The sequence below is a fragment of the Nannospalax galili genome, unplaced genomic scaffold (assembly GCF_000622305.1).
Source record: "Nannospalax galili isolate Female #2095 unplaced genomic scaffold, S.galili_v1.0 scaffold136, whole genome shotgun sequence".
NCBI classification, from domain to species: Eukaryota; Metazoa; Chordata; class Mammalia; order Rodentia; family Spalacidae; genus Nannospalax; species Nannospalax galili.
Window position 1 is genome coordinate 2557068 of NW_008340872.1, and position 72089 is coordinate 2629156.

Below are 72089 nucleotides of genomic sequence, written 5' to 3' on the forward strand. Positions count from 1 at the left end.
ATACACCCCTCAGAAAGTGGAGAAATATGAAAGTTTTCAGTTAATGGACGATTGTACATTAGAACCAAGTCACATTCCAAGCTGTTCACCATGGCTCTTGCCCTCCTGTCATCTTTCCCCACATGAAAGGCAACCTCCATTAGTGGCACAATGTATGTACTTTCCTGAATTTCACCTCGAGAACAGGGATTTCTCCACAGTTGGTTGCCCCCAGGACCTGCACCTGTAAGGCCTGAGGTGTCTGCCTGCTGGTTCAATGTGTGTCTGTGTTTCTCAGTCAGTGGCCAAGATAAAGCTCATAGCATTTCAAACTTACATTGTTTTTAACCTCTATCTACCCCCTCACACATCCTTCCCGACCTTTCTGCCCATATCTGCTTGCCTTAGCTTCTCTTTTTCTTTTAGTAAGCCAGAACTCATTTTTACCTGCTTATTCATTTTGCATGTGCTGGCTGTTGCCTTCCTTGCAGAATGAAATACTGTGTGGAGCATACAATTCTTTTTTTCTTTTGAACATACATTCTTTTTCTAAGTTTATTAATTTTTTTATGTATATGAGTGTATTGCCTCCATATGTAAATGCACCTGTGTCTTGCAATGCCAGAAGAGGTCTCAGAAGAGCGTGTCAGATCCCCTAGAACTGGAGTTATGGATGGTTGTTAGTCACCATATGGGTGCTGGGAACCCAGGTCTGCTGCAAGAGCAGCTAGTGCTCTTAACTGCTGAACCATCTCTCCAGCCCAAGCATATGTTCTTAAAGCAGACATTTGGGGAGCTCTTTAAACTTTTTCTCACTTTTAACCTGCCAATTTTATCTTTAAATTTTTGCTCAAATAAGTTTTAAGAGGCAATGGGGCTCAAATGGGAGCTCCAGTTACCAGGAAAAAAAAAAAAAAGGAAAACCTATAGTTTGTACAGTCTAATTTCCCCTTATTTTCACCTATCTCACTCTCCTCGATTAAAAAGGGAAATGTTATGGGATGTTTGCAAGAGATGTTCTTACCACATCTTTTTCTGGGAGAGAGATAACTAATATCATGGTTTTTTAAACTATGACTTTAAAAGGCAGAACACTTCCTGTCACCTCCACTTGCTGAGTTAGTTTTTCTTCTCTAACAGTGTTGTAAAGTGTCCCTAACAGCCTGTCGCAGGCCCACAAGAGTCCTTAATGTTCAGTGTCAACAGTGTTGGGGGGATGAAGCTGCTCTATGTTCTCCACCAGAACAAAGTCCAGAGAAACACTCAGAAGCATTTTCAGACTTAGCAAACGAGCAAAGCCAGCTAGCTGGGGAGGATAGCAGGGAGATGGTACAGCATCTGTCCAGGGCTCCAAGGGGTAGGAGGGTTATCTGGGCCAGGAGCTAAACAAAACCCCAGCGGGGACCTGGTTGAGCCAATTGTAAGATGGAAGAGGTACCCAGGAGCCAGGCCTGCTCCACGTGTAGGGACTTAAAGGTTGCAGGTGAAAACAAGACACAGTGGAAAAAGATTGAAAGGGGACTTGTGTGCATGCAGAACACCAAGATGAGAGCTGAGGACATTGCCACAGGCCAAGGTGGGTGCTCCAGCCAGCTGCTGAAGGTTACAGGAAAGGGTGTTAGGAGACCCAACCTGTCGGACTCGGACTCGGGACTCATTGAGTGTTTGAGGCTCTGCTCAGGGAGCAAGTGTCAACTTCCTTCTGTCTCAAGAAACCTTCTGAACCAATTTTTTTGTTGACTTTGCTCGGCACAGCCTCATTAGGGATGTCTTCAGCTCGTAATTCCTAAGGCTTATGTTACAATTCAATTCACGGAGTCTACCGATGTCTCATCCTCATAAATCTTTACAAGATTATAACCTTCTTATGTGCTGGAGTGAAATCTTTTATTGCACTAAATAGTCTCTCTTTGGGGCTTTAACCAAGGCAAGGAGGAGGATAGTCCCACAACCTGTCATTCTGGGTCTGTCACCTAAATGACCCTCGGAATGTTAAAGTCTATTAACATGTCATGACCACCGGCCAACACTTCCTGGTAAGAAGGTCAATGTACAAGAATCGCTTCTCTATGAAGACCAACCCACCCTGTACTTGAAGGGACTGACTGAACATGGTTCAAGTGTGAGGAGGACAGCATTATGATCAGAGAGGGCTGAACAGAGAATTAGTAGGAACAAATCTTATAGGCACCAAATTATATCCAATAGTTACTCAGCACACACTGGCTCGGGGTAGTTTGTGTTTAAAAAAATATATTGTGCCCTGGACCTGAACTTCTTTGGCCTTTCCTTTTACTAAGGACCAAGACAATAGATTGATTTTTAAAATTTATTTTTTTAAAAAAAGTGAGTAGGAGGTAGAATTCCAACAGAGAACATAGTCAGGAAGTAAACAATCCTTTGTACTGGAGATTATCTTCTAGTACGCTGAACCCCTCAAAAGCAGGTCTGAGGAAAATTTCATAGTTTTTAAATTTAGACTGTATCAGGACAATCTATAATTTTTCAATATAGAATACATATGTATATTTTCAAAGTGTTCATATGTCTAAAAGTAAAGCCTAAGGCAACAGTAGCAGGGGCTATCTCTGCCGCCAGAAAACAAAATCCCTTGGGTACAAGTAAAATGACAAGATAATTGGGAGTTATCAGATGCAGCCTCCTACAATAAGTGGTTTTGAACTTCTATCCTTGGTTCACTGAGACGCTAGGAGTGTAAGAGGGTATGTCTTGGGAATTTAATTCTTAGCTTGAATAAAGACGTCCACATCACCAGGAGCACTTAGTCCTGACCAGGTGTTCCTCTGCAATGCTGGACCTGATGGAACAGGCCCTTTCAAAGATAAGCATCATTAGATGTGCTGTTGCTATTAGATGGTTGCTACAGAGGGTTAGCGTTCAACAACTATCAGCTGTCTGCAGACCCACAGATTATTGGGTTTTTTTTTTTCTTCTCTTTTCTCTTTTGTGCCCAAATATTCAGAATCTAAATGAGAAGGCTTCTCCAATCAGGGATGGCACTTTCTCCTCAATCAGATATTAGCCTGGCTAATGTTAGAGGGATGCCAGACAGGAGAATCTTGCCATGTTGTTAATGATTCTGTGATTAAGATGTGACAAACCACAGGTAGAACCAGTGCATTATTAGCCACATAGTGGGGGGCCATTCTCTGAAGGTAAGGAAGTCCCCACTGGGTTTTGAGAGTCACTGGACTCCAGCTGTGAGTTCACAGCCCTGTTTGAGTTCACATACAGCCCTGAGCAAGTGTCATATGCAGCAACAGCACTCTTAAGACTGAAACCCCTCCACTCCCCACTTCGCGACTGCTCACCTGGACACCATGAGGCACATCCTCCAAGAAGAAGTCGAAAGATTCTTCTGAAGATACAAACCTAATTCCTGTCTTCCTAGCGGCTCCCCACTACCCTCAGGATGGAGTCCAAATTCCTCCCTTGGGTTTATAAGGTGCTTCCTTCTGGAGGGGCCCCTGCCACCTTCCACTCCTTTGGCCACTCCTTACCATACCATTCCATCAGTCCACCCTGTTAGCACGTCCCAGAGACCTGCATGTCCTCTGTCTGGAGCACACACCCCTCCCTTCATCTAGCCTACTATTCCCTGCCCCCACCTTTTTAAAAATTATGAACTGTATCATATAAGCAGAAAGTTCATGAAACACATGCGATTTAAATGATTACTTAGCAAACACCCTCTCCCTGCCTCTGCAGCTATGCTACCTCTCCCCTATTCCCCTTCTTGCTTTTCTCCATAACCTTATTGTTTATATATAATATATATTATATATGTGATTATATGTGTAATTATACATGCATGATTATACATAATTACATAAATATATATAAACAACAAGGATATATATGTGTGTATATATATATATATAGAGAGAGAGAGAGAGAGAGACAGAGAAAGAGACAGAGAGAGCTTGTTACTGCTTGTTTTGAATGGTGTTTCTTGCTCTCTTTCCCAGTATTGTATTTATGAGATTCATCTAGTCATTGAATGTGACTCCTTTTCACTGTTGGTACTACATTGTATAACTAAACCACAGTGTATGCAGTCTACCATTGATGGATATGGGTTTATTGGTCAGATAGTTACTACAAATAATACTTGTGGGAACATTCTTGCACATGTAGACTCATGTCGAGATATGCAAGTATTCTGTAAGACCTGGACCTTGGAATGGAATGTACCCCTCACCATACGCAAAATGTCAGCTTTTCCAGCTAATTGCAAAAGGTTCTCCAAAGCAGAACTACTTTGCAGTTCCATCCATAGTGTAGATGATTTTTGCTAATCCTGTGTTTTGACCATTACCCCCAAAGCCCACTCAAATTCTGAAAGACTGGCTCAGGTGGACCTCATGTGAACCCTGTTAGCATCTGTACTGTTTTCACCATCACACTGACAAACCTTACTGAATGACATGGCAGATGTGGAAAGATCCAGCTGCTGTCACTCAGGATCCACTTCTCCACTTAAGAGCTAAAGCTCCATATCCTTCAGGCTACTGTCCCCAGTCAGTGATGAGCATAACAGAAATGTGAAACTGAAAGCAGACTCATTTTTAACACAGTTCTAGTGAAGAATGCCATATCCAGAATACATAGGGAAAGTCAAAATTCAGCAATAGGAAAACAGCTCAGTTTTAAGAATGTTAAAAGAAATTGTGAACAGACCCAACATCACAAAAGAAGGTGAACGGGTCAGCTATGATGGCACACAGTCACTTGAAAAATTGTGCAACATTACCAGTTGCAAGAAAATGTACATTAAACCCAGGTGAGATACCACTACATGCCTATTAGGACGTAATAGAAATTAGAAACTCAAAAGGCGGGGGGCTGGGAAGGTGGCTCAGAGGTTAAGAGCACTGGCTGCTCTTACAGAGGACCAGGGTTCGAGTCCCAGCACCTACACAGTGGCTAACAACTATCCCTAACTCCAGTTCCAGGGGGTCCGACACCCTCTTCTGTCCTCCATGGGCACTGCACAACACAGGTGCACTTACACACATGCAGGCAATACAGTCATACACATAAAATATAAATAATAAATGTTTTTTAAAAAGATTCAAAAGACCAAGTCAAGGAGTTGGAGCCACTGAACACTCAAGCACTATTGTTGGGGTGGGAAATAGTGACTCATTTTGGCACTTTCTAAACATACCATGCCTAGATACACCATGTGCCTCAGCTGTTCTGTTCGTACCTCCACATGATGAATGAAGGCATGCACCCATACAAACAATTGTGTACCACGGCAGCCCTGTTTACAAGCGTCAAGACCTGGAAGCACTCGAATGGTGATCAACAGGTAAATGGAGAAGCAAGTTGCTATAGACCCATACAATAAAGTACTTCTCAGCAATAAAAAAGAATCAATTATTGATGCTTACCAACATGATTACCTTTCAATTATACTGAGTTGGAAAAAAAAAGAGATTTTTAAAGTGCAAATTGAATGAGTCTATTTATATAAAATTCTAAAAAATGAAAATGTGCAGTGATATAAAACATATCAGTGGTTGTTTAGTGTATGGATAGAGCAGAAAGATTAAAAGAAGCAGGAGGACACTTTGGGGATGTGATGGATTTGTTATGTTGATTAAAGCAAGATGGCGTAACGATATATACTTATACTAAAACATCAAACTCGTTTATTTCTTTGTCCATTCATTTTTGCAGTACAGGAATTGAACCCATGGCCTTACGCATGCTAAGCAAGTGCTCTACCTCTGAGCACTTTCTTATTCCCATCCCTTTCTTATTTTTATTTTTAAAACAGGGATTTGTTACATGCCAAGGTAGGTCTTGAACTCACTACATAGCCCAGGCAGTCCTTGGACTGGCAGCCTTTCTGCCCTCAGCCTTCCAAATAGCTGACATTACAGGCATTTGCCACCATACCTGGCTAATTATATACTTTATGTACAGGTTATTATATATCTATTATACCTCAAAACCATAAAAAATAAGTCATTTGTAGCACTAAGATTCTCTGAGGAATGTTATTTTAGGTCATGGTTTGATAATTCTGTCCTCATTGTTCTTGTTTCCCTTTTTCTAAATTCTTGGAAAGAGGTAAAGGCCATACCCACCTCTGGAATTCAAATTAATTAAGCTAAAACAATACTACATATTGGATGAATTTTATTAAGTTCTATGGATGATATAAATTTATGAAGGAAATAGTCCATGTCTTTAAGAAGTTATAATTTAGGTAGAAAGAGAAGACATAAAATGTGTTTTAAGTTAAATGGCTTTACAAGATTTAAGAATCAATTCTGAAGAAATGGAAAACATAGAAAGCAAAGAATGATGAACTGTCTGCGAAAAGTATCAACAAAGAAAATTCCAAAGTGGGGGCTGGAGAGATGGTGCAACAGGTAAGTGCACTGGCTCAGGCTCTGTTTCCAAGTTTGGGTGGCTCACGACTGTCTATAACTCCAGCTCTGGGGGACCTAATGCTATCATCTGACCTCTGAGAGCACCTACACACACACACACACACACACACACACACACACACATAAAGAAAGAGTAAATCTTTTTTAAAAAATTCTGGGGGCTGGACAGATGGCTCAGCAGTTAAGAGAGCTTGCTGCTCTTACAGAGGACATGAGTTTAGTTCCCAGAACCCTTATCAAGTAACTCACAACTGCCTGTAACTCCAGAGCCAAGAGATCCAAACCCTCTTCTGGCCTTCACAGGCACACACACAGCATACACACATATACATAAATAAAAAAATAAATCTTTAATTCTGAAAAGAAATTACTTTGGGCTATATAGTTTGGGGACATTCCATGTATTATGTGGGATTCGAGCTAGACTGAGAACAAAGGCAAAGTTTCCACAGGAGAATCACAGGACTCTGTGGAAAAGGACCTAGAGTTGCATTCTCTTGAATGTCAGACAGGAGGTCCAAACTTCTTAGTCTTGATTTTATCTCAACACAAAATATTTGGGCTGTGGTAAACTTCATCACTGGCATCATTCAACAGAAAGTGTATGAGCATCTTTGAGGAATGTAAAAAGAAGATAGCTTCCTTGAATAGACCATCTAAGCCAGCATCACAGATTTGTGGGCTCTGAAATCATCTTTGGAGAGGGCACAGGACATTTCTCAGAGACATCTTGGTTCCTCTCAAAGAGTCAGACTGTCACACAACAAGCCTGGACTTTTCCTTAGGCCCTTCCCCACCCCCAATATGCCAGGAATGAGATGACCCAGGTGTAACCAATCAGACTTGGTCCCTTGATTTTGACTCTTGAGGGAACAGCACAATGCTGACCAGTTAGAGATCATTCATCATTATGGACTAGTTCTTCAGCTGTGCTTCCTGGTTACCAGACCTACAAAGTATCTTCCTTCCTTGCCAGTCATCTGTTCTCTGAATGGTTCTGTGATTCCTTCAAATATTATCTCAACATGTTTCATATTTGCTTAATACAGAGTATGCGTTGCTTGAATTCAAGAAGTCTGACCTAATGATGAGTCTTTGGATCTTGGTGCCTCTGTTCCCTTCATAACCTACTGGCCTTATTCTGTCCCCTGGGGCCACATGGAATAATCCATGTGAACACCTGCTGCATCAGAAGACAGTTTCCTGGCCTCTCGTGAGACCCACTTACCCTAGATGAATATCTCTGTGTCGTGGACTTGATTGCTTCACCAGGCTGACTGCTTTTTCCCAGGGTATTCAGATATCCCAAGTTTGACGTTAGGGACTTATCGTTTGTTAAGTAAGTGAATCTCATCAATACAAAGTCTTTTGGCTATCATACCTTTTGAAAAGAACCATTTGTTTTCCAATCCAAAGGCAATGTTCATCTCTAAAACAAAAATCAAAATAACCATGATGTAAACATAATAGTTTATTTCTCCCTCATTGAAAGGACTGAATGTACGTCAGTCAGAGGACCCAGGTTCTTTCCAAGTTGTTGCTCTTTGTTTACAAGACAAGGCTTTTATCTTGTGGTCTGCAACCATGTTCATATTTCAGGAGCAGGACATCCTTGGGTTATTCCTGTGAGAAACTGGGCCAGAAATTGTACCTATCATTTACTCCTATATTCAATGGTTCATTGCTTATTACTTTCTCTGTTTTATCCTATGACTTCAAAAGGAGATGGAAAATTGAATTTTAGTTGGGAAAGGATGATAAACTAACAGTCTGTGCCATAGACCACATGGGGGATTTGGATATCTTCTTGTAAGTTACTCCAGTTATAATCAGATACTACATAGTCACAAGTCAGTAATTGACTGTAGTTTTCTTATACTTAGTCACTATTGGGCATTTATAAGTGATTATTAGGGTAGAGTTACTAAAAGAGTTATGCTTTAGGTAAATTTGATTTGACAGGCTTACCAGAGCCTATGACGCAAAGATCAATTCTACACTAGAATATTCTAATTAGAAACATAGCACACAAGTTTGCTTCATGTGTATTAGATTGTGGGTTTGTTGTTGTTGTTGTTGTTGTTGTTGTTACAAATAATAGGAAGAATCAACTCTAGCTTGTTCAAAAAGGGATGAATTATAACCATGCCAGATGTCTCTAAGGATTCAAGGCAGCATGCAGCTGACTGGGTCTTTGAAACTTACTAGAATGAGGGTATTTTCTGTATTCTCTGTTTCTCCCAACATGAACTTAATTCTCCTGAAGAACCCATTTACTCTGCCTTCTAGTCTGCACAATAGAAGATAGTCATTCCCTGCTCCTTGATCTATATTTTACAAAATCCCTCTAGCTCCTTAGACACAGTCTGAGGGTCTTCTTCAACTGGTTTTCTGATTAGCCTACCTTGGGCTAGTGACCCTCCTTTAGGTCAACCAGCCAGGTCTAATAGGTAGGTCAAAACATATCACTATGCCTGCCAATGGCTACCTCTAAAACACGTAATTGTGTGAGTTATGGTTAAGAAAAGTATCGTGAAGCAAAGGGGAGGGTAGACAGGCTGCTGGATAGAAACCTCCTCCACCCATTCGAGTGCTGAAAGTTGTCATAAATTTAGAAACACGGATGAACTGTTTCCGTCATATGTGGAATTCAAAGGTTTAAAACACGAAGTGGATAGGGAACTACTAGAGAAGAGGAGTTTAACTGTGTATTTGGAAAGTCGAAGCAGGAGGTCCAGTGTACCAAGCAGGGCATAGTGAGGCACACCTTTAATCCCATCACTTGAGAGGCAGAGGTAGGCAGATCTACATAGTGAATTCCAGGCCAGTGGGGCCTACAGGGAGAAAAAGAAAAGGAAAGGGGCTGGAGAGATGGCTCAGTGGTTAAGAGCACTGACTGTTCTTGCAGAAGACCCAGGTTCGAATCCCAGCACCCACATGGCAGCTAACAACTGTCTGTACCTCCAGTTCCAAGGGATCCGACAGCCTCTTCTATCTTCCGTGGGCATTGCATGACATGGGTATGCTTACCTACATAATACATGCATACACATAAAATAAAATAATAAAATATTTTTAAAAAGAAAAGGAAAAAGGAAGGGAGGGAGGGAGAGAGAGAAAGAAAGAAAATGTCACAGTGAGACCCATTATTTTGTACAATCAATGTATGCCAATTTTTAAAATGTACATAAAATATCTATAATACCAAGACAGACAAAAACATGAGATAGAACTGATTGTGTTGCATACATGTACAATCCCAGCATTCAGGAGGCTGAGGCAGGAAGATCATGAGTTTGAGGCCAGCCTGATCTGCAGAGCATGTCTGAGGACAGACTGTCTCAAAAACAAACAGTAAGAACAAGAAACCAAGTCTAGTGTGGTGCCTGTAATGGCAGCCCTGGAGAGTTGGAGGCAAGGGGATGGGAAGTTCAAGACTGGCCTCAGTTACATAGTAAATTGGAGGCTACCCTGCTTTACATGAGACTCTGTCTCCAAACAAAGCAAAACAACCCATGAAGTATCAGGGCTGCCTTCCTCAGACTTTTCTGGTCATAATAGAACCCAGACCACAATTCTGCTATGGTTTGAGTGTGTCCTCCACAAAATTCAGGGAGTCTTCAAGAAGTGATTAGGCCATAAGGGCTCCTTCCTTTGAAAGGGACTAGGTGATTTTGTTTCAGTTTGGTTTGGTTTGGTTTGGTTTGGTTTTGAGATATGGTCACAAATAGCCCAGGCTTGCTTCAAACCAAACATGAACTTGAATTTAAAATCCTCCTTTCTGTACCTTGCAAGTGTTGGAATTACAGGTACCACCATGCCTGGCTTATACAGCGCTGGGACTGAACTCTGGGCCACCTGCATGTTAGGCAAGCACTCTCCCAGACAACCAAACTTGCTGGCACCTTTACCTTGGGATTGCCAATCTCCGAAACTGAGAAAATTAATTTCTGGGTTTTTTTTTTTTTAATGAATTACCTAGCTTAGAGTATTCTGTTATAGCAGCACATAGCAAATTAAAGCAGGCCCTAACACGGGTCACATGAGTGTTTTTTGATGTCTGAGAAAGGCTTTTATAATGCAGTGGACCACTTACAGCTACTTATTTTGATCAATATCTAAATTGTTAAAGTCAAAATATTTAAAACATAAGTTCTTCTAAGCTTTTATATTTAATTCACATCTTATCATTTTGGGGGGAAGTGGGACAGGGTCTCACTATGTATGTAGTCTTAGGATAGTTGAGATTTGTTACATTTCATAGACTGAGCCCAAATTTGCAATCCTCCTGCCTCAGGCTACCAAGAACCAGAATTACAGGCATCATATCAGCTATAGCATATACTTTTTGGTATCTAGTGACTTCTACATAAAAATAAGATTTACCACCTTCAATTTTTCTTTAATCAATAGTGAAATGACTAAGTTTGACACAGTAAATCCCCTCCTAAATATCTAACTTTATTATAAAATTATTTAATTTCCTAAAACAATTTGAGTACATTTAAAATTAAACTTCATCTAATCTTCTAAAAACACTTCACAACTGAGATGGCAAACTGGTAAACCTGACAGGTGATAGCTCTCTGAGTCTTTAAGCAATTACTGGAATTTAAGAAATCTAATGAAAGAAATCTTAAGACTCGTGGTAAGTAGCTGCCAACTGTTTTCTAGTATTAATTTTCACTCTTTTCACTCTTTTAGATAAAAGGCCCGAGTTTTCGCTGGGCTTATGACCAACTACAGACTGTATTTCCCAGACTCCTTTGCAACTAGTTGTGATGATATAGCAAGTCAGACCCAAAGGAATGTGAGCAAACATGATACAAGCTTCAGTCTGGTCATCTCCTTGAAGACGTTTGCCATGACTCCTGTTTTCCCACTTCCTTTGGATGTGATGGTGAGCCACCACCAACCATGTTGATAAAGAGAACACCCCAGGCCACAGAGAGCCAAAGAAAGAAAACCTGTTTTTAATAGATATATTTTTAATTTATTCTTTGAGAAGTTCATAGATGTATACAGTGCATCATACCCACACACACACATACTCTTCGCCTTCTCCCAGTCTCCTCCTAGCCCTAACACACACCCTCCCAACTTCATGTCCTTTTCTGGAACCATTTTTGTTTGTTTTTTTTGTGCCATATTTTTCCTGTATCCCACCTTTTTTTTTTTCCAAAATGTTTTAAAGTAAATTCCTGAAAGCAGACCACTTCCCACGGAAATACTTGCTTTGCATCTCTTGAAAGTTTTTCTTAACATAACCATCAAGCTGTTCTTATACTCGAGGTAGCTAAGTCTTCTCCAACGCCCAGTCCATATTCAGATTGTCTCCATGCCTTTGTTTGTTTTGTTTTTTGAGATAGGGTCTCCCCGTAGCCCCAGCTGACCTGGAACTCACTATGTAGATCGGGCTAACCTCATCATAGAGATCTGCTTGCCACTGCTTCCTGAGTGCTGGGATTAAAGGTGTGCACCCCATACCTGGTCCCCATGCCTTTAATGTAAATTTGTTTGAGAATTTCATACATGATACTGTTTTCGCATCATCTTCCCTCCTCCGTCTCCTCCCTTCTTCTCCTCCCTTGCTTCCTGCTCCCTCTCAAATCCATGACCTCTTCTGTAATTATTATTGTTATACAGAGAGAGAGAGAGAGAGAGAGAGAGAGAGAGAGAGAGAGAGAGAGAGAAGAAATCGAAGCGTTGGAAAAACTGCACAGTGACTGTTTTTCACTCCAGGTCCTCCTACGTCTTCCCCTCTCCCGACTCTTTAAATTCATGACCTCTTCTTCTTGAATTATCGTTCACACACACGCACACACACACACACACACACACACACACATACGTACATACAACCTATTGAGTCCATTTAGTGTTACCCATATATACATGTGTCTTAGAACCAACTTTTTAGAAGACCCAAATATCAAAGTTGCTTTTCCTCCAGCTCTGGACCACTCGCTGTTTGTCTAGTATATGAGTGCAAAATAAGCTTCTATCATTTTTGAGCCACAGGTTAGGGTTTAACCCAGTAATACACCCTTCAAAGTCTATCCATAAACTTATGTATGTCTTCGTGTCCTTATCTCTCCTAATGATATTCTCCTAAATGTTTCAAAATTGCGATTCCCTACACAACAAAAAGTTTCAAACTAAAATTGCAAGCCTAATATATCCTTTTCTTTAGTAATTAGATTATCATTTGCTTTTCAAGCCCTTTATATAATACACACATTATAACTGTGATTTAACTTACTCCTAACCTTGCCACAAGAGTCTACCTTAGTCCATTTTGTGCTGGTGAGTACTATAGAATACTGCTCAATATCACTAGAATACTACATTATACTAAACATAAATTTATTTCTCATACTTCTGGAGGCTAGGGGCTCTAAAATCAAGGGGATGACTTCTAGTGAGGGCCTCTTTGTCATGTTATCTAATGGCAGATGGGCAAGAGGAGAAGGGTAGGGGCTGGGGAGAGTTCAAGCACACCAAAGACCAACCTTTCGTGTGTGTGTGTGTGTGTGTGTGTGTGTGTGTGTGTGTGTTGCTGGAGATTGAATTCAGGGCCTCACCCTTGCAAAGCAATGACTGTACCACTACATTCTCAGCATTAAACTTATTCCACTCCCTCAGTAATAGCATTAAACCACTCACAAGGGCAGAGTCTTCAAGTCCTAGTCACACCTTAATTTCCCAGCACTCTTGCATTAGACATTAAATTTCCAACATATACTCTTGGGGCCACTTTCAAACTAAGTCAGAGTATTATGTTTCACTGACTCTTAAATGTAAGCAGAAACATTGTTTTAATCTCACTAAAGCAGAAGAAAGAATATCGTTTGTAATTATTGATGCCCACTGATACGAAGTGCATTCCAGTGTCCAAGATATTAAAACATAGAACTTTGAAAATAAACTACGGTGATGCTCTCTTTTGGACTGAGCGCATCACTGATTCTCCACTGATCTCACAACTCCCTGAAATTTTAGTCATTCACCCAACCAAAAGGTGGGAGATTTGTTTAGTGAACTAATGGAAGATTCTGGACATTGATGAAGTGATAGATTCAAGTTCCTGGAAGGGAAGGAAAACCTGGACTTGAATGTGGGTACTTAGTATTTACAGAATGATTTTCCTTGAGCAGCCCCAAATTAAAACAGCAGAGCCAGAATCTGTCTGCTGTATCAAAACAGGAGCCCATCTTTCACTTGGAATTGAGTTTCATAACATGCATCTTCTGGGTGACTTTCAAGTTTCACCTTTTGTCAATTTCAACAGAAAAATACGAATTTTCCATCACCAAGTTTGAGCATGAAGACACTACAAAGACCTGTGCACTCTAACTTACACGTACACATACCAGACCATAGCTGATCTGTTTGTTGTAAAAGTAATGCTAATTGTGAACTGTCTGAAACACTTTTTAGGTTTCATATTTTTCTTTCTTTCCTTCTTTCTTTTGTGTGTGTGTGTGTACGTGTGTGTGAGTGTGTGTGTATGTGGTACTGGGAATCAAAGTCACAGACTTACACAAACTAAGCAAATGTTCCTCCCTAGTCCTTCCACGTATTTTTTTTTTTTTTTAATTTTGATACAGAATCTCAGCAAGCTGCCCAAGCTGGCCTTGAACTCTCTATGTAGCACAGGCAGGTCATGAATTCAGGATTCTTTTACCACAGCCTCTGGATTACAAGACTGTTCCACCAGGCCAGACTTGCATATTTTATTGACCATCATTTACACTGAAAAAGACAAACCAGAAACCCATCTCAAGACTTGAGACTACATTCTAGAATCCAGGAACAGGATGCACATCCAGGACTCCTGAGGAGCAAGAAGTAACATTCCTAGTTTCCCAGAGGTAACATGAACTTTGACTCTGCACCACTCCTGAAACGTCTGTGTTCACCCCACCCTCCCCACTCCATCTTGTCTCTCCAGAGATAGTGTTCTCTGCTTTTGCTCCCCTAAAAGATAGCCAGCCATAGCCCGAGTGTCCTTATGATTGCACATGCCTGGTCGAAGATTCTGACTATCTCTGAACAGGAAGAGAAATTTCATTTTCTGTCTCTTTGGGGTTTCATAACACACAAGAGTAAGAATATAGTAATGAAGACTATGTTTGATTCCAGGGGAAACTGCCCTGAGGAGTTATGGACAGAGCAGGTCTCACCAAAGGTAGCTGGTTGAGGGCAATTGAGCTTGGTGGTTGAAAGTAAGGCCGCCTGGATCCAGGGTTTCTGTGATCTTGACCAAATAACTGATCTTCATGTGCTTCTGAGTTTCTTCATCTTTAATATACCAAGGCACAGGGTTGTAGCAAAGATCATAAGTAAACACAAGGAAGCTGGTCTATTAGATGTTTAGGGGACATTTGGTGTTAGTGTCACAAAGGGAGCCTGTGGAGGCCAGGGTTTTAAAAGAAGAATTGGTTCAGATCATTACACCATGCTTGACTCGTGTGTGTGTGTGTGTGTGTGTGTGTGTGTGTGTGTGTATGTGTGTGTGTTGGTGCACACGTATGTGTTTGTACAACATGGAGATCGGAGGACAACTCCAATGTCTGTCAGTCCTCAGGTTCTATCCACCTCTTTTTCAGACAGGGTCTCTCACTGGGCTGGACCTGCCCTTTAGGCTGGATTAGCTGGCCAGCAAGCCCTGAGGATCCAACTGTCTCCTCCTCCCCACAGTGCTGGCATTCCAAGTATGTTCCACCACACCCAGAGTTTTTTACATGGGTTCTAGAGATTCAACTTGGCCTCCTTTACTGTTTCTCCATCCCCCACCTGCCTCTTGTTCCCCTAGCGCTGTCTCTTTCCATAGCTAGAGAAAATTCACTCTACTTTGAAGACTCAGTAGACTCTAGATGCTAGGAGGGACAAACAAAAACAAAAACACCTTAGTAAGCAGAAGAGATTAAGGGACTCTATTTTGGTTCCCTGGACTGAGCATTAAGTACTTACTGCTGGCCAGGGTTTGACCTCAGAGGCAGATCTGATAAGCAACTTCTGATCCTTTCCTTAAGAGGAAGGGTTGCCAGGAACACCAAGGGCCTGCGTGCAGGTGTGGGCAGGCACTTTCATGCACTGCCCCCTCCCATCCTCCATGAAGGGCTAGGAGGGTATTATCTGTACTTTGCACATGGAAAATCAATGAGGACTGACGTTCAGTGATATTTCAGTGTTTTGTTCTCAAACCACCCAGCTGGCCAGAGATGGAGGAAACTTGACACCCACATGTCTGACTCCAAGTTCCGATTCCTTGAAGATTGCTCCCATGTTATTCTTGAAGTGAAGGTATTTCTTCATGCTTGCACGCATGCAATTATTCCAAAAACAGTGAACTGTCCACCGGCCACCCACCGTGCGAGGAGAAGAAGGGAGGTAAGGACGATCCTTGCCTGTGAGAGACCTTGCATTCTAAGAGCAAGACAGACAGGAAACAGAAAACAGTGCAGTTGTAGGAACTTCTTTCCCACCTCAGGTACCACAATTTCCATATTTCCATATTTTACCTTCTAAATTAGATCATCTGGCTTGACTCTAACTTTACCAAGCCTGACAAATGATTCGATTTAGTCATGATTTGCCCAAGACATTCATTCTCCATCCAGACTATAGCAATATAACCAAGAATGGAGGAATCCCATCTATCCATACTGAGCACATGGGTGGGGTTTACTGAATCATTTACCTAGAGTCATCATTCCCCGTGCTTAGATCTGGGGTGCACGGGCAACTAAAATCACATCCACGTCTGCCTCTTGGAGAAAAAGTTAAGAGAAAAAGTCAGCTGGGCTTGCTGACCAAACTGGGAAAGAGTATACAAGTCAGCTTTGTGTCACTGTGACAAATACCTAAGATATCTTTTAAAAAGGAAAGGTTTGCTTCGGTTGTTTTGTAGGTTTCCACCCATAGTCAGTCTGCCCTACTGTTTGGGGGGCTGTGGTAAGGCAGCATATCATAGTGGGATGCATGTGGTGGAGGCAGATATTCACCTTACGGGAGGCAACAGCAAAAAGAAGATAAGAAAGAGGAACTGGGTCCTATCGTCCCCTTCAAGGGCGTGCCCCCATACTGATTGGTAGACTCAATTGGACTCCACCTCTTAAAGGTTGCACCTAAAGACTGGGGATACAGCTCAGTGGTAGGGTGCTTACCTAGCATGTGCAAGGCTCTGGTTCAATCTCCAGCACTGCATAAACTGGGAATGGTGGTGCACACATGCCTGTAATCCCAGCACTTAGGAGGGGGAGGTGGGAGAATCAAGAGTTCAAGGTCATCCTCATCCTCAGCTACATAGTGAGTTCAAGGCTAGCCTGGGCACAAGACCTTGAAAAGGACCCCAGAGAGTCCCTTCAGCATCATCCCCCTAGGGGGCGGGGGGCTGACACACAAACATTCTAAGGCAAACAGAAGGCATTCTGAGCTTCTCCACTGGAGAGATGGCTGAGGAGAGGTGGCCTCTCCTTTCCCAGGCCACAGCTGTGCAAATGACAGCTTAGCAGCACAGCGGGCGCTGCTCTTCCTCCTGAGGTGCGTACTCTTCACCCTGTACAGGGTCAGCTACAGTGGTGGCTGTCTCATTCCTGTGTCTTGGTCCCTGTAGGCTATTCCATCCAGTCCCTCTCTCCTCTCTCTCTGGCCAGCAGAACTTCCAGTGGGACACTAGCCTCTGAGCTCAGCCAGAAAGGATTACCCACCATGGCTGATGCACCCTTAAGGCTAGCCAGCTGCTTCTTGCTGCTATGAAGTATCCCAAAGGGAACACCCCACGGTGCTGTGTCCCTGGCCTCCCTGGCAACATCTCCTGTGTCCTGCAGGTCGCCAAAGGACCAAAGAGACTAAGGGTTCCACCCTCATGAGCCCCACCCTGTGAGAAAGAGGCCTCAAGAACTTTCTGGTAGCTTCCCTGTTCTCTCACTGAGTAAAAGCTATAAAGCCCCTATTTAATTGTTTCTGCAGATTTTAAGAGCCAACATCCCAAGATAGGGGCTTGCCTGCCCCACCCCAGGGAGGGGACCTGGTTTCCAGAAAGCCCCTTCCCTGAGCCTCCCCAGAGAGACTGATAAGCCTGGGGAATCAGTGGGAGTAGGAGGGTGGGCTGAGGGCAAAACAGAACTGGCCTTGGGCTTGAAAATCCCAGAAGGAAGATACTGAACTAAGCTTTGACATTTTAAGTTTATTTTTATTATATACATTTTTTTATTGTGGGAGTAATATAACTTCATTACAAAAAGTTTAAGAAATAAAAAAGGTAAATAAAAAATATATACAACTATCTGAGCACAGCCACTATTGGCATTTTAGATCTTTCTTTGAGGCATATTATGGATATATATGTATTTATACCATTGTAATCACATTGTATATATAATTACACATTCCAGTTTTTCCTTAGTTACCTGATCATGAGGATGTTGTGGTGGCTTGAATAAGAATGTCACCCATAGGCTCCAAGAAATTGGATGTTTTGCCCCTATTTGGTGGTGCTGTTTTGGGAGGTTTTAGGAGGTGTGGCCTTACTGGAGGAAGCACATCACTGGAGCTGGGCTTTAAGAGTTCTTAAGCCTTGCTGGATTTTGCTGCTTCCTCTGCTTGTTTGGAGATATGATCACTCAGCTCTCTGCTCTGGCCACCTCCTGCAACCATGTCTTCTCCACCATGATAGACGCTCTTATCCCTCTGGAATCATAAGCCAACTAAATTCTTCCTTCAACAAATTGCCTTGGTCATGGTGTTTTATCACAGCAGCAGCAAAGTAACTAATACAGATGTCTATGGGTTTTTTGTTTAAAGATTTAGTTTTTCTTTTTATTTATGTGTTTGCATGTATGCAAGAGAGAGATAGAGCAAGAGCGATAGAGAGAGAGAGAGAGAGAGAGAGAGAGAGAGAATAGATAGATGATAGATGCAGTGCCCTCAGAGGTCAGAGAAAGACATCAGATCCCTTTCAGCTAGAGTTACAGATGGTTGTGAAACACCTGACGTGGGTGCTGGAAACCAAACTTGAGTCCTCCGAAAGAGCAGCAAGTGTTCTTAACCACCAAGTCAACTCCCCAGCCCCATTGTCTAGGCTCTTTTAAACCTCTGTGAAAGAAATACTATTTAATCTTTCCCTTCATCTTTGATGGTTCAGTTCACACTTTTCTATGCTTCCTTTTTTTATTAATTCCTAGTGAATACCTTCCTGCCTGTCGTCATAAAAAAACAGGCACCAACAGTGGGTCTGAAAACTAGGGGAAACTGAGGCTAAAGAGCAAGGACCCTAATTTTCTCAGGACCTAGAAAACAGCAATAAAACCTCTCGGAGACTAGGTAAGAGGGCAAAAGATAAAGGAAATGGAAACAAAGCTGACTGGAAATGCCTAAATTGTATGGGGCCCTGTGCCAAAAGAATGAGTCATGAGTCTAGACGTGAACTTGCTCATGTGCAAAGAGGGGGCTGCTTAGCAGCACTGCCCCCCTACAACTGACTGCTCAGATGCCTTACAGTGGGGACCAGGGGGTGGAGAATTACAGACAAGGGCAGGAAAGCCAGGACCCCAGAGGCATAATATATAATGGAGAAGCTGGGAAGTGGCATGGAAAATTACTCGAAGGTGAGACTGCCCCATCCCGGAAGCCACCCCACCCTGCACCTCACCCGTGGCACCATACCGCAAGGGAGCTCCAGCACCCACTTCCTGCTGGTTCCAACCCACCTTGTTCTTTCCCTTCTGGTTTTTATCTTTTCAGTGTTTCACCTCATTGGTTACTCTCTCACCCCACAAGGTGAAAATGACAGGATCCTTTTACATCCGACAGTGACTCCCTCAAACCATAATTGTGGTTCCAGAACGACTGGCTAGATGGCTTTGGGGATCCCTGCTGGTCCCCTCTACTTGCCCCCAGGGTCACCCCAGCACCTGCATTGGAAGCCACCTTCCCTGAGCTCTTCTTGCAGTGTCTGGTTTCCATCACTACCTAGACCTGCTCATACCCGTTCTCCCAACCTCACATCCCTCCTGACTTCTAGTGCCACATTGTGACTTGACCATTGGATATTTCTGCCTGGATGTTTCAAACCCAACTCAAACTCAGGAATCACAGGAACCCAGTGCCTTCCCTGTATACTGGTTACATCTCCTCTAGCCCGTGAGTGGCCCCAGCAAACACCCAGTCCTCGTGCTAGAAATCTACAAACCTACTAGATTTGACTTTCTCCAGTAAGTCACCAAGTAGCTCTCCTTTCTGTCCCTCCCTCCCAGCTGCTTCACTCCAGGGCCTACAAGCACTCGCTACAGTCCGGGTTTCCCTCTCCTGCTTTGGCCTTCAGAAGGGCAGTAGGATCAGATTGCTCTCCTGTTTAAAACCCTCGATCCAGGTGTCCTGGAGGGTGTCCTCCCAAATCCTGCATCATTCACTCATTCATTCAGCAAATGTTTACACTGGGGAGCAGGGAAGACATGGGGAACTATCCAGTGATACTTAAGGTCGTCTAAGAATGTCCCTCCCATTCATACCCAGCCCAGTGTCTCCCTGCATCCCCACCTTGCACCGTACATTCATTTGACCTTACAGCCCCCCAAAGCGCTGCCTTTGGCAGATTGCTTCCTTGGTTCCTGTTTTTTCTGTGGACAATTGCTATTTGTTCTTCCCAACTTGGCTGTATTTTCTGCAACTCTTGAAAGTCTCCCTAACACCCTTCCTCTACCCTTTTGATTTTACCTATTTTTCTTTTATGGCACCAGCACCTGTGTTTACGTCTCTGACTGTATTTACAACACACTGTGATGACACTCTTTGCTTGCCTGGGTTCTCTTCCGGACCACCACCCCTTGTGTGTATACAAAAACACCACACACACAGACACACAGACACACACACACACACAGACACACACACACACACACACACACACACATGATTGATTATAAGTCTCTTGAGATAAAAGGCCTAGATATTCCCATTTCTTTTTTAAATATTTTATTCATTGTTTTTATTTTATGTGTGAGTGTATTGCCTGCATGTGTGTAAATGCACCCATGTCATGCAATGCCCATGGAAGTCAGAATAGAATGTTGGATCCTCTGGAACTGGAGTTACAGATGGTTGTTAGCTGCAAAAGCAGTCAGTGCTCTTCACCTCTGAGCCATCTCTCTAGTCCCAGATATTCCCATTTCCAAAGGAAGGGTTTTAACACTCATCATAAAGTCCGATGTTTGTTATTGTTTTCCCCCTTGATAACTGTTAAAGGACTATGGGAATTCTCTTCCAGAGTAAATGTCTAAGAATTTTTTTATAAATGACAAGTTTTACCAAAGTGCTTTTCTTCATTTCTGGAATACTTGTGGTTTCTAAAATTTTGTTAATGTGCTGAAATGCTCTAATTGATTTTCTAATGTTATTTCTGGAATAAATTGTGTCATAATACTGTACTTTATGTAGCTGAATCTGATTGGCTGATGTCTGGATGTTGCTGTGGGTGCTGTGTCTTTGGCAAGTTTGGGCATTAAGTTTAGGCTTTCCTCATATGGAAGAGTTTTGGTAGCTCTTTTCCTATCTTCTGGGACTACCTGTATAAGATTAGTATCATTTCTCCCATAAATATTTGTTAGTATTCTTTGCTGATGCCTTTGGGGTATTGTTTCCTTTAAGAGAAATTTTTAAATAATAAGTTTTAATAATAATTTTTAAATAATAACTCATTCTCTACCAGTTACTCCGATGATCTGTTCTCCTCGAGGATACTTTTACTGCTCTGTTGTCCCTCCTCCCCACCCCTAAACCATGTGCTTTCTAAGAGTAAGGACAAATACAGTTCCAGATCGTCCACTGGGCTTGGATCGGTGATAAATACATGTAAGAGCTTGGTCAAAAATTGTGACTCAGAGATGTAGTTCAGGTAACCTCAATATAAATGAGAATTTAAGAAAAAGTTTTTTTTAAATAAAACAATGAAATAACATATTAATACCAGACAAATATGAACAGAGTTGAAACTGGTCACACTTCATCACCAAATTACAAAAGAGCATCTCCTTTCACATCAGCCTCCCCTGAAGTCTCAGCTGCCACAAACACTAAGGTGTGAGCTTAATAGAGCTGTGTGGTAAAAAGTAAAGCTGGGAAGTCATAGTCCATTAAAAAACAAACAAAATTAAAAGAAAATACACATAAAAATTACTTCTCACAGGAACTATGAAAACTCTTAACCTTTTTATCACAAACTCTGACAAATACTGCCCAGGTATGAGACCGTGTGGATCATGTTAGAAGAATATTCCAGGAGTCACTGTACCATTTCACAGCCAAAACAGTACAGCTGATCTTCGGGCCCAGGATAGTGACTGTGCAACCAGCACTTGTACCTAACTCTACTCTCCTGGCAGGCACCACCACCACCATCCATCCAGCACTTGCTCTAGGTGCTAGGGACTGCACTGTGTCTCTATGCTTGTAGGCACACAGGCAACAAGTGTGTTCTATGAAGAAAGCAGAGGGTTTCCGTGATACTGGATGGGCATGGTCAGAGAGGGCATCTCTGAGGAGACACTAGAGCTGAGAAATGAGGTGTGCAAGGCTGCCCTGAGAATGGACAAGTGTTCCAAACAGCACCAACCCAGAGGCAGCCTGGGAAAGCTAGAAATGTGACAAGAACATCCATGAGGCTGGAGTATTGTGACTGTGAGGAGAAAAGTGGGAAAGGGAATGGAATGGAAAAGGCCCTCGGGAGCTATACAACCTCAGGTCTCCTGACGGTGGGAAGGACTTTGGGTCATATTCTAGCATGACGGGACCACAGGGAGGGTTACTCTGTCTTTATTTGGGAGAACAAGATTACAGGAAGGAGGAAGAATCAAGACAGGTAAGTCTACTTCAGCCTTTCAGGAGAGACACCAGTCGAGGGGCTAGAGATGGACTTTGAAGGGAGAACCAGCAGGCTGTTACAGACTGACAATGTGGGACAATAGCACAAAAGAAAGGGAAGATTCACACTTTTGTTTTGCTTATTTGTGGTGCTGGGGATTGAACCAAGGGACTGTGCATTTTAGGTAGGCACTCTACCACTCAGCTACATCTCCAGTCCTGACAAATTAGAATTTTTTTTTTGGTAGTAGGAGGGATTGAACTTTAGTTATCATGTGTATGAGGCAAGAGGTCTATTACTGAGTTACAGCCCCAGTCCTATCAATTTAATTCTGATTTTTTTAACATTTTATTTATTTATTTATTTATTTATTTATTTATTTATTTGTGTGTATATGTGTAGGTGGGAGAGAGCTCGGGAGCACATGTGGAGGTCAAAAGGCAACTATGAGAGTCAGTTCTTTCCTTCCACCCTGTGGGTTGTAGGGAGGGAACTTAGGTCATCAGCCTTGGTGGCAAGCCTCTTTACCCCATGAGCCATCTCACTGGTTCAATGATTCTAAATTTCTTTTCCTGACTAACTGGTAACTGGGGGCCCATTCGCAGAGATGGAGAACACCACAGCAAGCATCTAGTGGGAGAGACTCAAGAGTATGATTTGGGGTATGGTTTGTGGTGCGCGTTGGCCTTCCAAGTGGAGATGCCAAATCGAGAGGTGGAATTTAAGGGAGAGGTTAGGATTGGAGAAATGAACTTGAGAATTATCTACAAAAGGCTAACATTTAAGGCTGTCGGGTCCTGATGAGGCCACTGAAAAGTGTCAGGTAAACAAAGAAAGAGGTCTGCATTCATACTTGGAATCCTTATTTTCAGGGGTGAGAAAGAAGAGGATAACCAAGCCAAACATAAGGAGAGGGGACCTCCAGGAGGTGCAAATGGCATCAGAAAAATAAGTGAAAAAGGAATCACGGATAGTGTAACCATGCCATTTAATTTAAAATTGTTTAAAGGGAGCTTAAAATAGAAGGCATAATGTAAAAAGAAATCTCTAAATAGTCTGAGAGGTAGTTTGAGGTAGTAGTTATGTAGAAAACAAAATGCTGTGCATAAAACAAACATGCTGCATGGTGGTACCTAGCATCCAACAAGTAATAGTTGCATGCCATTTCCACTGGCATCAGCAACATCAAAACCTAGGTTGTTGAGAGGTAAACAGGAGGGGAAAGTGTGTTACATTTCTCCTGCTTTGGAGATGACAGAGGGGAAGCATGGTTATACATGCTGCCCAATTCTGATGTTATTTGATAGATGTGGGTTGAAATGTGTTTGTTAAGAACTTAAGAATCAGGCTGGGGATGCAGCTCAGTTAGAATGCCAGCCTGGCACAAAGCCATAGTTCAATTCACAGCACTGCATAAACCAAGCATGGTGGTGCACACCTGTAATCCCAGTACTTAGGAGGTGTAGGCAGGAGGATCAGAAGTTTGAGGTCATCCTTAGATACATAGTGAGTTGGATACCAGCCTGGGATACATGAAACCCTGTCTCGGAAAAAAAAAAAAAAGAAACAAGAACAAAACAAAAACTTAAGAACTGCCTAACAAGGCTGGGCATGGCAGCACACGCCTTTATCCCAGCACTAGGGAGGCAGAGGCAGGTGGATCTCTGTGAGTTCGCGGTCAGCCTGGTCTACATAATGAGTTCCAGGCCAGCTGGGGCTATAAGGAGACCCTGTCTCAAAAAGACCAACAAAAAAAGAACTGCTTAACAGAATATAAATTTTTCTCCCATTTCTTTTTAAAAATTTATTTGTAAAGTTGAGATATATTTATATACCATAAGTTATCTTTTAAAGAGCTGCGGAGATAGCTCTGTCAGTAAAGTGCTTGTCTTTCAAGCACAAGGATCTGAGTTTGATCCTCAGAACCCATGTAAAATAGACCAGGCATGGTACTGTATGCTTGTAATCTATCTCAGTGCTGGGGAGGTGAAAAGAGGTGGAACCCTGGATTCCATGGACAGCCAGTCTCAACTACGTGCTGAGTTGCAGACTAGTGTCTCAAACAAACAAAAGACAGTGGAAGACACGCAAAGAACAGGATTGCCCTCTTGCCGCCACGTGTATCCACACACATGAACACGCACATATAAGTTAGCCTTAGATACACAGTTTAGGACTGAGGATATAATTCAGTGGTACAGGCCTTGCTTAGCGTATACAAAGTTCTGGGTTCGGTCCCCAGCACTGTTATGTATACGAATAAATAAAAGTTCAGCATATTTTAGTATATTCATCAAGTTGTACAACCATCACAGTCACCTCCTGCTTTCCTTCCTCTTCCTTGGCATCGAAAATCTACCTCCTGTCTCTATCCATTTGCCTGTTATGGACATTTCATATAAACAGAGGCATATAAATGTAGTCTGTGATATCTGTCTTCTTTCATTTAGCATAATATTCTTTTTTAAAATTTTATGTGTATGCGTGTATTGCCTGCATGTAGGTAAGCACACCCATGTCATGCATTGCCCACGGAGGACAGAAGAGGTTGTTGAATCTCCTGGAACTGCAGTTATGGACGGTTGTTAGCTGCCATGTGGGTGCTGGGATTCGAACCCAGGACTGCTGCAACAACCAGTGTTCTTAACCGCTGAGCCATCTCTCCAGTCCCCCTCATTTAGCATAATTTTTTTTTTCTTTTTGAGACAGGGTCTCCCTGTAGCCCCAACTGTCCTGGAACTCACTATGTAGACCAGGCTGGCCTTGAACTCAGAGATACACCTGCCTCTGCCTCCCGAGTCCTGGGATTAAAGGTGTGCACCATCACACCCAGTTTAGCACAATATTCTTAAGGTTCATCCACATTGTGTGATGAATCAGTAATTCATTTTTATTAATAAATAATATTCTATTATATGGATAAATCACATTTTGTTTATCAGTTGGTAAACATTTGGACTGTTATTTTCTTTACCGGGTACTATAAATAACACCGTGAACACATACGTATGAGGTTTAGGTGACTGCATGTTTTCATTTATCTTAAGTGTGTACCCAAGAAAGAAATTGTTAGGTCATGTGAAAATACTGTAAATCTATTTTTAAAAAATTATGTTTCAGAGTATGCTATTCTCAAAATCCAAAAATATATTGTCAAATCATATATCTAATAAGGGTATAGTCTTTAGAATATATAAAGAACTATTAACCAAGAAAGAATTTTTAAGTGGGCAAATAAATACTTTGGCAATTAAAATACACAAAAGGGTTATGAACATGGAAAAAGATCCTCAATATCATGCCATCAGGTAAATGCAAATAGAAACACACTACAGTAACAGTGTTCACGCATTAAGATGGCTACACTAATAGACAGATGAAAGCAAGTGTTGGCAAGAATGTGGAGAAACAGAACCCACCATCCATTGCCTCTGAAAATATAAAATTGTGTAGCTGATTTGGAAAGAGTTCAGCAGTTCCTCAAAGAATTAAGTGTGGTGTGTTCATATGATCTAGCAGATCCAAGTCTATGGACGTGAGTCTTCTAATGTTTTCCCTCTTTTGTGAGGCTGTTTTGGCTAGTGTGGGTCCCTTGTACTGTAAGATCATCTTGTCAGTTTCTGAAAGAAGAAAAAAAGGTTCCTGAAACTTTGATAGGAATTTCACTGTACCTGAAAATGAGCCCAAGGTGTATCGTCATCTCCCAGTCCACAGACACAAGCTGTCTTTCCGTTTATGTGGGATTTCTCTAATTTCATTCATCAATGCTGTGTAGTTTCAGTGTCAAAGCCTTTCGCTTCTTTTGTTAATGTCATCACTAAGTTAGTTTGGAATGCTACTGCAAATGAAATCGTTTTTCTTTAAAATGTTTTAAATTATTTATTTATTTTTACTTTATGTGTATGAATATTTTGCCTGTATGGATGTAAGTGTACCACATGCATACAATGCTCACAAAGGCCAGAAGAGGGTACTGGATCTCCTAGAACTGGGGTTACAAACAGTTAAGCAGCCTCGTGGGTGGCTGGGAACTGAACCCAGGTCCTCTGCAAGAGCAGCCAGTACTCTGAACCACTGAGTCATCTCTAGCCCGGGCATTGTTTTTCTTGAATTCATTTTGGTATCGTTCATCACCAGCATATAGAAATGCATATGATTTTTATTTATTGATCTTACATACTTTTGTGGATTTCTAAAGATTTTCTACATGAGACTTCTTTTTCTCTGTTCTTTCTATAGGCATGATTTCCTTAAATTTCTTTTATTTTTAATGTGTGTACATGTGTGTTCAAATGTGTGTATGTGTGGGGTCTGTGAGCATATACATGTGTGCCTGTGCATGTGGAGGGTGGAGCACAACCTCAGGTGTCATCCTCAGGAACACTATCCATCTCCTATGAGACAGGTCTCTCATCAGCATGAAGTTCGCCAAATAGGCTACACTGGCTAGCCAGGATTCAGGGATCCTCCTGCCTCTACTTCCCCAGCCCTAGAATTACAAGAGGCATCACTATACCAAGCTTTTTCCATGGGTGCTGGAGATTGAACTCAGGGCCTCATGCATACAAAGCAAGCCCTTTACTGAGTATCTGCAACCCCCCACATCCAATCCCAGCTTCTCCCTTAGAGTTCTTTTTAAAAAAATAACATTGAACATAGCTAATTGAAGTCATTGTGCAATAAATCCAAGGTCTGTACATTCTCAGAACAATTCTTTTTTTTTTTTTTGTCTGTTTGTGAGACAGGGTCTCATGTAGCCCAGTCTTCAACTGGCTGTACAGCTGAGAATGGCCTCACATTCTGATCCTCCTGTCTCTACTTCCCAAGTGCTAGGACTGGACTGGAGAGATGACTCAGTGGTTAAGAGCAATAGCTGCTCCTCAGAAGACCTGGGTTCAGTTCCCAGCACCCACATGGCAGATAACAACTGTCTGTAACTCCAGTTCCAGGGGAATCTAACATCCCATTTTGGCCTTTATGGATATTGCACACATGTAATGCATGTACATACATACACATATATACAAATAAAATAAAACCACCAAGTGCTGGGATTGCAGGTATGTGCCATTAGATGTTGTAGATTGAACCCAAGACCTCCAGCATGCTAGGCAAGCACTCTACCAACTGAGCTACATCCCTAGGCCCACTTTTTAAAACTTTCAAAACTTGTACATGGTAAGCAGAATTTTGAGACCATCCTCAATAAGTCCCACCTTTGTAGCTACTAGAAAATTTCAGCTGACATCTGTAGCTCTGATGTATTTCTGTTGGATAGTGTGGACCTAAAGGAAACATGTGTGAAGGAAATGACTTTCTTGGTAAATAAAATTAAATCCATTCAGAATTAGGAGAACATATCAAGAAAGAATAAACTGAAAATATAAAACATGTTTTCACGAATGAGGTGACATATTTGTGAGATGAGATTCTATGCATGGAATATTCCACAGAGGTTGAAAAGGTGGGGTGTTGTCTTGGACTAGTTCCTTGGGAGGCAGAATCTGAGGTGGGGATCCTGCAGGCTGAAGTTTTGTAGGGAAAGGTCTTCAGACAACACAAACTCCTGGGAGGGCGGTTGAATTATTCTTGGGACTATCTTTGTATCAAAGAAGATTATAAGCATTACTCTAATCCTGGTATCATGCCACTAGAATATCTTTTCTTACCTGGCTCCTCGGTCACTCAGATATAGTGGTTAAGACCCCTGCATCATGAAAGAACCAGAAGGAAATATCCAGAAAAAGGAAGGCATTGCACTTACCACCACTGGGGCAGGGGGTAATTATCTCACAATTGAAATCACAACTATTTAGCAATAAGTGTGATAACAGCTACTGACCAACCACATTGGACACGGGCCCTTGGGGGGAGGGGGGGCTGAGAAGTGTCCATGCAGTGGCTATTTGACAATCCGTGTGGCAGTAAGAGTATTTTTACATGTTGAAATGCATCTGCTAAACAACGGCCCTGAGCAGAGGTACATGTGTTGGTTAGCACTGGGTCAGCGAAGCTCGTTGGATGAATGAACAACTCAAGACCCAAACTGACTAACAGGCCATCTAGCCAAGCTGTGGGACATATCAGCTGGGTAGAAAAGCACACTACCTGTTTATTCAACTGTGACTTGTTCAGTTCCTTCTCCTGATCCCTCCTAAGCCACCAGCACCTGTGGTTGACTGGTAAAGTTGGAAGCACAGGAAGCGGAGGAAGAGCTGTCTCTCTAGATCGAAAGCCAATGTGTGTTCTGCAGTCTTCAAAATACCGGAGTGGGAGGCAGGAACAGGATGGCGGGTTTTTAATTACACTTCAGCATGCCACTGGACATGTGGTAAATTGAAGCATTGTCCTAAGGAATTGTAGGTATTTCCAGCAGAGAAATATGAGAACAGTTTGATCCAGTAATGTTGACTTTAATTTTAACTAGTATTCTTTGGCAGAAATCTAAAACCAGTGTGGACAAATGAATGCTCTAAAACACCTAACCATAGGCAGTAGACTGAAGGCTTGGGATGTGCTGCTGCTTTTTTATTTAAATGTGAAGAGTTATACAAGCTGTCTTCTTTCTTGTTTTGATTCCTGCCATTAGATCCCTTACAACTCAAATCAGGTGATGAGTCTCTTCAGGGTCCAACCTCCCCACTGGGTACCACCTCTTTCCATAGATGTCAACCTCCCTATGGGTACTATCTCTTCCCCTGAATATTAGCCCTCTCCCCCGACCCCCCAGGTACCATACTCTTTGAGTACCATCCTCCCCTCTGGGTACCATACTCTTTCCAGGGTACTAGTGCTTCCCTGGGTACCACCATAATCTGTGAGTACAGCTTCTGCACTGAGTACACCTTGCCACTGGGTATAACTTCGTCACTAGATACAGTTTTCCCCCAGGTACACCTTCCCCACCAGGAACTTCTTGTTTTCCCACCAGGAACTTCCTGTCTACATAGAACTGCATCATTGGTCACATCTTCCCACTGGGTATTAACCTCTCCCCTGGGTAGCACTGGCCTTGCCAGGTGCTGATCTCCTCACTAGATGCCAGTTCCTGCTACTCCTCTGGACCTATGGTGTTAACAAGATACCTTCATCAACAAAGACCTTTTTAACCTTCATCAGTGCCCCAGGGGACAATGGGCGACATCTTCCACCATCCAGATAAGGAAGAGGAGACTCAGCAAGGGAAGGTTAATCCTTCCAGCTAAATACCCAGTTCTTTTTTCAGGATGCTATGGAACACCATGACTTCCATACAGTGTCTGTTGACTTCCATGCTAACTGACTCAACCCAAGAGGACAGGTGTGGACCCATGACCTGCACTGCACCCAAGAGGACAGGTGTGCATCCATCACCTGCACTGCACCCAGGAGGACAGGTATGCACCCAGGACCTGCACTGCACTCATGTGTCAGTGTCTAACTTGGAAAAAGAAGGGCAAATGTGGCACCTGGACGAAGTCACCACTCACCCCCTACCTGCCTTCCACATGTGGTGAGAAGACCAAGCACGTATTGTCATGGCCAGCACAACAAATGCTGGTGTTATTATGAGTTCAATACAGAAGAATACTCTACTCTGGGAGGAAAGGCTCATGGACTCCCTGATGTGACACCTTCATGCCAAGACCCTGCACACTTCCACTTCTCATTTGACAACAAACTCAGGGGGACTAGTCCAAATAGCTTCCTTTGCATGGCAATGCACCCTCCTCCTATGAGGTTCCCACATCTGGGATAACTTGTTCTAAGCTTGCAGAGAACCAGCCTGTGTCCATAACACAGGCTGAGCTCACATTCCAGTACAACTATAAACAAAGGGCAAGCAGAGGGACTTACAGCACCGCATGCAAAGAGGGCTTTTAGGCCAACATCCAGCCAGGCCTGTCAGGGGAGCCTCACTGGTCATTTATTGCTGGTGTAACTGTTGCTGAGCTAGAACTCACAATAGGGATGTGTCTGACCCTGTTGATATTGTAGAAGACATCTTTGACTCCAGGGATCACAGGTGACAGCTGGGCTGTTGAGTTCCCAATGTTCTGAGCATGTCCAGCAGACCACAGGAGCTGCCCACACAGGGAGCCAGAATAGCAGGCTCTCATGGAAGAAGGCATGCTTGGCAATTTGTTTGCATGCAAGGTGTTTCTATACAGGTGCTGTGAAGGGAATGAATGGAAAGACATGGGAGAAGAATTTTCATCAATTGTTGGATAATTTTGGTATAAGAATCCATGACTTGAACAAGTTTAAGATTCATAGAGAAGATACACTAGCTGATCCCCAAATCTTAGATCCTTTTGGGGGGGTCAAAACTTTACTCCTGTAAAGTCAAATTTACTTCTGTGAGGCCCGCTCCCCACCCCCTCAGCCATCCTTACCAATAAAAACTACAGTTTAGGGAATAAAGGTATTTATTTGGGCTGGCCAAAAGAGCTACGATGATGAGGAGGGGTTACATACAAAAGCATGGACCCCCCGTGGGCTTTTTTCCCTACATCTCCTGAACCCACCTGCCTAAGATGCCAAAGGCCACCTCCTCCCTGGCTTTTCCGGGTCTATCCTTAGATCCTCCCCCTGACGTAATTGAAGCTGACTGATTGGGTGGGAGGGGTGACTGTCTTCCTTCCTTCCTACTGAGTATCTTAGGGTTCAGATATCCACCTGTTGCTGGTTCTTTCAGAGGACATGCCTATCCAACAGCTCCTCAAAATTATATCTAGAAAACAAACACCTCTTCATTCTTCCACTTATCTCTAGAAGGTTCTGGAATCTTAGGATGAGTTTTAGAAGTGAATACCTTTCTTTAGGCGAAAAAAAAAATCCAAATTGGGACTGGGAAAATAATTCAGTCTGTAAAGGGTTCATTGTACAAACATGAGAACATATTTGGTCTCAAGTACCACATAAGAAAACCAAGTTTAGTGGGCATATATCTGTAATTCCAGTGCTGGGGAGACAGAGGCAGGAGAATCTCCCAGGCTTGCTGGCCAGCTGGTCTAGCTGAATCGGGTTCAGAGACAGACCCTGTATCAAAAACTAGGTGGAAATCAGTTGAGGAAGACACCTGATGCTGATTTCTGGCCTCCACATGCATGCATATATACATACATGTATATGTACACACACATATAAAAGCAAGATTACCAAAGCAGCTTCCTGTTACTGCCCTGCCCCCCAGACACCAGATCCTTGGGATCTTCCTTTGTCTCCCACTTCCTTTTCTCTGAGTGTTTTATCAACTACTGTAGTGGGAGGTGTGGTGTTTTTCTACTTAGAGGAGCAAGAAAATTCTGTTAACTGAAGAATAATTTGGTTGACTGCCCCACAGTGGAAAGGCATCCAGCACACTGAGTTCCTGTTCCCTGTGTTGTCAGGACCCTGAGGTCTAGACTCTGTCTCCTGCTTCCTGGGTTGTCCAGGTCACTGAGGTTGTGACCCCCACCCACAGGGAAAGCACATGTGTGCTAATGGGGAGCACAGGGCCAGAGAGAAGAGAAAGAAGATGGGGCAGTGGTTAGTCAGGTATATATCCTGGGGGGGGGGGGAGCCAAGCATGAAAATATGCTAGAGTTTATGCTGGGAACTCTGGAATACACTCAGTCCTTGGAATCATTCAGAAAAGAACTAGAAATTGATTCCCAATTGAATGACCTCAGCTTTACTTTTATTTTTTTCAAAAAAGAGGTCTTAGAGCTTAGATGTAAAATGATGGTACAACCAATTGGGAAAATTGATCCATGCACCAACAATCCCATTTCTAGGCACAGTCACCCAAGAGAGATAAAGACACAGCCACAAAAGAACTTATATAAATAACAATCTTCCTCACCATCCTAGGGAGGTAATTCAGTTGGTAGAGTATTTGTCTAGCAGGCTTGAATCCCTGGGTTCAATTCCCAGCACCACATAAACTGGGCATGATGGTACTGGGCATGCCTGTAATCCTAGCACTCAGGTAGTAGAGGCAGGAAAATTGAAAGTTCAAGGCCATCCTCAAGTACATTGGGGAGTTTGAGGCCAGCCTGAGATACATGAGACCTTGTCTCAAACAAACACATGACCAAACAAAAATATTCCCAATGTCCCCAAACAGTAAGCACCCAACACATCAAGAGGTGAAGCGAGAAGCAAGCCATGGCATATCCACACAATGGAATCTCATCCTTTTCCTGTTGTCACTGTAATAAATGACCAAAAACTTATGGCTTCAAACAGCACGAACTTATTCTCTTGCAGTTCTAGAGATCCGATGTCTAAATCCAATTTCACTGGGCCATAGTCAAGGCACTGACGGGGCTGGGACCCTCTGAAGGCTCTGGAAGAGGAGTCCTTTCCCTGCTTCTCCAACTACCCATGGCCTCCTGATGCTGAGGCTTAGACATAAGAGCTCCCTGGCCCCCCATCCCTGCCCAGTGCTCTTCCCTAGTCCTGTCTCCCTCAGCCTCCCTCTTACTTGGGATTATGTTTAAGGCCCATATGGATAATCTGACCTAATCTTCCCATTCCACCTTCCTTAATGTAACCATACCTGCAAAGTTCCCTTACAACATCACATTTGCAGATTCCAGGGGTTAAAACCTGGAATTTTAGAGTCATTATTCATTTGACCTCTGGACTATATAATTTAGAAATAAAAAGCATTGAGGTGCTAATGCCCACCACAACACAGATGACCCCAAAACAGTACATTAAGCCAAAGAAGACTATCAAATATATGTATATACATATATATATGAAGTAGGATGTGGTGGCACACGCCTGTAGTCCAGCCATTCCAGTCAGAGGCAATAGGATCAACAGTTTGAGGCCAGCCTGAGCTAAACAGAGAGACCCTAGCTCAAAAACCAAAGAAGAAACAAAATAAAACAAAGCAGAAAAATTCAGTCCATAGCTGCACGATTCTGTTAACATGAAGTTCTAGAATAAGCAAAGCTAGTCTTTATTGGTAGGATTCATAGGATTGGTTGCCTAGGGCAGGTGATTTACCAGAAAAAGACACAAAGAATTTTCTGGAACTATAGAAATAGTCTGTGTTTAGACTATGTTGACTGGAAGGTTGCTTACGGTGAGAATACATTTATCAAAATCAGGATAGCATATGTTTTAATCTTGTGCATTTCATTGTAAATAAAATTTTCCTTCATGGAAAAATAGCATTAAGGTAACTGTAAAGAGCAAAGATAATAGAAAAAAAGAGAAAAAAGAGGAAGAAAAAGAGGAGGAGGATAAGGACAGGAGGGCAAGGAAAGCAAAACAAACCTAGTGTCAGAGAACGTGTTCATTTTCATCTCTCATCACGGAAAGATGTAGACACGGAGGTGAGAAGGCTTGGGATTTAACCTGCTGGAGAGTCAGCTACTCCTCAGTCTTTCCTGCCATTCAAGGCGCTCAAAGCCATTTACCTCCTTTAGATAATTTGCAATATAACACGGCCAATGAGAAACTCAGAACAGAGTGAAAGCTTGTCTCTAGAAGAGTAATTGTGCTCTTTTATGTATCAATTTTTTTCTTTTAGCCCTCCCTTCTAAATTTGTACATATTCCTATATTTTTTCTTAGTAGCTATTATCACAATAGAAAGATCATCTGTCTTTTTCATTCAACCTCATACAAAAAAATCATTTTCTCAATTTGCCAGAAAATCTTCATAAACATCCCTTTTGATTACTGAATAATATCTTACTGAGATGACTGATTTACCATAATTTACTCAGCCTGCCCCTTCTCCTTGGACATTTGGCTTTTTCACCGCCAACACACTTCACCGTGTGTTCTAGTTTCCTCTCTGTTGCTATGATAAGGCAGTAACCAAAAGCTCCTCAGGGGAAGGAAGGCTTTATTTGGCTTACACATCCAGGTCACGGTCTGCCATTGAAGGAAGTCAGGGCAGAAGCTCAGGCAGGAACTCGAAAGCAGGCCTGCTTGCTAGCTGGCTTATTCACAGGTTCTCATACAGCCTAGAGCCACCAGCCCAAGGAATGGTGCTACCTACATTGGGCTAGGTGCTTCCAATCAAGACAATTCCCCATTGGCCTGCTCATAGGCCAATCTGATCTGGTAAATCTATGAATTGAGACTTCCTTCTCAGATGATGGTAGGCTGTGTCAAGTTGGCAATTAAAGCTAACCAGGACACAGGAAAAATGGAGCACTAACCATTTTCACACCTGTGTTGGATAGCTTTCGTTGTCAACTTGGCACACCTGGACAGATGGAGCCTCAACTGGGGAACTGTTTCATTGGACTGTCCTGTGGCCATGTCTGTGGGTCATTTTCTTAATTGTTGAGTGATGTGGGAGGTCCCAGCCCACTGTGGGCAGTGCTACCCCTGGGCAGGTGGTCCTGTGGAGAGGGCCAGAGGAGAAAGCCAGTAAGCAGCACTCCTCCATGGACTGTGCTCCAGGTTCCTGCCCCGAGTTCCGGCCTTGGCTTCCCTTGATGATGGACTGCGCTGTAAGCCAGATAAACCCTTTCCTCCCCAAGTGGGTTTTGGTCACAGTAATAGAAAGCAAACTAAGACAACACCCATGCCTTTCTCTTCTCTGGAATTATTTAAGAAGTGAATATCGCAATAAGAAACAAAATACAGCAAAGGACACAGCCAAGAAACCCTAAAAGTCAGAGCTTGAGACACTCCCAGAATCTTCTAGCCTCTGGCCCTATTTTTATAGATGTCCTCATCTATAACCCAAGACGGGGCCTATCTGCAGTGAAATACTCCAGACCACAGAGCAGCTAAGTCACAGGCCTGAGAGCCATACTCAGGCCTTCTGAGGGCAGCATTCCTTAAGTCCAAAAGAATGGTGTGTGCGGCAGCAGATGCCAACAGGAATACATTTGTACTGCCTCACCTTGGCAAGAAATTGGGTCTCTTGAGTTAACTGTAAGAGAGGCAACAAACCCAAAAGAACAGTTGGTGCCACCAAGACTGGTGCCAGCATGAAGTCAGGTTTCAAGCCTCTGTGTGTCTGGAAGGAGAAATACTTCATCTGTAAAATGGAGAGAACACTCCTTTGTATCCGTGGGTCTGAGAGATGCTTGAGTATATGTAAGTTAAATGAGCAATTGTTGGTTCTGAACAGTCTACGCTAATAGCAGGAACACCCCCCTCCCAATAAATCATCCAAAACAGACTAATCCAAAAATAATTGCAATGTGCTTTACATAATTGTCTGGCAGTGGATTCACCTTCTAAATTATGTTTATGTTAAGACTTGTGTGTCTTAAATATTCATCAACTAGAACATAGGGAGTGGCATGGTCTCCATGCATGCTGAAGGTAAAAAGAAAGAGGACACTCACCACTCACCATGTGCCTGTTTCAGGCCAGGCAATGAACTAGCTGTTTGGATTTGGGTTTTGTTGTTTGCTTCTGTTTTTGTTTTGAGATGGGGTATAGCCCAGGCTGATGTCAAAATTTGCTATGTCGTCAATGATAGCTTTGAACATCAATTCTTCTGCCTCTATCTCCCCGGTGCTGGGATTACGGGTATGTCCCATCATGCCCAACAAATTCTAGCTGTTTTATGTGGCGCCTTTTGTAAATTGGAATCTCAAGATCATTCAATTATAGTATCAAATCCAAATTCTATGCCAGCACTGACTAAACCCCACTCTTCTTCATTTCTACCAGGAAAATCAGGTCAAACTTTACTAAACACTCATTGATGTCCCATCTGTGTATCAAATCCAGGTTGCTAGGTAATGTGGGAATAAAGATAATTAAGATTAGCATTTTTCCTGAATGGGACACAACACAGGTAATGAGGCGGGTACAAACTTACAGGTGAAGTCGGGGCACATGGTAAATTCAGCATAAATATTGGATCAATGAGAGGATGGAGCAACCAAGAGATGCATTGTAGACAGAGCAGGACTGTGGTCAGCCATGGCAGACTGTTTAGTATGTCAGTAAGGTAGAGTGTTTCTTACAGAAGGTAAACATCACACAAATGTTCACCCTTGCCCTAACTCTGGGACAAAAAGTGTTTTGCTTCTTGTCCTAGGTTACTTCTATTGCTTTTACAAGTAACCTGACCAAAAAAAAAAAACATGGGGGATGAGGGGTTTATTTGACCCCTGCCTAGGGAACAGTGCTATCCACAGTGGGCTAGGTGTTCCTACATCAATTAGCAATGAAGACAATCCCCCACAGATATGTCCACAGGCCACCCTAATCTAGATAATTGTGAATTAAGACTCTCTCCTCAGGTGATTCTGGGTTTTGTCAAGTTGCCAGCACAATTCTCAGTCACCAGTTGAGGGGGTGGTAATATATATGTATATATCAAACAAGATGAATTTCCTGAAACTCAGGAAATAAACTAAATATTTCCTACCTTTCTACCTAAAATAAAATATCAAAATCTGATGAGTTGTTTAATATGCTAGACTTGTGGTTTACGAATGAGGCTATTGTTGGCTATAACAAAAATACAAATTTGCCAAATTAAAAGGTTTAGCAATAGGAAAATTTTATCATCTTTCATTTAAAAATACAAGAAAAGGGAGCCCTCAGGTTGATTAAATTCACAGTTTAATGATGATGTCATCAAGGACCTGGGTTCTCTGTGTCCCTCTGGCACCCTTAGGATGTCCAGTTAATTGCCCTCATGGATATACCATGGATGCCATAATTCCAGGACAGAGATCTACTCTGTGCTGAACCACTTTCATTCTTCTACCTGGGCACACAGGAAGACTACATTTCCCATCTTCCTTTACTGTTAGTCAAGAGCATATACCTGGGTTCTGGACAGTGAGATGTAAGCCAAAAAGATGAGTTTGGCCCTCCTACTAACAGAACTGAAGGCATTACAAGCTGAAAGGAACCCAGAACCACTGAGCAAGTTTAGGCACCTGAAATTTGGGGCCTAATTGTACTGTTTGTTACAGTAGCTGGCATTAATTGCTCTGGCCCCCATGTAGAATTAGTGGCCTCCAGGAGGAGATGGGCCATCTTGCCCAAGTGATAGATTCCAGACACCGGGACTCAGGCATCAGTGGGTGGATAAGACAGATGGTCACCATGTCTGCTAGACTGAGTATCTACCCTGGCTGTCCATGGGGGCCTCAGAATCCTTGACTTCCCTCATCGGCCCTCTTGCTCTGATTTCTTCCTGTCACTTCTCAAACCTCCCAGAAGATGACCTGATCTACCCACCCTCAGGATGACCTGGCATTCTGTCTCCCAAAGAGCTGCCTGGCAAGGGGTCACCTGTAGCCAACCCTCCAGTCCCACCTGTGACTTCTGCTGGGTGTCCTATCTCTCTGAGTTGAACCCCATACCTGCCCCTTCTAAAGAGTTTGCTCCAGTCAAATTCTTGCCTTTCCTCTATGCTCAGAAAATGTCTTCCTCTCTAACAGTTCTTTCCCATCAGCAATTAACTATGATCAAAGTCTCATGTGAAACACAAACATCTCATCAGGCGTATTAGTTCCTTTTTTGTTCCTGTACTGTAATAAAACACTGTGACTAAGGCAACTTGTAGAAGGAAGACTTTATTTGGCTTATGCTTCAGGGGGTTAGAGTCCATAATGGCAAGGGAGACCAGAGCAGAAAGCTAAGCAATCACATCTTCATGCAGGCACAGGAAGGGCGGGGGGGAGAGAGAGAGAGAGAGAGAGAGAGAGAGAGAGAGAGAGAAGAGGAGAGAAGAGAAGAGGACTAACTCTGGCAAGGCTTAAGAACTCTTAAAGTCTGCCCCCAGTGACTTGCTTCCTCCAGCAAGGTCCCACCTCCTAAAACCTTCCAAAACAGAGTCACCAACTGGGGACAAAATTCCAAATACTTGGATCTACAGGGGACACTTCATTCAAACTGCCACATTGGAAGGCAAATCAAAACCACAATTGGATATCATGCCTCACCTGTCAGAATGGTTATTATCAAAAAGACAATATGTATTCTCAAGGATGTAAAGATGAGGGAGGGAACCCTTACATACTGTGATCAGAATGGAAATCAGTACTATCATTATGATAGATGTTACAGAGAGTCATCAAAAAAAAAAAAAATAGAACTACAATGTGACCCAGAAATCCCATTCCTGGGCATGTATCCAAAGGAAATGAAATCACTATATTAAAGAGATCTGTGCTCCCAAGTTCACTGAGACATTATTTATAATTCCTAAGCTGTGGAACCAACCTGAGTGTCTCTGATGGTTAATTTGATTATCGATTTGCCAGGCTCTAGAATCACCTAGGAGACAAACATCTGGCCCCATCTGCACGGGATTATGTAGATTAGGCTAATTGAGGTAGGAAGGCCCGCCCCCAAATATGGACTGCATCAGTCCATGGGCTGTGGTTCAGAATTAATAAAAAAGGAGAAAGCGAGCTAGCAGAACATTCATTTTTTTCTGCTCGCTGACTGTGGATGTGACATCACCAGCTGCCTTAAGCTCCTTCCTTGACATACTCTCGAACTGTGAGCCAACATAAACCCTTCCTTCCTTAAGCTGCTTTTGTCATGATACTTTATCACAACCAAAAAGCAACCAATACAGTGTTCATTGATGATAAATGGGTGAAAACAATGTTGTGAATATGTGTGTGCACACACGTGTGTATGGAATATTATTCAGTCTTTTAAAAGAGGAAATACTGACGTCTCCAATAACATGATAGAATCTGGAGGTTCCACTCATGCTAATTGAAATAAGCCAGCACAGAAAAACAAGTGCGTGGTCTTACATGTGGAATCTAAAATGAACTCATAAAAGCAAAAAAGTGGAATGAAGGTACCCAGAATCTAGGGTTGGGGAGATGCTGATGGGGAAACATTGGCCAATAAGCACAACATTTTAGTTATACAGGATGACTAGGTCCTGGGGTGCTGACAACATGATGGCTGGCTAATGAAACTGTATTATAAACTCTAGGTTTGCTAAGAGAGTTGATCATTCTCATCAGGCACACACAAATCATAACTGTGTGTGGTAACAGACATGTTAATGAGTTTTTAAAATCAATTCTCACCCACTTGGCAGAACCCTGAAGTTTCCTCTTGCTTGAGAGCTGCCTGGGCTCCATCTCCTCCTTTCCCATCATTAGTGCTGTTGCCCTATCCTGCCTGGAGCTCCCTTACTGTGAAACAGGCTCCTTTCCCCCAAGGTGTCTTATCACTTCATTGTTGCAAAATCTGTGGACACTTCCCCTTCCTGGGGAAGTTTTATAGGGCTATCATAATAAATAACCACAAACTGGTGACTGAAAACAACAGAAACTTATTCCTGTAGTCTCGGGAGTGCAGAGACCTGAAATCCAGAGCTCTGAAAGACAGCTCCCTACAAGGTTCTAGGAAAGGATTTTTTTCATCCTTGTCCTGAGTTCCAAATGGTTGCTGACCTTGGCTTATGGTTGGAACTCCAAACTCTGCCTTTATCTTTAAATTACCTTCTATCTACTTTTAATATTTTCTTTTATTATTATCTTAAACAGTGTGGTCACCAGCTGTGGCTGCTCTCCTCTGGCTATGGCCGCTCTCCTGCTCTCTTAGTTCCTCTGATCATTCGTCGGGTCCAGACCCCAGGGCTGGTGAGGAGTCTGTGCCAGCGTCACTGCATTCAGATGCAGGAGACCAGGCTCAGTGACACAGATCTGCTTTATTGCAAGAAAGTACAGGCTTATATAAGGGTAATAGTCCAATCATAACACAGCATATGGGATCCCTTATTAGCATGGCAGACTAGTAACGTTACAATCTAGCAGGCCAGATGCCCTATTAGCATGATAAGTTTCAGTTTCTAAACAGGAAGCAACGCATTCCAGCATGATAGGTATGTAAGGCAAAAGGCAAAATCAGTCACAAGATTTTCCACATCTCCCCCTATTTTTTCATTTTTAAGAGTGAGGCACAGTTCAGAATATATACTGATATCAGTCCAGGGGCTGCATGTGGCAGCATAGGCAAGGCATTGATCCCTATTGTGGGCCCCATCCTTCAAGATGGCGAGTTCTCTCAAGAGCAGGCTGAGCCAACTCCATGCCAAACAGTGGGAGTCGAGGTTCTTTGCCTCAGCATTGTTGTCCCCACATCAAGGGTCACCCAGCATTATGGGATGTGCTGTCTTAGGTTGTCCCATCTTTGGGGATCTTACCCATCATTGACTACCAGCCCTCGAAGGGTTGAGTCCCTTGGTATGGTCTGGCAGAGGGAGAGGCAGTGTATCAAGCTTTGGCCCGTGCAAAGGCCTCTTATGGGACTAAGAATTCAATAAAAGCCGATGGAGCAGGGTCGTCCCATCTGGGGCAATGATGGCGATTAGAGAGTGGCAAGTTCTAGGCATCGGTCACAGTCTGCCAACAGGAGTATATATCGCAAGGCGTTTCCTGTGGCTCCGGCAGTCGGGCCGTTGTCTCAGGTCCGTTGCATGGTTGTTCCATAAGATTTTACACCTATGCTCAAGCCTAATTTTCATATCTCTATTATTATAGGTTGGTAAGGGCAAGGAACAGTGGGTCCTTGTTTGCCGAGATATGCCTGGCAAGATCAGGAGGCAGGGCAACAGCTAACTGAACCAGAGAAATATGAGTTTTAACAAAATTATCAAGACCCTTAACAATGCAGGGTCCAAAAATCAGGAGTTAGCAGTAATGATGTCACACATAGGTGTGCTGCTTCCTCCAGGGTCTGCCATCTCCCAGGTCGGTGGTTATGGAGGGAGGTTTTCCATTGCAGGCAATTCTGATGTTCCGAGCTGGGATCCAGATGGGGGCTGGAAGATTATCTGGAAAGACACAAGCATAGCCTCGCCCTTGTGTTAACAACAGGTGTGGGCCCTTCCATTTGCCAGTGAGAGGGCCCTCCATCTCACCATGGGGGAGGGAGGACCAGTGACTCTGAGTCACAGCCATATAGAAGACAGGAGGTTTGAACTAGTTTAAAGGCTATAATTGCCCAGGCCTCAATTACAGGAGTGACCTTATGTAATTAACTCCAAGAAGAGTGGACCCATATTAATGATCCCTGTGCCTGGGCTTGTGGGGCTTCAAAATTGCCATGCCCTACCAAGGCATCAAACTGCTTCCTCCAGGGTCAGGGTTGCCATCTCCGGAGTCGGTGGTTGTGGAAGGAGGTTTTCCATCGCAGGCAATTCTGATGTTCTGGGCTGGGATCCAAATGAGGGCTGGAACATTATCTGGAAAGACACAAGCATAGCCTTGCCCTTGTGTTAACAACAGGTGTCAATAATATGATGGATATATTTGAGAACGTCCACCTGCCAGATCTTTAAGACCAATGACCCTGTCCTCCACAAGCCCAACATTTGCCTTTGTCCATCTTGGCCTGTGGCTGGTGAGAAGCCAGTGCCTCAGTGAGAGGCATGGCATGAGCTTGAGCAGTCCCCACATCCCAACAGGTCAGAATCCTTTTAGAGACATCCTTGTGTCTAACACGTCCTATGGCAAGGCAACACTTGGTAGAGCAGCCTTCATATACAAGATCCCTGAGCAAAGAATCTGTGCCCCGCCCCTGATGGCTGATTTTCCTATTAACGCTTTGTTGGCACCTTTTAATGAAGTCAAAGAAAGGCTCACCTGTTTTTTGTATCAATCTGGTCAGTTTGGTATCCTCACAAGTCGGCATACTTTGGAAAGCATGGAGTGTGCAAAGCCACACTTGTTCAAAGTAGTGAGGAGGTCCCTGTACCTGGGCTTGTGGGGTTTTAAAATTGCCATGCCCTAGCAAGGTGTCAAATCCAATGTTTTGGACATTGGCATTTCTATTGCTCTCTGCCTGTTGTTTGCATTTGTCCTGATAAGCAGCCTTCCATAAGACAAAATCACTTCCCTGTAGACAGGCAAGGGCAATATTCTGCCAGTCATAGGGGGTGTTGGCTGCTGAGTGATGTCCATTTGCCATATCTTGTTGGGGCCAAGGCCTCTAGGGAGAGTTCCAGTGGGTTCTAATGGTCCCAGAGGTAGAAGAGGGGCACAAGAGGAGCAGGCACGGACCAAATGCTTGCAACTCTGAATTGGTAGAGTGGTTAGAAGCCTATGTATAGCTTGGGTAGAGAGGTGGAAGCCGGCATGTAAGTCTCTAGCTTGTTGAATTATGGTGGAGCCTAGGGTGGTGCTCAGGACCAGTTTGTCAATAGAGGCATTGCCTTCTGCCAGAAGCCCCGAGAAATTGGTATGATAGTGCAAGTGTTGAAATACCAAGGGGAAGAGCACTGCATGAGTAATAGTTGTAATGAGGAGAGCAACAACTCAAGGGGGCTCTGGCAGGGCCAGAAAGCTTCAAAGGCCAGATGTTGTAGAGTTTGAACTACATAAGCACTGTCAGAAAAAATATTACAGGAAGTTGTAGGGAGACCCTGAAAGACATGTAACGTGGCTGAGAGCTCTCCGAGCTGTACATGTCCCTGGAAAGGGAAAACCTTATGTGAGGAGAGTTGTCCTTCCTGGTAAATTACATAACCAAATTTGCATTTACTAGAATCAGTAAAGATTAAGGGAGCCTTAGGAAGAGGGTTACGCTTTGGGAATGCCTGGGAAAGTAGGGACAGAGGAAGCTGTCTTAGTCCTTGAAGGAGTTTACGTTTAGGATAATGATTGTCATATTTCCCCTGATAGACTAGTAGGAGAGTTTGGAAGCCAGGGTTGTCAAGGAACAATGACTGAAGCATGTGAAGTGGAAGGGGAAGAACCAACGACTCGGGTTCATGGCCATACAGAAGGTGGGAGGTGTGGACAAGGTTAAGGGCTAGCATAGCCCATGCCTCAATAGCCAGGGTGACCTTGTGAAGTTGACTCCATGAAGAGTGGACCCATATCAGGGGGCCCTGGGTCTGCCAGAGGGGTGATTTTAGTAGAAATAAGTAGTGCTTGGATGGGCAACTTTGGCTGTATCCTATTTACAAATGCTTGGGACAGGTGAGAATTGATCATTGTGACAACATGTTGTGCCTCCAGAGAGACCTTGCAGGGAATGGAGACCTCATCAGTACCCCACAAGAGGTCAAAGAGTGGTGTAAGCTCTTCTGTGGACATGGGTAAGATGCCTCATTTCCAATTGATGTTGCCACAGATGGTCTTTGCCTCTGAAAGTGTAATCTTGTCTGGTAAGGTAAGAACAGGAGCTATGGGCCAGATGACATCTTGAGTAGAGTGGACCAAAAAGGTATAAGGGGCATGTAACTGTATTTTATCTGCTGCAATAGTAAGACCTAATGCCTGGAGGTTTGTTCTGAGTTTTTGAAAAGCTCCTTGTAAGATCTTAGGATCCTTATGGGCAATAAGAATGTCATCCATATAATGTAAAATATAAACCTCAGTAAGCAAAGGTAGGTCTGCAGGCATGGGTCACATAATATTGGCAGATAGTGGGACTGTTTTTCATGCCCTGAGGCAATACCTTCCATTGATAGCATTGAACTGGAAAGTTATGCTTAGTGGCAGGGATAAAGAAGGCAAAATAGGGCTTATCATCATCATGAAGAGGAATAGAAAAGAAACAGTCCTTAATATCTATAATAATAATTGCACACTATTTGGGAATAGCGGTAGGGTGAGGCATTCTTGTTTGAAGGGTCCCTAAAGGCTACATATGCTCATTAATAGTCCTTAAATCATGTAAAAGTCTCCACTTTCCTGATCTCTTTTGTATAAAAAAAATGGGAGAATTATGAGGACTAAGTGAGGGCTCAATGTGACCAAAGGATAACTGTTCCTGGACCAAAGAGATCAAATGAGCTAATTTATGTGAAGGAAGAGGCCACTTCTCCACCCATATGGGAGCTTTAGTGTCCCATGTTAGTTTGATGGGAGGTGGCTTGGGCAGAGGAGCAGTGGCCATTAGAATTGGGGGTGAGGGTGGGGGGCATTAACTAACTGCTGATCTAAATGCAGTCATCATAAAAGGCTTTGTCATTGGTAGTTAGAACAACCTCCATATTGCAGAGGATATCTCTCCCCCACAGGTTATAGGGAAGCCCTGCAGCTAGGAGCAGTTTAATAGCTCCTATATTGCCGTCCGGGTTAGTCCAGACCACGGGACGTCGGACCTGTAAAATATTTTGTAAGCCCCCAACAACTTGTATAGCGGGTCCAGGCTTACGGTGCCAATGAGATAAGGCTTCTTCCTGTCTGATTACAGTAATATCGGCTCCTGTATCAATTAGGCCTTTAAACTTATGGCCATCTAGGGAAAGTTGCATCCTAGGCTTATGCAAATCAATAGGTATCATCCATTGGACGTGGGGGGTGCATTCCCTTACTTCCTCTCTTTGGGGCAAGGCTGAGAGGTGCCCCATTGCCTGTTTAAAGGCACCTTTTGTATGGGTTTACCAACTGCATCCACCTTAGGCCTGCATTTTCTTGCCCAATGAAGGCCTTTGCGGCATCTCGGGCATTTTGAAGGGGAACCTGGCTCCTTTGGCCTCTTTCATAATCTTATTAGGACAGGTACGTGACCAATGGCCCATTCCCCTACAGGCCCAACATTTGCCTTTGTCTATCTTGGCCTGTGGCTGATAAGCAGCCAGTGCCTCAGCAAGGGCCACAGCATGGGCCCGAGCAGCCCCCACATCTCAGCAGGCCAGAATCCATTCAGAGACATCCTTGTGTCTAACAGGTCCTATGGCAAGGTGACACTCTGTAGAGCAGCCTTCATATACAAGATCCTTGAGCAAGGCATCGGCAGCTCCCTGATGACTGATCTTTCTATTTATACTTTGTCGGCATCTCTCAACAAAATCACAGAAAGACTCGCCTGGTTTTTGTATCAATTTGGCTAATTTGGTATCACCGCGAGTCGGCATACTTTGAAAAGCATGAAGCGCACAAAGCTGTACTTGTTCAAAGTAGTGGGGAGGTCCCGGTGCCTGAGCTTGGGGGGGGGGTCTCAAAATTGCCGCGTCCTACTAGAGCATCAATTCCAGTGTTTTGGATGTTGGCATTTCTATTGTGCTCTTCCTGTTGTTCACATTCATCTTGGTAAGCAGCTTTCCATAAAAGGAAATCACCTCCTTGTAAGCAGGCACGGGCGATATTCTGCCAATCATAGGGGATATTGGCTAAATGACTGATTGTACCTAATAACTGCCCAAAACAGGGGAACTGACTGCACTGCTGCCTTATGCAGCTTCCTTAGGTATCATGAGAATATGGATTCCAGACATTGGGGTTCTGTTGTCCCTGATTAACAGTAACTGGGAAGAACTGTGGAAAATCTCCCATTGTAGCATAGAAGAGGGGCCTAGGTGGGAGGGTCCTCCAGTCCTCCTCCAGGAGGGAGGGGTAGATGGACTGAGGGGAAACTTCCTTAAAGCTAGCACAAAATGGCAGAAAGCCATCACCCTGTAATGGTGGAGCGGAGGCTGCCTTAACTTCCCATTTTTCATCAAAGCCAATACAAGATGGTGGAGGGTAGCCACCCCCTCATAATGGCAGGGCAGAGGTGACCTTGACTTCCTGTTTTTCATCAGGGAAGCTCTCAAACCCCAATTCCTCATTTTTTATATCACTAACAGTCATAGTTTCATCAGAACAAGAATCCGTCAGTTTTAACTGGAAATGCCTGGAACAAGCTGTCCCCAGTGTCCTGTTATTGTATTTGCTCATCTATCTCCTTTAATAGGAGATTGTCCTGTTCAGGGGCTTCAGGGGGAACCCCCAGAAGGGAGGCCAGAATGGCTGTCACAACAGGGTAGAACAGCCCAGACTGTGGGCATCCCTCCCTGACTTCTCTACGCCGGGCCAAGAATAAAATGCAAGCCCATTAATGGTTCAGGATCCCAGCAACAAGAATCTGTAAACCACGGGGCAAGAGCTAGTACTTCGTCTAAAACCTTAGTTACATCCTTTTCTGTTACCCTAATTTGCCTATTCCTGAGGAGAGAAACCAGTGCAGCAGAGCAGGGGCTGGCAGCAGCTGGATGACTATTCCCCATACCGGAGGTCACTCACCCTGCAAGACGTACCCAAAGGGACTCAGGAAAGGAGACTATCGGCAAAGACAGGAGCGGCACGCCCAACCAAAGATCACGAGCCAGAAGAAAAAGCAGAACAAAATGAAAGCAGCGAGCAACCACGGGAAGAGCACCGAGAAAGGGGCATCGGGAGCCCAAGGTGTTACAGCTCAGAGTGTTACAGCTCTGTGGGGAGGGGGTCCCAGCCCCACGTTTGGGCACCAGCTGTGGTCACCAGCTGTGGCTGCTCTCCTCCAGCTATGGCTGCTCTCCTGCTCTCTTAGTTCCTCCAATCATTCATCCAGTCCGGACCCCAGGGCTGGTGAGGAGTCTGTGCCAGCATCGCCGCATTCAGACGCAGGAGACCAGGTTCAGTGACACAGATCTGCTTTATTGCAAGAAAGTACAGGCTTATATAAGGGTCCAATCATAACACCGCATACGGGATCCCTTATTAGTGTGGCAGACTAGTATCCTATTACAATCTAGCAGGCCAGATGCCCTATTAGCATAAGTTTGTTTCTAAACAGGAAGCAATGCATTCCAGGATGATAGGTATGTAAGGCAAAAGGCAAAATCACTCACAAGATTTTCCACAACAAAACAGGATCTCCTGTATCACAGGCTGGCCTCAAATTCCCTATGTAGCCGAGGATAAAGTTGAACTTCTGATCCTCCCAAGTTTTCACCCCTCAAGTGCTGATATAACAGGATACATCAACACACCTGACTTATGCAGTCCTGGGGATGGAACCCAGGGCTTTGTGTACGCCAGACAAGCATTCTACCAACTGTGTGACATCCCCAGGCCCATGTAGCCGCCTTCCCTGTGTGCGACTCTGCTGAACTTCCTTCTTCTATAAGAACATGGGTGATTGGATTGGGTTCATCATGGCCTCATGTTCATTTAATTATATCTGTGATGACCCTATTTCCAAATGAGGACATGTTCACAGATGGCCAGAGGTTAGGACTTTGTACTGTCTTTGAGGGAGACATAACTTAAACCCATGGTCTTTTCATATTGAACTTGACCTGGGAGGCCTTTTTTTTACTGAACTATCATGCTTTTGTTCTGAAACCTGTTCCCCATTTTCCTTTCTTCTCTCTTCCTTGTCTCTTTCTGCCCATCCTTCAATCACCAGTGTCTGTCAGGGCATTCTCCTGGCACATTCTTTTCTCAACTATCTGAAAAATCCCAAACCAAGAGTCCCCCAAGGGTCCATGGTGAGGGAAGGTCTGGTCCCCAGGGTGGCCCTAGTGACAGATGGTGGAACTCTTAAGAGATGAGGTCCAATGGCAGATCTATAGGTCACTAAGGCTGTTTCCAAAAGTTCTTGTCACTTCTTGAGTCTGCAAGAAGATTATTTATCAAAGAAGCAAGCTCAGCCTCACCCTCCTGGACTCCCTCTGTGATCCAGCTCTGCATAGGCACCCCATCTACTGTGCACCATGAGGCCCTCCCCAGAACTGAGTTCACATAAATGCCATACTCCAATATTTCATTATAGGAATACAAAACTGACTAAACATCCCCTACAGCTTCAGTTTCCATGTATAAACATACAGCCACTGACAAAACATATCCATTTATGTAATGTTTGTGTTGATTGCCAACTTAACAGACTCTGCCTTGATGGACTTCTCCTCCAACTATGAGGTAAAATAAACTTTCTTTCTTCAAGATGCTTGGCCAGGCATTTTGTCACAGTAAGAAAGAAAGTAACTAAGTTAGAGGATCCCTCTAAACACTCAACATCTTTATCCCAAACCTGCCATTTCTGTTAGCTTCCTGACCTCCATGAAAGGCACTGTCACCCATGATGCTCCTTGAATCTGCCTCTATCCCCATCACAGAGCCTTTCCTCTCTTTCATCCACCAATGCCAATCACCATCAAGACCTATTTGTTCTCAGACCTCCTCCTACTGCCATCGTTCCAGTTGAGGTAAACGCTAACTTGATCCCAGACCATTAATAGAACTTCATGATCTTCCATCCCCACTGTACAAAAACCAAGTCTTACCATTGCTTCCATGCTTTGAACGAACTTATGACCTTTGGAATAAAATCCAAACTCTGCAGCATCGCTAATAAGGCCTTTCATGACGGAGCCCTACCTATCTCCCAGTCTCACCTCTCCATGTTTTTCCTGCACATCTTAACACTCTAGTCAAACCCACCCACCTGCACCTTTACTCCTAACTTTTGCTCATGCAGTTACTCTTCTAGAACCTTCTTTGCTGCCCTCCTGGCTCTCCAAATCAAACTTGCATTTTATATTCTTTCAGTCAACAATTATCTGTTGAGTGCCTGCTATGTGCCAGGGAATACAGAAGCCACTGAAAATACAGAAGGAAACAAAACACATTAAATATCTTTTTTATTATTTATTGTTTTATGTGTATGCATGTATTGCCTGCCTGTGTGTCAGTGCACCCATGTCATGTAGTGCCTTCAGAGGTCAGAAGAGGGCATCAGATTCCCTGGAACTGGAGTTACCAACAGTTGTTAGCTGCCATGTGAGTGCTGGGAATTGAACCCAGGTCCTCTGCAAGAGCAGTCAGTGCTCTTAACCGCTGAGCCATCTCTCAAGTCCCAACAGTAAAGTATCTTAACTTCTAGTCTTTTGTTTTGGTTGAGGAAGAGACACACAATGAGAAAGCAAGTCAGCACATAGTGGCACACACTATACAGTAAACTAAATCCAGAGGGAGGACGGACTGTAGAGAAGTTGAGATTATGTTTGCAAAGACATGGGTCTGAGAGGCCTCACTTAGAAGACAACACTCAAATTTGGCTAGGACATTACACCTTTTTGGAGACCCTCTGGGAATTTCTCAAGCCCAAGGTGAGTGTCACACTCACGAAGTTTCATAAGGTCTATGTTCACCCTCACAGCGTGTAGCATGTTGAAGCCTGTCCTGTTTGTCAGTATAAACTGTAAACTTTTGGGGCACAGAGACTCAATCTGCTATTTTTTGTATATGGTTTGCTCCTTACAGATGTTCACTATATGTTTGTATGAGTTGGGAACTTATGTCATTTGTCATATAAAAATGTTATCTGGGGGTCGGAGAGGTTGCTCAGATGTTAAAAGCACTGACTGCTCTTGCAGAGGACCTGGATTCGATTCCCAGCACCCACATGGTGGCTAACAACCGTCTATAACTCCAGATCCAGGGCATTCAACACCCCTTCTCACCTCTGTGGGCGTTGCACACACATGGTGCATTTACATACATACAGGCAAAACAGTCATACACATAAAAATTAATAAAATAAAATAAACATTATCTGTTTTATGAGGTGCCTTCTCACCCACTGACTCATTTGAGGAGGGGATGTCACTGTCCTCTTTCAATAACCCTCAGAGAGGCATGTCACCATTAGAGGACACCCAGTTCAGTTTCAGTTCTCTCATCGCCACATACAGTATGCTTTCCAGAAAACTCTATTGCCTTCCTGAAGCATATTTTACAAGAGAACAAAACCCCTGCCACCCTCAACCAAAGTGTATTCAGTTTTTACTGCTCTGTCCTGGGCCCCGTGCTCTCATCTCCCCAAAAAGCTTTTACCAGTTGCTAAGACCAACAGGAAAATCCAAAGGTGAAACCTGAAATGTCTGGTGCAGGCACCACAGAGCTTGCAGGTTTTCACACTGTTTTCCAGAACATTTAATGCCGTCTTCCAAGTACACATTTAGCTGATCCATTCGGTTAACCACAGAGCTGAGCTCAATCGAATTACTGTCCTTGCTGGCACTTCTGAGCCAATGTTGCCTTTTCAATGTGTTAATTTTACAATGTGGGGTTCATAAAAGCTGCAGGCAGAGCTGCAGGCAGGAGCCAGTTAGCAATAATTAAAATCTCTATCTACTGCCTGCCCCGCACTTGACAACCTGTCTCTCCATTGGAACAAAAGGAGCCACGAAAGAGTGAGAACTAACTGCAGAAAAAAGCTATCTTGTATGGCCAACGGCTGGCCCATCCCAGTGTCCCAGTGGTCCCACCAGAGCGTGCTGGTGCTGCCGGGTTTGGAGAGGTGAACCCAGCTGCCCTCCCTCGGCGAGGTGACATTCAATTCGCTCTTGCCACAGGAGTGGCCGGCCAGTCCTGGGTAGTTTTCCATTTGTTGCTTGGGAGCTTACCCTCTTGAGCCCTTTGTCACTTGGCCCCATAAAAACGCCCACTGCAGGGAGCTAAATGCTTGCTCATGCCACCCACCAACAAATGGCATGTGGAGAAGAGGGTTAGAAGTTCACATACTTTCCCCCTTTGTTTTCTTGTGTTTCTTTCCACATAAGCACCTCCGTGCAAGCCAAATGGCGCTGCTCGATGGATTCTTTGTTGATGGCTTCCTTCCATTCTCCCCTTCTCAGGCAAGGGTGGGAGGAGAGCCCAGCAGAGCTAACTATTTTGATGAAGAATGGTTTGTGGAACGAGTCTGCACCGACAACAAAAATCAGTGTGGATGCTTTGCAATGGGTGCTTCCACCGCAGCTCAGTACTTCTCTGCAATTGAATGGGTGCTGCAGATGGTAAACACCCTTTTCTTTCTTGAAAAAAAAAAATAGAAGTTTTTTTCAGGGAGTTTGAGAATCCTCCTCTAAGTATAAACATTAAGGGAAAAAAGATAAGTCTGCAGTTCTCACCCTCGTTTCCGCTTCTAAGATGTGCGCAGCACGAATTCTGTTCCCATTTTATGGAACTTTCTAGAAGGAAGAGACAATCTTTCCATTTTTCTATTCTACCAAGTCAGAGCATTCAAACAGCTGGACGCCTTTGGGGGAAAAGATTTAATCATGACAAAAACAATTTATTGCCAATACAGAATAGAGAGAAAAGGAAAGATACTTTCTGTGATAGATTTTCCATTTCTGAAAAATGTGGAAATTTTCCCCTTAAAACTGAAAGCTATACAGCTATCTTAGGTTATGCTCAACTCAGAAGGGAGAACACAGCCTCTAAAATAAACTACTGAGGAGAAATGATGCCACTGTAGAAATCTACTATTTCTGCTTTTCAGAAGTGTCTCATTAAAAAAAAATTTTTTTGACATCTAATAAAAGCAAATCATTTTAGGTCATGAGTGACTTTTTTCCGGATATGCATCCCTTCCCGTGGCCTTAGTTGTTAGAAAAAAAAATTTCAATAAAAAAGTTAATTTTAGTAAAGGCAAGAATGCCCGGAACTGAATTGCCTTCCATCTCACCTGAAGGCTGACCAGAAGCTGTGCTGAGCCACCCTTCCTGATGATTACAGACCCAAGTGCGGGAACTGTCAGTCTCCTCACCAGGTGGAGGCACAGGGTGTGGCTAGGGGATGCCTTGGCTCAAATGGAGACAGGATCATTTCCTGGTTCTTTGTGAGAAAGTTGCTCAGCTTCTCTAACTTGAGTTCCTCATCTATGAAATGGAAGCACAGCCACTCCTCCATATCCATGGATTTAACCAATCATTGGTTAAAAGGATTTTTTTCAAGTTGCATCCGGAATGGAGCTGGAGAGATGGTTCTGCAGTTAAGAAGAGCACAGACTGCTCTTGCAGAGGAATGGAGTTCAGTTGCTAGCACCCATGTTGGGCAACTCACAAATAATATAACTCCAATTCCAGGGCATCCAATGCCTTTTTCTGGCACTTGCGCATTCTCTCTCTCTCTCTCTCTCTCTCTCTCTCTCTCTCTCTCTCTCTCTCTCTCTCTCTCTGATAAATCTTTAAAAATAGATTTGGGTTGTATCTGGGGCTGGGGAGATGTCTCAGCAGTAAAGACCTTGTCCTGCAAGCCTGACAACCAGAGTTCAGATCCCCAAAGTCCACAGAAAGCTAAATATAGTAACATGGACTTCTGTAATTACTACACTCCTATGGGAAGATGGGAGGTGGACATAGGAGTATCTTGATAAATTTTGAGTCCAGAAAGGTTGGTTTATGCAGCAGCAGACAGGGGCAGACCCTGTTTCAAACAAGGTAGAAGTCAAGGAATACCACTCAAGGCTGTCCTCTGAACTCCACACAAGTGCTGTGGCAAGTACACACACACACAGACACACACACACACACACACAGACACACAACATCACAACAAAACATACTCCAAAACGTTGCATCTGTACTGAACATGTACAGACTTTTTCCTTGTTACTTTTCCATAAATGCATCATATAACAACCACTTACATAGCATTTACATTGTCTTAGCTATCAAAAGTTATGTAGAAGTAATTTAAGATACATGGGAGGGTGTGCCTAGTTCACATGCAAATACTACATCATTTTATATAAGGAATTTGAACATTCTTGGACTTTGTTTCTTGGTGCCAGGGAGTGGGGGTGCTGGAATCCCTCCCCAGCAGATGCTGATACAGCTATAATAATGCTGCCTCATCCATCACCAGATTATGGAGAGGATTAAAAGAGAAGTAAAATGCTTAGTGAGACACCTGACACCTTTTCAGCCAAGTTGAAAGGTGACCACCACTACTATTACCATATGCAACATTCAGGAAAACAATTAACTACTACATACCACACACAATTTTCTCCTCTTGTGTTCAAGGTCTTGAAGCTCGGATTGAACAACATTCACAAAGTTAACTGTCATGGTATCAGGTAACTTGGGATGGTTCTCAGGCTCAAGAGAAGGTGCTAGAAACTGTATTGCTGGTATCTGGTTTCAGACAGAGTCTTCCATACACAGTACAGAATAGGAGTTGAAGTTGAAGCAATTTTCTGCATCAGAAGTTTGCCAGCTTTTCCCATAAAAAGCCAGACAGGGGGCTAGAGAGATGACTCGGTGATTAAGAGCACTGATTGCTCTTGCAGAGGACCTGGGTTCAATTCTCAGCATCCACATGGCAGCTAACAACTGTCCATTAACTCCAGTTCCAGGGGATCCAACGGCCTCTTCTGGCCTCTGCAGGCATTGCATTGCACAGGTGCACTTACATACATGTGGGCAATACACTCATGCACATAAAATAAGAATTAAAAAATGTTCAAAGCAAGATAGGAAATATTTTTGGGGTTTTGTTCCATACACTCTCTGTTGTGCTACCCAATTCTGCTAGAACTAATAAGCAGGGCTGTGTTCCAATAAAGTTTTATTTACAAAAGAGGCAAGGGGCCAGATTTGGCCTGTGGGATGTGTTTGCAGCAGGCAGCGTTCTTTAGAGGAATAGAACCTATAAAATCTAACATCTGTCTATCTCTGTGAGTGTGTAAAGAGGATTTATTAGACTATTTGCATAAGGAAGAGGCCGAGAACTCTAGCTGCTCAGTTCACAAAGCTGGATGCTTCAGACGTCCCAATCCAGTGCCGAAGGTCTGGAGCTCCCTGGAAAATCACTGGTGTGGAGTCCACATTGGAAGGATAAAGAAGTTAAGAATCTGATGGCAGCAGAGGATGGCGGTGGCAGTGGCAGACACACTCAGGAAGAAACGAAGGCAGGCAGGGCGCACTGCTTTTACTGGGACATCTTTCGTCCAATGGAAAGGTCTACCCAATCTGAGCGCAGGTCTCCCCCTCCATTAATCTTTGGAAACACCATCACAGACACACCCAGAGGTGTGTCTCCTTGATTATTCTAAATCCCATTAATTTGACCATCATAACCAACACCTGATCTAGGTTCTATCCATTCCATAAGATACTGAGCCCTGCGTACATGGCAGGCTGTATTCTAGCTGCCTGGGAGATATAGCCATAAATGAAATAAAGCCCTCATCATCAGAGTTCCCATGATGTTATAAGGGGGTTTGCCGTTTGTTTCCCACACTGCAGAGGCCAAGTGGAGACAATTTTAAAGAAAGTAATTATTTGGGTGAGATGCAGCTCAAAGTTGGAGTAAGCTAAAGACAAAGAATTAGCTATTGTATTTGGCAACAAAGAGGTTATTAGGGACCTGATGAGAACATTCTCTACAGAACAATGAGGTGAGAGTCAGTTCAAGAGGGGCATGGAGGGAGGAAGTAGACACCATGTGACTGGAGGGGTCAAGGCAGTGAGGAGGTAGCTGGAGCAGGAGAGGGTGGTACTGGTGTTGGTTTGGGGATGGTGATGCATAGAGAATGATCTAGAAGAGAGGGACGGGGGATTTTGTGAGACTGGAGAGAGAAGTGACAGTTCAGATGTGAGAGGACGTGGGTCCCAGGGCCTATGCAAGACTCTCTTCTCTACAACGATCAGGAAAAGAAGGAAGGAAGGCAGATCAACAGATTAAAGGGGTACAGCTGTGGGAAAATGAAACCATTCTCTGAATGCTCCCATTTCCTCACTAAAACCAGAAATGATATCATCAGATGAGAATGAGAAGTTTAGAAATGAGAACACTTGAATTGGCCATCTCAGAGAGCAGAAAACTTGCCTAGAAGGACTGGTGGACAGCCTCTGACCAACCAGAGGTGGGCCTTCAGGTGAGATTCTGCCTCTGGCGCATCGGCTGATGCAAGGTTGGGAGGGGGATGGAGATGTGAATCATGGGTCTTCTGTTCTCTCCACCCATCTGTCTGGCTCCCCTTCACCAGTAAGCAGCTGTGTATTGAATGCCATGGTTTCCTACAATGATTATAGGCATCAACCTCTAGTAAGGAACTAAGGGAAGAGCTGACAGTCTGAAATTAGCCCTGTGCACAGCTACTTGACTTTAGGTGACCTTGTTTTTTCTGGTGATGATGTTCAAATTAATGATATTCAATGTCCAAGACAGAGCTGCCAAATCTTGTTTTATTTTTCAGTTCCTGAACATGCCTATGCACCATTTGTCTACATGGAAGGCAGGGCCAGTGCTGTCATTCCACCTGTCCAGTCCTCACCATGTCAGGCACTGCGTTCACAGCACTTACGACATAGCCTTTCAGGGTCTCCTTAAAACTCAGTGATTGGTATTGTTACTCATCCCATGCTATGAATGTAGCATCTAAAGTTGAGACAGGTGAAGCAGTAAGTGCAAGGTCACGTAGCAGAATGTATGGTCTGTTTTCAGATCTCCAAGTCCACACTTAAACCACTAGAGTATACTGAAAACACCTGAGTCCGTGAAAGATAGTTTGAGCACAGTAGCAGAAAGACAAGTAAACAAGGGACTTTGGTTTTCTCATCTAAAGAAATCTAGTCATGAACCACTCAGGATCAGTACAGTAGATGCACAACCCCATCTAGAACTGACATTTCTTTTTTTAATATTTTATTTATTTTTATGTATATGCGTGTATTGCCTGCATGTAGGTAAGTGCGCCCGTGTGGTGCAATGCCCGCAGAGGACAGAAGAGGCTGTCAGATCCCCTGGGGCTGGAGTTACAGACAGTTGTTAGCTGCAATGTGGGTGCTGGGATTTGAACCCGGGTCTTCTGAAAGAACAACCAGTGTTCTTAACCACTGAGCCATCTCTCCAGCCCCCTAGAACTGACATTTCTTTAACCACCTGCTTCCCTACCCTTAGTTTGTGATCTTCATGTTCAGGGTCACCTCACGACTATAAAAAGGTGACTTCCCCTCCAGCTTTGAATCAACATTCCAGGCAGAGGAAAGGGAAGGACAGACAGCAAAGTGTTCATGCCAATGTACTCCTCCAACCCCCCACATACTTCCCCCTCCAGCATCTTTTAAAGAGCTTCCCTGGAAACCTCATCCTGAAACACCTGCTTATGCCTCATTGGCCAGAACTGCCAAAGGGTCACTTCTGGCTATAAGAAAGCTCAGAAACAGGTTTATAGCTACCCTATAGAAACTGGCATTCTGTCACACTGTATTCCTTAGTCATAGTGGCTGAGGTAACATGCTTTAAAATTAGAACCACTAGCATTAGGAAGTCCTTAGATTACAAAGTAACAATAATGATGGAGAAGGGAAGGAGAAAAGGGAGAAGGTGAGGAGGAAGAAGAGGAGGGGAAGTAGAAGGAAAATGAGAGAAGACAGATAGCAGAGGAGGAGCATGTTCCTAGGGTAAGAAGTATGATCACACAACCAAAAAATCTCCAGTCGTCATCTTAAAGGATGACACCAAACTTATTCAGAATGATCGATTCGCCCCCAAAAAGAGCAGAAGTCCATCTAGGGCTTCATCCACCAGAGCGGTACTACTGAAACTCACCTTTCAGTGTCCCAAGGCATTCCCCAAGGATCTGGAATCCAAGTTCTACTGGGAATGTATTGAGAAGTTTTCTCTTTACTATGAAGAAAAAAGGACAGAATTTACACTCCATGATGGTTCGTTTTGATTGACAACTTGATTGGATTAAGGAAAATGTAGGACATTAGTGAGCCACAACTCTGGGTGTGTCTTTGAGGATATTTCCAGAGAGGATTAATTGAGGACGGAAAACCCACCTGAAGTGGGTGGTACCATCCCCATGGGCTGGGGGCCAAGATGGCATAAGGGGAGGGCGGTTTGAGGAGAAATCCCAATGAACAGCAGCATGCCTCTCTCTCTGCTTCCTGATCCACATGGACGTGTGCAGGTGGCCCCGGGCTCGCTCTGCCATGCCTTCCCCACTCTCTCACTTTAACACAAAATAAATCCTTCTCCTAAGTTGCTTTCTGCCAAGTATTTTGTCACAGTGATGAGAAAAGTAAATAAGACTGCTTCTAATGGAACAAGATGCTTTTAGTCATCCCTACATGAATCCAGGGAGCAACCCCAGTGAGTTGGTGGTAAGGCTCCATGGGAAGAAAAGACTGAGACATCAAGGGCAGCCAGGTCTGACCCTTCAGATGGATGGAGTGCTTCTAGACTACCTTTCCTTTGGCTAATTGCCAATCCAAATGCCCAGACAGTGACCATTCATCAAAGGACATTCAGACCTTAAGTACTCCTACTTTTTAGTGAGTTATGAGCAATTTTAGGTTTACAGGAAAGTTAAACAGAAAGTACAGAGCATTCCCATATACTCCCCCACATCTTCATTACTCTATCATTAAAACTTTTCATTGGGATGGTACATGTGTTAGCATCAATGAGCCAACACTCATACACTATTGTCAATGGAAGTTGTAAAGGCTAATCCTGGGTGTCAACTTGACTGGATCTGGGATTAACTGAAATGAGAGTGACCTTCTCGATTGGATCATCTGAAGCTGGAAGACACACCCTAAATGTGGGCGTTACCTTCTGATGGCAGCCCATATAAAAAGCCATGGCAGAAGGGAGTGCTTGCTTTTTGCCGCTTGCCTTCTCTCTCACTGGTGAGCTTGTCTTGCTGCCATAGACTGAAGACTAGCAGATATCTTGGAATTCATCAGACCTTCAGCGCTAGATTGGGACTAATGAAACATCCCGTCTCGTGGACAAAGCAACTACTGGATTCTCAGCCTCTCCAGTGTGCAGGCCTTGTTGGACTACTCTGACTCTATCCTGTGAGCTAATCTGATAAATATATATATATATATATGCATGTACATATACACACACACACATGTTTCTTTAGAGAACCCTGACTAATACAATAGGTATGTATATATTCCTTATAATATATAGTACATAATCCATATATATATATATATATATAAAATACCAGTTCTGTTTCTTTAGAGAACCCTGACTAAAACAGAAGTTCATAGTTTACACCAGAGTTGATGCTTGTGATGATTCTATGGGTTTTGACAAACGTACAATGACATGTATTCATCTTCATCCCCAAGTTGTCTGTGCCTCCCTGTTCAACCCACCCTCTGTTCCTGGACCCTGTCAACCACTAAGCTTTGATAGTCTCCTTAGTTTTGTCCTCTTCCGAATATCACACAGTTGGAGTTATCAGTTGTGTAGCCTTCCCTCACTGGCTTCTTTCACTTAGCAATGTGTATTCACGGTTCCTCCGTGTCCTACGAGTTAATAGTTCTTTTATAAGTCATCGCACAGAATTATGTGCACCACAGTTTGTTTACCTACTTACCTGCTGAAGGGTGCCTTGGTTGCTTCCAAGTTTTGACAGTTAGGGATAAAGCTGCTCCGAACAGTCCTGTGCCTGTTTAAGTATGGATACGTTTTCAGTTCATCTGGGCAAATACCAAGGAGCACAGCTGTTGGATTCTGTGGTAAGACTGCATTTATAAAAAGCTGTCTCTGTCTTCCCTCATGGCTATTCCATTTTGCGTTTCCTTCAGCGATAGATGAAAATTCCAGTTGCTTTGCGTGTCGCAGGTGTTTCATAGGTCAGTGTTTGAGATTTTAGCCATTTTAGCACTTTTTTAAAAAATATTTTATTTATTTTATGTGTATGAGTGTACTGCCTGCATGTGTGTTAGTGCACCCGTGTCCTACAATGACCGAGGAGGTCAGAAGACGGTGTGTGATCCCCTGGAACTGGAGTTAAGATAGTTGTTAGCCACCATGTGGGTGCTGGGAATAGAACCCGGGTCCTCTGCAAGAGCAGCCAGTGCTCTTAATCACTGAGCCATCTCTCTAGCCCTGCCATTTCAGTATTTTTTAATTCTTTCATTCAACAAATATTTACTGCAGACCTAAGTAATATATACACTAGAGAGTCAATCTTTTTAGGTTTTATTTTGTTTTTGTTTCTTTGTCTTTTTCCTTTTTTGAGACAGGGTCTCCCTGCAGCCCCAGCTGACCTGGAACTCGCTATGTAGACCAGGCTGGCCTTGAACTCACAGAGATCCACCTGCCTCTGCCTCCTGAGTGCTGGGATTAAAGGTGTGCAACACCACACCCAGACAGAGTGTCTATCTTCATCTTAAGGTGAATAAAGTTTGGAATGACCTTGAGTTTCTGATGGAAAGTCATGCATCCTCTATATCCATGCTTTTGAACTTTAGTTATCATCCAAACCCCCCCGGCTATTTATTAAAATATAGACTGTAATGGAGGGGGGAGTGTTGCTCATCTTGAGATTCTGATTTTGAAACTAAGACGGGATCCAAGAATTCTAGAAAGTTCCCAGTTGACATGCTGATGGTGACCCAGGGACCACTCCTTAAGAATCTCTGGTCTAGTTGATTTTTATGCAAAAGAAAAATATCAAGCAGGTTGGCCACCTCATCTGTACTGAACTGCCTCAGGGCTGCTCAGATGCTCCCTAACCCAGCATATTAGGAAAGTTCATGATCTCTGTACTTTGCTAAAGAAAGTCTTGAGTCCTCTAAAGTCCTCTAAAGCAGCTTGGTTGAAATCCTGTTTTGCTTCCAGAAGAGAAAACCATTTGTTAAGCATATTGAATCCCCCTGGGGAAGCAGCTCTGTGTTGGGAACCCTAATATAAGGATTCCTTCTGGGACATCGAGCAGGTGCGGATGTCAGAGCCTGTGTTATGCTTTTTGATGAGCACAAATCACAGTTAGTTGGGGGGTTTTGTTTTGTTTTCAGCAGATGCCCCATCTCCTGATGCTCTTGAGTTTCGGCTGAGCCTCAAGGTCCTAATCCTTTACTGTTTCAAGATTCTCAAAAGCAATGCTGTCTACAGGGCAGCCAGACTCTGACCTTGGAAGCAGGCCCGTTCCACAGCTATCTCCTCTGTTCTGTCTTTACAAGCTTATTAGCTACAGCTTCTGCAGTGGGGCCTCAACAATCAGCTGATACTCCAAAGATAATAGCACCCTGGGGGTAGGGGGGGACACTAAGGTCACTACTGTTTTCACCAACACGTCTACCCACAACTGTGCCAGACACTGCCGTACATCACACATGCCTTCTCCATCTTCCCAAAGTATTCTGGAGTCCGTTCATGTTCCTTTTATCACCTTCAGTTTACAGAGGAGGAAACCGAGTTTTGGTGCTGTGAAGGCTTTTGTCCCTGGTCCACATGGCCAAACATGGCAGAGCTAGAATTCCAACTCAGGTCTAAATATTACTGACTCTGCTTGGAAGTGCAGGTCTAAGCAGAGGTACTGAGCCAGGACCTTGAGGATGGCAGAAAATCTAGAATCACAAATGGACTGGTGAGATGGCTCAGTGGGTAGAGGTTATTGCTACCAAGTCTCACCACCTGAGTTGGATCCCCAAGATCCACATGGTGAAAAAAAAAGAACTCCAACATGTACATCATGGTACACACACATACACACACACACACACACACACACACACACACACACACACACAAAGTAAATATATGCAATTTTTTAAAAAAACGAATAAAGACTTCTGGGGGCTGGAGAGATGGCTCAGCCATTAGGAGTATTGGCTACTCTTGCAGAGGACCTGGGTTCGATTCCCAGCAGCCACATGGTGGCTAACAACCATTAGCTAACTCTAGTTCCAGGGAACTCCAACGTCCTCTTCTGACCTCCATGGGCATTGCATGACATGGGTGGGCACACCTACCTGCATGCAAGTAGTACATTCATACACATAAAATAAAAAATAAAGAAAAAGAATAAAGACTTCTGTAAGAGACATCTGCTATTGAAAGTCTCTTTCTACCCCCATGTTCTGTGGAACCCTGTACTTACCTTAGACCATAGTGTAATAATATTTTTGTCTCATCTGTCCCAGTGTCTTCCCTAAAGTTTGTACTGCATAAACATGTATGTTTAGGAAACTGATGAATGAGTTAAAAGTGGCCAGTTAAGAGGCTGGAGAGATGGCTCAGTGGTTAAGGGCATATATTCCTCTTGTAGAGGACCTGAGTTTAAGTCCCAGCACCCACACTGAGCAGCTCACAACCACGTGTAACTTTATTTTCAGGGGATCCAATGCCCTCTTATGGTCTCCACAGGCACCTGCACTCACATGCACTTACATACAGATACAAAGTCACACACATAATTAAAAATACATATAATATGAAATAAAAATAACAACCTAGATCTTGGTTGTTAAGAGGATCTTGCAGTAGTAGTCTAACTAGAACTCCTTGGGGAAATGGCTGATTCTGAGACCAGGGCAGGACATACACAAGATGATCCTGGGACACTTTTTCAGTGCCAGAAAGCAATGAAGTGCTACAATACAATAACAAAACACACAGTGATGGAGCTTTGTCAAAGGGACAAAAGAAATGACTGAATGAGATCCTACTGACCAAAGCTGGACCAATTTGAGGAGGAAATAAAGTAACATTGAATTACAACTCAAAATTACAAAATGAATATTCATGATTCCATACAGATATAAATAAACGGATGTATGAATAAATGAGGGAGAACAGACAAAGCTCCAGCACAGAGAAATTCCAAATAATTTATGTAGATATTTCACCCTCAAGAAATTGGATCAGAAATCATAACAGCTTCCTTCCAAAGAGCATAAAAGCAGCAACAGGAGGGCTGAGGAGACAGCTCAGTGGATAAAGTACTTACTACACAAGCATGAGACCCAGAGTTAAGGACACATGTAATTTCTGGGTGAGCATGGTGGCCCCCTGTAATTCTAGCACTTGAAAAGCAGAGACAAAGGATCCCTAGAGCAAGCTGGTAGAATCAGGGAGCTCTGGGTTCAATTGAGAGCCCTTGCCTCAATGAATCAGGTAGAAAGCAATCAAGGAAGACATTCAGTATCAACCTCACACCTCCACATGCACACACACACACACACACACACACACACACACACGTACTCCAATCCAGACATATGCAAACACGCATACACACATACATGTACATTATGCACAGAGAAACATACAGACACATTTTTTAAAGTGGCTACACACCAGGCATGATGGCACACACCTTTAGTCCCAGCACTCAGGAGGCAGAGGCAGGCAGATCTCTATGAGATCGATCAAAGTCAACCTGGTCTCTATAGTGAGTTCCTGGCCTGTTGGAGCTACAAGGAAATCCTGTCTCAAAAAAACTAGCTACAGGGCTGGAGAGATGGCTCAGCAGTTAAGAAACACTGACTGTTCTTGCAGAAGACCCAGGTTCAAATCCCAGCACCCACATGGCAGCTAACAACTGTCCATAACTCCAGTTCCAGGGGATCCAACAGCCTCTTCTGTTCTCTACGGACATTGCACAACACGGGTGCACTTACCTACATGCAGGCAATACACGCATACACATAAAATAAAAATAATAAATTTTTTTTAAGTAGCTACAGGAGAGAAATACGGTAGATGCTTCCTTGGCCTGGTGATCAAGGTCAATATCTACAGTAATAAATCATGTCAATAGCATGTTTCCTTGACACGAGTTGGTGAAAATTTCATTTTTACCTCTGTAGTCTTCCTCCCCAAAGGCTAAACACAACTCCAGTGTAATCATGAGGAAAACATTAAACAAATCCCAAGCCTATATTCTACAAAATAACTGACCAGTAGTCCTCAGAACTGTCAAAGTTATCAAAATCCAACTCTGGGGTCTAGGGAGGTAGCTCAGTTGGAGAGCATTTGCCATACAAGCTTGAGGACCTGACTTCAATCCCCAAAACCCCTAGAAAAAGAGCAAGGCATGATGGTATGTGCTTGTAATCCCAGCACAGGAGAGGCAGAGACAGACGGATCCCTAGGGCTCACTAGCCATCCATACTGGACAAATCAGAGAGTTCCAGGCCATTAAAAACCCTATCTCAAAAAACAAGGTGGATAATATCCTGAATAATACTCAAGGTTGACCTCTGGCCTACACCCAAAACTGACTTCAGAGAAATGAGAAACAAAACAATTACTTTGCTGCTTTATTTTCTTTCTTTCTTTCTTTCTTTCTTTCTTTCTTTCTTTCTTTCTTTCTTTCTTTTAATCAACATGTAGGGATAACTCTTGTTGAAGGACAAATTTCTGCCCAGAAGATACACAGAAACAACTTCTTAGGAATGTTATTCTTGAGCAGATAACTCACAGGTCCGCAAGGACAAGATATTCATATCAAAAAGCAAAAGCAAAGGTCTAACATAATGCTTATCTTTGTGATTCAATTTTTTCCTAAAATGAACACATAGTTAAATAAGTTTTCATACCCATCAGCAAAAGAAAGCAATCTTATTTCCCATCACAGTTTGCTGTGGTGACTAAAAAGTATGTGTACCCTTTTTTATAGCTAATGGCTCACAAACTATGGGGTCTATCATGGTCTCCTGGGCGCTCAATACAATGCGTGTTGTTGACTGTAGTTCCCAGGTATTTGTTAGGAGCCTAAGAATCTGCAATAGAAACAGGTCCTCCATTTCTGATGGGGGTGTGGGGGCAGGGGCTGTCTCCTGACTGCCTTTTAAGATGCTGAATGAGACACCACTCAGAAGAAGATACAGTCCAACTCTTGATTATAATATGTATTTTACCTTCAAGCAAACTTCACTTTTAATGTAACAAGTGCTGTCAGTTATACAGGAGTTGGAGTAACTGCTTAAGGACAGGGAAGCATTGCTCCCTGGTCTGCGCACTGAGGCCCCTCAGTGCCTTTGCTTGTGTGATGCTCCTGGGGGACACCTGAGACACAGCTTGAAGTTTCATTCCATGTGCTCTTTTCCAGGGAGGGAAAGGTCATTAGAAAAGCAAATCACTCACCCTCCTCAACCAGGATCCCCACAGAGATGCTGCAAGTGTTTTCCAGAGCGTGGCACCCTGCCCAGGGTACAGCCACAGGCATCTTTCTGCTTGGTGCCCTGGACAAGGTTTGAAGGTCAGGACCAAATGTGGAATGGGTTTGTAAAAGGTAACATTGGAGCCCTTGTGATTGAGGCCTGCCAAATCCTGTGTCCGGAATGTCTAGTTCCTTCTGCATGCAGTCATGTTTAATGAAAAAACACAGCTCTGAAAAGTGAAACATTGCATGCGTTATCCATATTCATGAAAGCTGGAAAAAGCCCCCAGGGAAATGCAGATGCCTCTTGTCACCAACATTTCACCTTTTTCCTGTGGCTATTTAATATAAACATCCTGGAAGCTGCTCCACAAGGCGGATCACGTGGCAGTGTCTGCCAGTCCATTGTCTTCTTGCTCAGCCTGATGGTAGGCATTGGGAGGGAGGCATGAGGGTGGAAAATTAAACAAAACCTTTAAAAACAAGATTCTGGGTCAGACTTTCACTGCGTAGTCTACCAGGCGGATAGGGATTTTATTTTACTAAATGAGAAGGTTAGTTTGCATCGCCCCTGGAATGTGTTCAACTGCAGTAGAAACACTCTCTGAGAGAAAGACTTCCTTGTTTGTTTGTCCTATATATTGCCACTGGACACCCACTTGTAGAATTTAGGGAGTGATCTACTGCTTCGGCTTGGGGACAGTCCAACTAGTAAACTCTACGAGTTGGCCAATGCCCCCAAATTTCACCAGATCACAGTCAATTCAGAAGCCCTCAGCACCATCAAATGGAAACTTAGAGCACATCACATGGAAAGTTAGAGCACATGCTAAGCCCAGCTTTGATGATGGGAATGGTCTGTCTCACTGGCTCCTCTAGAAAGGGAACCACATTTAACCTGCTATAGTTAGGATACTGAATTTCCTCCAAAGGCTCAATGTGGAAGGTTTTGTTTCCAGTCTGTGGTTCTATGAAGTGGTAGAACTATCAGGACGTGAGGCCTAGTGAGAAGAAATTAGGTCACTGGAAATATGCCCTTGAAGGGGTTGTTGGGATGCTAGTTCGTTTTCTCTCTCCCTCTCCTCTCTCTCTCTCTCTCTCTCTCTCTCTCTCTCTCTCTCTCTCTCTCTCTCTCTGTTTCTCTGTCATAAGTTGTGTAGTTTCCTCTATCATGTCCTTCTCACCATCCCATCACATACACCCTTGCTACAGAACCAAGTCAGGTGACCAAGGACAGATACCTCTGAAATCATGAGCCCAAACTAATTTTTCTTAAGTTGATTCTCTATGATATTCGTCATCACAGTAATGGGGAGCTTAAACACAGAATCCAAACTGCACGAATTCTATAGGATAACTTTTTATTTGTTTTGGGTGTTTTGTTTTTGCTTGTTTTGCTGCCAAGCATCTAACATTTTCACATAAAAACAGCTTCTGAAGAACAACAGGGAATCCCTCTATAATGATTAAGTTTAACATATCAACATGATTGGGGTAAGTGATGCCCAGGGGGGCAAGTAATGCATTATTTCTGAATTGTTTGACAGGGAGTTTCCAGAAAAAATTAGCATTAGAATCTTCAGACCAGGCACAGAAGATAGTCCACACCAATGTGAGTGGACGTGATCTAATACATGGAGGGCCTGGATAGAATACCATGTCAGAGAAAAGGTAAGCTTGCTCACTCTTCTTGCGCTGAATCTTTCATCTTCTTGTGCCCTTGGACATCAGAGTTCCTGGTTCCCAAACCTTCAGAGTCTGTTATTCACACCATCCTCCTCCCCAACCCATCTTCTAAGGCTTTTATATTTGCAGTAAATTATACCACCATTTTTTCTTGATCCCCAGTTTGTAGGTGGCAAACCAGACTGTGGAACTTCTCAGTTACCTAATTGTGTGAGTCAATTCCCATCAGATAGATGATAGATGATATAGATAGATAGATGATGATGATGATGAAGAAGATGATAGATAGATAGATAGATAGATAGATAGATGATAGATAGATGATAGATAGATAGATAGATAGATAGATGATAGATAGATAGATAATAGATAATCTTTTCCCCCCTTGTTATCTCTTAATTTTAGAAAATCAAATCACCAGATTTATGCTGTGGTTGGATATCATCAAAGATATATACATAGATAGATAGATGATAGATAGATAGATAGATAGATAGATAGATAGATAGATAGATAGATGATAGATAGATATTGATACAGATATCTCCAAAGCAACAAGGCCAAATAATTATACACTGAAAACATGAACCAAAATAAGTCAGCATACGCATACACACAGAGAAAGAGAGATTCCAAAGCATTCATGGGGGATTGGTTGCAGAATCTCCTCTATCTACCATGAAAAACCAAAATCTGTGGATGCTCAAATCCCTTATGAAATGGTATTGAATCTGCATATAACATATACATCCTCCCAAGGGCTTTGAATAATCTCTAGATGACTTATAATACCTAATGCAATGTAAGTGCTATGCAAAGAATTATCATGCTGCACTGTTTAGGAACAAATAGTAAGGAAAAGCCTGCTCATGTTCAGCACAGATGCAATTTTTATTTTAAAACTTTTTTGTGGTTGGTTATATCAACAGATGCAGAACCACAAGCTCGGTTGGAGATGCCAACTATGTATCTCCTACTAGTCCTGTTTCAGTGAGAACATTTGACCAATGCACCTAGAAACTGCGCATGCAAAGATCTCTTAAAACGTAAAGGTGCGGACTTCCAGCATCCCCTTTCCCAGGTCTGATGCTGTCTGGTACTGACTTCTTTTCTAACTTTCCTTCTTCTTCCCCTGGAGTCAGGTATGTGACAGTAACAACCCAACACTAGGAGGTATTAGAATTCCAGGTGACAACTTTCTGGGCCATTCTGAACTTCCTTTCCTCCACTGATAGAACAGAAGGATCTTCCAAAGGACCTGGGATTACTTCAGTGAGCTAGGAGAACATAAAGGGACCTATGGATGCTGTTCTGTCCTTTCTCTTAAGAAAGGGAAAGATAGGAGGAAGTGTGATTGTTTCCTTGGTACTTGAAAAGTTCTTCCTTAGTGAAATTTTAAGGCATCCTCACTCTCACCCAGGCCTGTAGTGACAGAAAGATCTGCCTTTCTCGATATGAATGTTACAATCCAGGTCAAGGCCTTCCATGTAGCCTCCTTAATGACAAGGATGACAAAATGCTGGTGGTGAATCAATATTTACCAACTGTCAACTTGACATGATCTAGAATCACCTAGGAAACAAGCCTCTGGGTATGCTTGTGAAGGATGATCTTGATTCGGTTGAGATGGGAAGGCTTACCCTAGTGTGGGCAGCACCATTTCATGATGTGTCCTGAGTACAGAGGAAAAGGAGCTGAGCAGCAGGATGCATCACCCTCTGCGTCCTGACTGTGGATGCAACGTGACCAGCTGCCCCCTCAAGCTCTTGCCATCAGGACTTCCCTGCCATGGTGGGCTGTACCCTTAAACTGGAAGCCAAAACAAGCACTTCCTCCTCTAAGTTGGTTTTGTTATTTTATCACTGCAACCAAAAAGTAACGGATATAAAATGCTTTCCTATATAGAAAAACACAGGAATGGTCTCCCCAAAAGTGATGTAATTTCAAGGCACATTCTGCACATGCATTTTGAATGTAAGTGAAAAGCAGGCTTTACAGTAGTCATTTTAGAAGTTTTGTGTTAGGACCTTAAAGGATTTGTGATATTCCTGAAATTATATGGACACCAATTTGTATCGGGTATATAACAAAGTTTCCAAAGAAAGTCTCTATAGATACACTGCTCAATAAAAATGTGAGTCACGTATGCAATTTAAAATTCTCTAATAGTAACATTAAGCATTAACAAAATAAGCTTAAAATATATTCCGTTTAACCTGCTATATCCAAAACATTCTCATTCGAGTGCATAATCAAAAAAATAGTGTGATTTTTCTACTTTTTTTCTGACTTTACAATCGATAGAGTATTTATGCTCAGGGCCTCTCTTAAGCCTAGTCCAACTGCAGGTACTTATTCAGACGAGCTTCCTGTGGTTAGAGTTACCACAATGGACAATTCCTCCTCCTCCTCCTCCTCCTCCTCCTCCTCTTCCAATTTTCATATCCCATTGATAAGTAACAAGGTTATACTACACAGTGAGAGGTAATTGTTGGAAACCCCAAAGCCAGACTCTTGGTGGTACCATAGTAATTGGAAAGCCTCTTAGTGAATTCACAAAAGACTTTCAGATAAATGATCTCACTGGATCCTTATAACAACCCATGAAGTAGACAAAGCAGGCCTCATTTCCTCAGATGGTAGCTGAGAAAACTAAGGCTTAAAAACTTGAATACTGGAGCTTGGGAGAGAGTTCAGTGGGCAAAGTATTTGCCATGCAAACATGAGGTCAAAGTTTAATCCTCAGTATTCAAGTAAAAAAATTTTATGTGGTACTCACCTGTAATCCCAGTGATGGGAAAACAAAAACAGGTGGGGCTCATTGGCCAGCCAGCTTCCCTTAATGGTGAGCTCCAGACCAATGAGAAACCCAGTCTCAAACAAACAAGGTGGATGGAGCCTGAGGAACAAAACCTGAGGTTGTCCTCTGGCCTCCACGCACAAAGGTATGCACACTGCACTTGCACATATATGAACATACACACACACACACACACACACACACACACACACACAGACAAGGGTAAATAGCTGGGAGGTAGGTGTAGTTCGGTGAGAGGGTATTTGCCAAGCATGCTTGAGGTCCTAGGTTCAATCTTCAGCACCAAAAATGAATAAATAACTGGCTTTGAGTCAAATGTTTATCAAGAAGTTGGTGAATTAGAAATCTGAACGTGGTCTCTGGACACCAAATTCCTAGTCCAAGCTAAGAAAGACGTGGCTGCCTCCACTCTCACCATAATGCCATGGCCATCACAACACCATGGAATGAGCTCTTATTTACATCCTGTACCAAATAATTGAGCATGAGAACTGCATGTTGTATACCACGCCACCTCAGAACCTGACATAGAAAGATATATAAATCCTACTTTGTGAATTAAATCAATTCAGTGAAAAGAACAATATACAGCAGACACTCCATAAACAAAGCCCAAATCACTCCATCTGGAAGCTTGTGGTGAGCCCATAATCACAACAGCCACTTCCCCACTGAGGCCTTTGTCCATCTTTGACACTGTCCCTTTCCCCAATGTGCACGAAAATATCTTAGGATCTTTTTATGGGCAAATAACCTCTCTGCCTTAGTACTTACTCTGCACTTTTAAGTGGAAATTTACATCTCCAGTGGAACTTGAAAAGACATTCAATCTGATGTAATATAGATGCCAACCTCTGCCCCTCCTTCCACCCACTCAGGGCCACCTGGAGGATCACACAGACCACCCCACGAGGCTGGTGTGCTAATAGTACAATTTTACTATGGAGGATGTGTGATACTGGCCCTCCGTCTTGCCAACTGTGCTCAGTTGAGTCATGCAAACCTGGGAGGGCAGTAAAATCCCTGACTAGGAATGTCAAAGAAGGGCTTGAAAAACTCATTAGAGGCCCAGCCTTCCTTCCCTGGCACAAACTTCTGCTGGCCTTCTGGCTCCCGTCTACCCATGTCAGCACCGGCCTCCTCTGCCAAAGGTCTCTTGCTCCCTGTGTGGCAGCCCTGGCAGCCTGCATCTGGGTTACTTTGCCAAGGTTTAGTGAAAACCTGGGCCAGGTACCGAGATCTGCTCTTCCCGGAGGTCTTGCGATATGAGGTTGAGGTAGGACTCCAAGGCTGGTGCCTTCTGCCCCTTGGTCTCAGCCACTGTGGCTTGCCATTGGGCACCAAAGAGGAATTTAGAGCAGAGAAGGTCAGCAAAAGCTCTTCAAATCTGACTGGCAAATGTTCCATAGCTCAGGACCTCACATTTGCCCTACAAATGCAAACTAGAATCCAACCTAGCCTTGCTATTTCTGTCAAATGTGTCTTGTTTTCATAATGCTCCTTCATGAATTTGTTTTTCTGGAAGGCACCCAAAATTGCTATTTCATTTTGGTTGAAAGAAAAAAGAAAAGCTTTGATAAATGAACAAGGTAAGCTAAGTACAGTGAAAGATACAAGAGAGACACATTCATTATTTAATAATCACTGGATTTCTATCCTTGCATGTCAAAGTTCTATGCACTACAAATAATAAGGTGATTGAGGTATAGCATCTTCTGTAGAGTATAATTTATTAATGGGAATAAGGGGACAGAAAATTAATGAGGAAATGAATCAATATGTAAGATAATCACACAGTCATACACACTGTGGAGGCATTAGATCAGGTTGTGGGACACAGAACTGTGCTGAGATGTAAAGGCTGGTCTTCCTTTTGGAAGAGGTGACATGTAGGTTATGAGATAAATGAAGAGCAGCAGCCAACCACATAAAAAGCTGGAGAAGAATGTGTGGATGGAAGGAACAGCCAATGCCAAGGCCCTGAAATTGGCATGAGCTTGGAGCACAGGGAAAAGCCAGCTCAGCTGGAGGGAATGAGCATCGGGGGAGTCATGAAGGGTGATGGTGGGAGTTAGGAGCCATGTAGGCTTGACATGACCATCAGCCATCATGGAGCAGAGTTAGTTGTGATGATCTTGGTCCCTCCCAATCATGACGATGAAATAAACAACTCAATATGAGAGCTAAGTCTATGGTAATGGTAACTCTCAGGAGAATATCGTTAGAAGAGGAGGGAGCCTGCCCCTCTGCCTCTGCCTCTGTCCTTCCCTCCCTCCTTACTTTTCATCTTGCCGCCTCCTATTTCCTGACCTGAAATAAAACAGTTTATGCATGATCTAGACATTACCATCTGCCATCTTCCATGAGGCTTTCACCAGGGCTGAGCTGATACAGGTGCCCTGTCCTTGAACCTCTGTAGCATTACTTTCCCTAGGGAAGACACACACAGAAATGTCTATTCACCCTATACAAGGCACCTTCAGACCAAAGAAACAAATCCACCCAAGCCCAACTTGTTGAACTGTGATGTGTATCAGCTTGACAGAATCTAGATCCCTGGGAGATGGGTCTTTGGCCATGCCTGTAGGGGATTACATTTATTATGTTAATTGATGTGTGAAGTTCCATCTTAATTGTTTAAAGGACTATTCTCTGGGCAGGGGACCCAAGAGTGTATCAAACAGAGTGAGCGGAGCAGCTGCAAGCATCTGTTTCCTGACTGTGGATGTGATGTGACCAACTGCCTCAAGCTCCTGCTACCTTGACTTCCCCATCATGATTGGATGCTCCTTGAAGTATGGACTAAAATAAACCCTTTCTTCCTTCAGTTGCTTTTGTCAGAGTATTTTATCACAGCAGTCAGAAAAGAAACTAAGACACACACACATACACACACACACACACACACACATACACACACACAGTGAGTTTGTTGGGCTTACTTACAGGAGCATGGGCATCACTGAAAAGCCCCACTCCAGCTTGGGTAACTAAAACAACAGCTGCAGTCAACCTTCTACTGCCCACATGCTCTAGCATTCTCCAAGACCACATGCAGCTGGAGCAAAGAGGCGTAGTGGGTTGGAATCTCAAGTGCAAATCTAATGACCTTCCTCTTATTCTCCTTCTACAGGGAAGGTTAATAGATCTTGTCTTGTGAGGGTAATCACAGTTCTGATGCAAAACAGCCATGGTCATGTCATGCCCAGAAGACAGAGTTCCATGTCAACCTTCAAAACTATAAGTTAAATGAACCTCTTTTTCTTCATAAGTAGCCCAAGTCAGGTGTCTTAGCAGAGTGACAAAAAACTGACCAATCAGTTTTCATTTCCTGGTTAGATGCTAACAGAGTGAGAGTGAGATATTCACTCCCAGTTTACAGGGATCTGGGCAGTTCAGCCGACCCATCTTCTGGCACAAGAGACCATCTGACCAACACCAAGAGGGTTCTGGTATAGCAGTCTCAGCCATATCAGGAGCATGTCGGAAATACTCTCCAACCTACTCCAAATCTCAAGAATCAGACCCTGCACCCTCACAAGCTCTCCGGGTGATGTGTGTGCAAGTCATAGTTTGAGAAACACTACATCAGACATTCTTAGCTTCAATGGGTAACACAACCACCTGTGTAGTTTTCTTAGCACTACATGGATGTCTCTACCCCGTTCCAAGAATTCAGTTCCAATCAGTTTGGGATACTCACAGACAGTGATAATTGTTTTCTTTTTTAAAGTCTGGCTGGAAGTAATCTGAAGTCCTTAGTTTACAGGTGTGGAGCCCTGGTTTAATGAGATGAAGATGTGGACCTTACTGAAACGCAGGTATCTTGTTTAAACACGGGCTCCGGAGCGATTCCAAGATTCCGCTTTCATAACAAGCTCTCAGGGGAGGCCAATGCTCAACCTCAGATCATACTTGGAATAGCGGGTATAATGGTTAGTTGTATATATTGACCTGGGTGGGCTATAGGGTGCCCAGATATGCAGTAAAAC